The sequence below is a fragment of the Oncorhynchus clarkii genome, chromosome 2 (genome assembly GCF_045791955.1).
Source record: "Oncorhynchus clarkii lewisi isolate Uvic-CL-2024 chromosome 2, UVic_Ocla_1.0, whole genome shotgun sequence".
Taxonomy (NCBI): Eukaryota; Metazoa; Chordata; class Actinopteri; order Salmoniformes; family Salmonidae; genus Oncorhynchus; species Oncorhynchus clarkii.
Window position 1 is genome coordinate 16517377 of NC_092148.1, and position 72089 is coordinate 16589465.

Below are 72089 nucleotides of genomic sequence, written 5' to 3' on the forward strand. Positions count from 1 at the left end.
TATAATGAAGATGCAATACATCTAACTTCAACAGCATTGATCAACTCACCTTTTGAATGACAAATGCATTTCAGCCAAAGAACAGTGTCCACATTTTCGTCTATTATATCCCTGATAATTTATGAACGGAATTTCAAGTAATGGGATGCTGTAACTTTTCACCTTCTCAGCATATTCACTCAAGTGCTTTGAGTGCACACCAGGAGAATCGGGAGCATGCACGGACAAGGAGACTGACTGTCCAACCCAATGTGGAAACACGCGGATTACATCCTATATGGGTAAATTAAAGGCAGGTTCATTTAGCTCACAAGTTTTAGCCTGACGACCTGTATTTGCTTGTCCCGACCTATTCTTTCTATTTCCAGGTGGTACAACATTATCCGATGTGAACCTAAAGTCTTGCTCCGTGCCTGAACAGTGTCTCACTGCATCAGTGAATTTCGGAATGATGCGCACTATGATCGCCAGCACATGCTGCAATACAGACCTCTGCAACTCCCAAAGCATCCCTGGTAACTATCTCAATGAGAATGTATTGTCTGGTAGCGTCAGTAAATGCTACTATTAAAACATTCGATTTGATAGCATGTTGAAAGGTTGAGTTGAAATTAATTGTTTTCATTGACAGTTCTATGAGGAAAGTTTGAGTTTATGAATTAGACTTTAACTCAATTCTTAAATTGGCATGTCTACCTAAAAATGAAATACAACCAAATTATTTATTTAGCGAAATGATTTAACAGCTGCCAAGTCTTTTCAACATAGAGGAATAATTGAATTCGGCTGTTATAAGGAATATAATTAAGCTATTTTGGTTTGTGGTGAGCTGGGAGTGAAAAGTGGAATCATCTATCCTGTAGAAACTACTAAAACCACCCCTAATGGCAAGAAGTGCTTCACCTGTACCGGAACGGACTGCACGAGGGCTCTGAGCTGTGTGGGAGACGAGGACCGCTGTATCTCAACAATAGGTAGTGTGCCAGATTAATGGCGCGCCGTTATCCGCACATTCTTTACATTCCTCTTCCTTTAGTCTCTGACAGATCTCATAGACTAGACATAACATAGTAAACGTAAATCCGGGACACCCATAATTGGGATAATATGTTATGTTTGGTATAATTACATCAGATAGAATGTTACTTAAGGCAAACACGTTAGGAGGGTGGTTGGTCAGAGTGGATGGGTGGGCATATAATGCGAACATCTAGCAACCCAAAGGGTGCATGTTTGTATCTCATCACTGACAACTTTAGCATTTTAGCTAGTTAGCAACTACTTAGCATGTTAACTAACCATTCCCCTAATCCTTTTAGATAACCTTTGCCCTAACTCCTAACCCTAACCCCTAGTGCTAGATAAGATTAGCCAACTAGCCACATAGGTAATGATAGCAACAACAAATTTGAATTTGTAACATATCATATGTTTAGTAAATTCGTAACATATTGCACATTTTGAAAATTCGTAACATATTGTACGAATTGCAATTTGTAACATATTGTACGAATTGCAATTTGCAACATATTATACAAAATGGATGAGGGACATCCACAAATTAATTCATACTATATGAAAGGGAACATTTCATACTAACTTGAGTTCTCAGATTTACGTACAGAATAATAAGAAATGCTCTGAGACCATGTGGCAGAGTCTCCACATCTCAAATGTATGATAATACATATGATAACTCTGATGATTAGTGCTTGAAATTCTGTGTGGTTATATAGTCCTGGTCTCTGATAGCATGCAGTTACCCTGAGCAAGTAAAAACTTGATGTACAGTATTTTAATTGAATGTTTACTGCACTGAAAGTTTTCCAATCTCCGAATAAACCTCCAACCTGTGGCCTAACTGCAGCAACAGAATTACGTCATGGCCTGAACTTTTAATTACGCCATGTGGTGATCTTAGCTGTCAGTGAAACTCCTTAAAAGTTAAACTAACATGTAAGGTTAGGCATTCATTCCCTATGGTTAAGGTTAGGGCTAAGGTTGGGGATAGGGTTAAACTTAGGTTTATGCATTCATTCTGATTAGTTAAGTTAAGGTTTGGGAAAGCCTTAAAACAAAAACCTTTGAAGCATTGAGTCTTGAGAATATCAGTAACATTGTCTTATGTGTGCTGCTAGTGAACATGGGTGGCGAGAAGATGACAATGAAAGGATGTGCCTCGAAGAGCATCTGTGTGGGAGACATGTCAGGAGCGCTGGGGCCCACCATGGGCATTGACATGAAGTGCTGCGAGGGAAACCTGTGTAACAACGCCCAGAGCATCGGACTGAGCCTCCTGCTCCTGGTGACATCCATGGTCTCTGTGGCCCTGTTCCACTGAGAGACACCGTGCCTTCACCTCCTTACCTCCCCTTCTCCCCCCCCTTTCCTCTTCTGGGCATTGCCTCATTATATTTATTAGTTCCATCGTAACAGGAGCCTCCCTGTCATTGTCCACCCCCCATCTCCCCACTCCCCAGTCTCCCCACTCCCCAGTCTCCACAATACACCTGTTGTGTGTATTAATAATGGATTTGATTGAATAGCCCCTTTCGTTAGACACTCCCTTGGGGCTTCACATTGTGTAGGATTAACCCAACCCCTCCACCCCCACTAGCGTAATGCTGCAGCCACCTGTGGAATGCACTATAGCCATTTTATTTTAGGGACAGCTCTCATAAAAAAACACACCCACAACCCACACCCATCCCATAACCCCTACACATACCCACCCTCTTCTCTCTTCAAGGCCCTGTGAGTCAGTGAGGCATGGATGTTTGGTGAGGCATCTGCCAATCTAAGCAAGTGTTGTACATTGCTTCAAATCATTGGCATTGTTAGCTTTCACATTATTTTAACATTCTGTACAACATAAAAAGGCTATTGAATCCCATTTTTAACATGGCAGAAATATACTTACAATTAAATATGTCACTGGATCTGTAAAGTGTTAATGTATTTCCAATGCCTAATTGATGAACAAGATTAATTTTGTAAATTAAAGTATATGAATTACTGAATAGATGAGCTGACTATTCTCACAACCTCCTTCCCCCTCCAATAAGGCAATGAATAAATACATTTTTAAAAATCCACAATATTCATTTCAAGATTTAGTTGAGGTTTAGGGTTTAGTGAATGGTTTGTCCCAAATACAATGCTTTAAGTTTTTGAAATATTTAGTAGTTATCAGGTTTCAGGTAAGACCCAAGTGCAGACTGTGTTGAAGTAGCAATGTTCATTGGAACAACCGGGGAACGCCAGCAAAAGGTCAAGGCAGGCAAGGGGGTCGATAATCCATAGTAGTGGATCCAAGGTACAGGACGGCAGGCAGGGTCAGGCAGAGTGGTTAGGCAGGCGGGCTCAGAGTCAGGACAGGTAATGGGCAAAAACCAGGAGGGCAAGAAAAGAGCGACTGGGGTGAACCAAAATGCTGGTTTGGTTGACAAACAAGACAAACTGGCACGGACAGACAGAAAACACAGGTATAAATACCCAGGGGATAAGTGGGGAAGATGGGCAACACCTGGAGGGGGGTGGAGACAAGCACAAGGACAGGTGAAACAGATCAGGGCGTGACAGTACTATCTTATTACTTGCCACCCATTCCAAAACCGACTGCAGCTCTTTGTTATTTATATAATGAATATGAGTTCGGGGGGGCTAAAATTATTCAATATTAATGCATTAAACTTCTCACTAAAAGCATCAGTCATACAAAGGTTATACTTAAACCAGAACTGGTTCTCCAGTAGATTAGTAAGAATGTATCACCCCCTTGTTAAAACGTTGCCCTTTTCCCTTTATCCAGATTACCTTTCACTTTCACTTACTTGAAAATGGAACCTTTTTCAAAATATTACCCTTTCTATAACAAGCCATACAAAGCTGGTTGCAATTCCAGTTTCATCCTCCAGAAAAGGCACAACAAATAGTATAACAAATAATATGGTTAAATTCAAATGTACTAATTGATAAAAAAATTTTTTTTTACAAAGAAATGGTCTTTGTTAATGATATTATGAATAGGAAAGGTGGAGTTATGTCACATGTGCAGTTAACAAACATTACCAAAAGTATGTGGACACCTACGAGTTGAATATCTCATTCCAAAATCATGGCATTAATATGGAGTTGGTCCCCACTTTCGCTGCTATAACAACCTCTACTCTTCTGGGAAGGCTTTCCGCTAGATGTTGGAACATTATTGCGGGGACTTGCTTACATTCAGCCACAAGAGCATTAGTAAGGTCAGCACCCATGTTGGGCGATTAGGCTTGGCTCATAGTCAGCATTCCAATTCCTCCCAAAGCTGTTCAATGTGTTGAGGTCAGGGCTCTGTGCTGGCCAGTCAAGGTCTTCCACACTAATCTCAACAAACCATTTCTCTATTGACCTTGCTTTTTGCATGGGGGCATTGTCATGCTGAAACAGGCAAGGGCCTTCCCAAAACTTTTGCCACAAAGTTAGAAGCACAGAATCGTCTAGAATGTCATTGTACACTGTAGCATTAAGATTTCCCTTCACTGGAACTAAGGGGCAGGTAGCGTATACCTGGCATCTGTCAAACCCAGATTCGTCCGTCGGACTGCCAGATGGTGAAGCGTGATTCATCACTCCAAAGAACGCATTTCCACTGCTCCAGACTCCAATGGCGGCAAGCTTTACACCATCCAATGCTCGGCATCGCGCATGGTGATCTTAGGCTTGTGTGTGGCTGCTTGGCCATGGAAACCCATTTCATGAAGCTCCCGATAAACAGTTATTGTCCTGACGTTGCTTCCAGAGGAGATTTGGAACTCCGTAGTGAGTGTTTTTACGTGCTACGCACTTCAGCACTCGGCGGTCCTGTTCTGTGAGCTTGTGTGGCCCACCAATTCACGGCTGAGCCGTTGTTGCTCCTAGCCGCTTCCGGAGAAGCTCTAGCAGGGCAGAAACTGACTTGGAAAGATGGCGTCCAATGACGGTTGCACGTTGAAAGTCACTCGGCTCTAAAGTAAGGCCATTCTACTGCAAATCTTTGTGTATGGAGATTGTATAGCTGTGTGCTCAATTTTATAAACCTGTTAGAAGTGGGTGTGGCTGAAATAGCCAAATCCACTAATTTGAAGGGGTGTCCACATACTTTTGCATATATAGTGTATATGGAAATGTTTGTTCTACCCAAAATTACAATAAGCTGATTGCAGAATTACTGCAAAAATGGAGGACGCAAGTGGAAGTAGAAGAAGGTAAGGAACTTGTTTGTCTGCCTTTATTAAAGAACAATACTGTCAAAAAAGATAATTGAAAAAAGTTTTATTTGAGGACCAAAATGTTGACTGCGGCACCATATAGGTTGCAAAATAGTTGGGAAGAGATTTTCGATGTGCTGATTCCATGGCACGTGGTTTATGAACTGATATGCAAAACAACGCTTGATTCAAGTTTTTCCATTCAAATTCTTATTCAAAATTCTTCCTGCATACAGAATGTTATATATATGGGGCATACGACAATCTCAGCTCTGCAGATTTTTCTGCGAATAAACAGAATCATTGGATCACTTATTTTGGTATTGCCCCTTTGTCGCTTATTTCTGGTCACAGGTTCAGGAATGGCTGAAAAATAATTTATCTCCAATTAACTCTAAAATTGCACTGTTGGAAGATTTGGAAAACCGTAGTCAATCAATAAACAATATAATAGTACTTTCAGTGAAAATCTTTATCTTTAATGTACTGTCTGTAGATACTATGCAATTAGACAGGTTCCCATTGTTTGGAAGGCAGCCACGGTTCGTCCTTTATTTAAAGGGGAGATCAGCTGATCCTAACTGTTATTGGCCTATTTCTATTTTGCCCTGTTTATCAAAGGCTTTGGAAAAACTTGTCAATAATTAACTGACTGGTTTTCTTGATGCCTATAGTATTCTCTGGTATGCAATCTGGTTTCCGCTCAGGTTATGGATGTGTCACTGCAACCTTAAAGGTCCTCAATGATGTCACCGTTGCCCTTGATTCTAAGCAATGTTATGCTTCTATTTTTATTGACTTGGCCAAAGCTTTTGATACGGTAGACCATTCCATTCTTGTGGGCCGGCTAAGGAGTATTGGTGTCTCTGAGGGGTCTTTGGCCTGGTTGGCTAACTACCTCTCTCAAAGAGTGCAGTGTATAAGGTCAGAACATCTGCTGTCTCAGCCACTGTCTGCCACCAAGGCTCGATTCTAGGCCCCACGCTCTTCTCAATTTACATCAACAACATAGCTCAGGCAGTAGGAAGCTCTGTCATCCATTTATATGCAGATGATACAGTCTTATACTCAACTGGCCCCTCCCCGGGTTTTGTGTTAAACACTCTACAACAAAGCTTTCTTTGTGTCTAACAAGCTTTCTCTGCCCTTAACCTAGTCATCTCATACAAGTACTTGAGAGTATGGCTACACAGTACATTGTCCTTCTCTCAGCACATATCAAAGCTGCAAGCTAAAGTTAAATCTAGACTTGGTTTCCTCTATCGTAATTGCTCCTCTTTCACCCCAGCTGCCAAACTAACCTCGTTTCAGATGACCATCCTACCGAAGCTAAATTATGGAGATGTCATTTATAGATTGGCAGGTAAGGGTGCTCTCGAGTGGCTAGATGTGCTTTACCATTCGGCCATCAGATTTTCCACCAATGCTCCTTATAGGACACATCACTGCACTCTATACTCTTCTGTAAACTGGTCATCTCTGTATACCCGTTGCAAGACCCACTGGTTGTTGCTTATTTATAAAACCCTCTTAGGCCTCACTTCCCCCTATCTGAGATATCTACTGCAGCCCTCATCCTCCACATACAACACCTGTTCTGCCAGTCACATTCTGTTAAATGTCCCCAAAGCACACTCATCCCTGAGTCGCTCGTCTTTTCAGTTCGCTGCAGCTAGCAACTGGAACGAGCTGCAACAAACACTCAAACTGGACAGTTTTATCTCAATCTCTTTATTCAAAGACTCAATCATGGACATTTCTACTGACAGTTGTGGCTGCTTTGTGTGATGTATTGTTGTCTCTACCTTCTTCCCTTTGTGCTGTTGTCTGTGCCTAACAATGTTTGTACCCTGTTTTGTGCTACCACGTTGTGCTGCTGCCATGTTGTGTTGCTGCTGCCAGGTTGTTTTGCTACCATGCTGTGTTGTCATGTGTTGCTGCCATGCTATGTTGTCGTCTTAGGCCTCTCTTTTTGTAGTGTTGTGTTGTCTGTCTTGTCGTGACGTGTGTTTTGTCCTATATTTTTATTTAATTTATTTTTATTTTGAATCCCATCCCCGCAGGAGGCCTGTTGCCTTTTGGTAGGTCGTCATTGTAAATAAATATTTGTTTTTAACTGACTAGTCTAGTTAAATGAAAGTTAAATATAAACAAAATAGGATATATGCAGCATTTCTTCTTGGAACTTTTACTGTGTTTGGAATTGGGAGTGACTAATGACCTTTATCAATATCAAAGGACAGATTAGTGAAATATATCTACCTAGTCACAGCCATAGAGATCCTATTAAATTACTAGAGGGACTATGTCAAAAACCCTCAAAGTTCCAGAACGGTATGAAAATGGCAGCATTGTGGTCAGGGAAAAATTCAAACCAGTCTAATTGGAATGAATGGCAGTAGAGGCATAGGGAAATAAAAGTAAGGCATGTGATATATCAGAAATTGTGTAATATAATCATTGTTAACCTGCTGTAAACATGATTAAATATAATTATGAATACCGTATTTACAGGTTTTAAACACATTTTCTGTATAAAATAGCCCCTAAAATATCTGTAAACAGATCATAGAGGTTTCAATGTTTGTTTTCTTATAAAGCTGTTAGTGTTATTATTTATTTATTTAAACCTAAAGAGCATTCCAGAAAACATGAGGTAATGTTTGTGCTATACATTACCTCATGTTTTCCAGAGAGGTATATCACAAACATTACATCATGTTCTCTGGAAAACATGAGGTAATGTTTGTGCTATACCGTATATATATATATATATATATATATATATCACACGGTATATCACAAACATTACCTCATGTTCTCTGGAATGCTCTTTAGGTTTTATCACCCAAAGACATCGTAAATCTCCTCTGTCAGTGTTATCTCATAGAGGCCCATCCTCAGTAGAACACACACACAATAGTTAACAGAACACTCTATTCTGTCGAATAAAACAATCATTATAATGCAATACAAGCATTATTACATAATCTTGCAATTTCCATGACAAACTTTGCTCTAAGTACAAAGGATATAAAAAAAACAATAGAGGTGTTGATGATGATGATGATGATCTCTCCATTCTGGTTTCCTGTAGGCTGAAGAGGATGACGACCCATATGAGTGTGATGGTGGAGATGATGCAGTCTATGGTAACATGTGAACACAACAGGGACCATGTGGGAGTCAGCTGTCCCAGAGGCCATGATACTCAGTCTGTCAAACGTCCCAGTAAAATATTAACATTTTAAACCAATGTAGCAGAACAGCTGACTGCTTATATTTGTTAGCTTTAATTAGCTTTATGGTTCTAAAGGCTAAAGAAAATGGTACCTTCTTATTTGGGTTGTGGCTTTGTGTTATGGCTTTTTACAAGTCTTTTTTTAAATGATCTATGGCTTGGGTGATTCACGCTCTTTGATATCACATACACTTATGTCAGTCTCATTAAGACTGCAGAACTGTGCACAAGCTGAACCGTTAATTACAGAACACAACCTAACACATTAACTGGCATGACATTCCGTCTCATGTGAGGCCAAAAAGCCTAAAAGTCTTCTAACAGGCTGCCACCTCTACAATATATTTAGTCAAAATACATTTTTATTGTACTTGACACAAACCAAAAACACTAACATGCATTTAAATTACTACAAAAATGTCAAAATTCATGTCCCTCCATGAACCCCCTATGACTTCTAGAACGATTTTAACCCAGTAACCCCAAAACTACTCAGTTTTCACCATCATTGTAAAGCCCTAGTTATTTTGTTGCTTTGACAAAGTTATTTCTGAAGATGATTATTTATTTTATGTGAAAAGTGATTCCTTTGTCTGTTACATGAACTGGACTCTCGTTTTAATATGGTGGAACTATTCCTTTTTAAATTATAGTGTAAAAGCAGGTGAGCTGGATATACTCTTTTGGCAATTTTTGGGGTGTTTTGTGGTGAAAAACTGAGCCGGTCTAGCATAATACGGCAACCCTGTTACCCATAGATAGAAATGTTTAACAATTTTTTAAAAATTGTAAATCTTGCATTTAATTGCCCTTCCCTGTTGCACACAACAAGCTTCCATTCGTCTTGTCACAAGGGGATTCATGGCCGATTTAACTAGTAATTACCAGTTGGATGACCATCCACTGTAGAGCTGTACAATACCACTCATTTGAAGCACAGGCTACTGTGGCTATTTGATCATATCAAAGGCCTAGCAAAGTGGCTTACGATCAAAAACAGTGGAGAAAATGCATCCTATAACATTTTAACATGGAAATAGCTGTTCTATCATTCAGCCTCCAGTAGCATCCAATGTGTGGTGTTCAATGTAGGGCTACATTTCATGAGACGTAAAAAAAAAAATGAAAGGGAAAAAAAGTGCTTGTTGTGGCGCTGAGTGAAAATACCCTTATGAAAAATGATTGCAGTCAGAGCACTGTGTAACTGCAGTTAGAGTGCAGTATAACTGCAGTATGCTGCAATTACTGTGTCCAAAATATTACAGTTGACTACAGGTTATGCACTTTTACTGCAGTTTCAAAACGGCAATCTTTTTTTTGTATGGGTAGGAAGAATGCACATTTTATGGCTTATAAAAGTGTTGAATACAAAGTGTTGATAGTGCTGAGTAAGAACTGAAACATGAACTCACTTATTAAAACAGCATGTCTTTGCTGTGTAGTCTCTCTCTAGTCATGTTGGAAACATTTTTTAAATCTCACAGTATCAACTTTGCTGTAGCTGTCTTTACTGCCTGCTACTTTCCTGCAGACATCGTCATCTGAGCCATCTCATTGGCCAGCGGTAGACCTTTCGTGCACTTAATTTGCTGTCTGGGCCCCCCAGGAATTCAGAGTTTGTGCCTTCAGACAAATGAAATGGTTCAAAATGGCAACAGCTCGCCTACCTGGCATGCAGGGCAGCTGATTTGGGTGCACCTACCGCTAATAACCTGAGACAAATAAAAATAAATAGGAAAACAAGGCTTTATCGTTGTTATTTTTACAGAAATGTTGGGTGGTCAACTAGGAATGCCTTGAATATCGACCAGTTGATCGTGATCGACTGGTTGGTGACCACTGCTCTAGAAAGTTGAGTGAAGTTCAATCTCATGCTTCTCTCTCTGTGGGCTAATATTTCTGTGCGGCAGTCCCGGGGGAGCTGAGCGGCAGTCTCGGGCTACTCGTGCACAGCTTAGAGGGAACATTGGAAATAAATACTTTCATCAGGTGGCTGGTCTCAGACGATCCTGCAGATGAAGAAGCCGGATGTGGAGGTCCTGGGTTGGCTTGGCTACACGTGGTCTGCGGCTTGAAGGCGACTTGTGGTAGAGAAATTAACATTAAATTATCTGACAACAGTTCTGGTGGACATTCCTGCAGTCAGCATGACAATGGCACGCTCCCCCAAAACTTGAAACATCTGTGGCATTGTGTTGTGTGACAAAAAAATGGCACATTTTAGAGTGGCCTTTTATTGTCCCCAGCACAAGATGCACCTGTGTAATGATTATTCTGTTTAATCAGCTTCTGGATATGCCATACCTGTCAAGTGGATGGACTTTCTTGGCAAAGGATAAATGCTCACTAACATGGATGTAAACAAATTTGTGTGCAACATTTGAGAGAAGTAACTATTTTGTGTGTATGGAACATTTCTGGGATCTTTTATTTCAGCTCATGAAATATGGGACTAACACTTTACATGTTGCATTCAAATTTTTAAATTTAACCTTTATTTAACCAGGCAAGTCAGTCAAGATCAAATTCTTATTTACAATGACGGCATACCCCGGCCAAACCCGGACGACGCTGGGCCAATTGTGCACCGCCCTATGGGACTCCCAATCATGGCCGGATGTGATACAGCCTGGATATAGTTTGTTCAGTGTGTATTATTATTATTATTATTATTTAATTTGTTTATTTATTCTGATTGATCAGGAGGTGCTGCAGCACCCCGGTGCTGCAGCACCCCGACTTCCTGTGGCTATGTCTGTGACCATAACCTTGAATCCTTGCTGAGTTGCTAAAGGCCATTAGCCTACATTCACTCTTGTGTCAACTCAATTGAAGAGAATGCATCTGAGAGTGGTCCTAACTATCCACAGGAAAGAGCAGAAAGACACCAGCAGTGAAATCCTCACAAACTACTACACCAACAATCACCTATATGGCAACATGGAGGTATGTACTGTAGGACTACTGCAGACATTTACAGTAGATACAGTTGAAGTCGGAAGCTTTACTTACGCTTAGGCATTAAAACTTGTTTTTCAACCACTCCATTAATTTCTTGTTAACAAACTATAGTTTTGGCAAGTCGATTAGGACATCTACTTTGTGCATGACACAAGTCATTTTTCCAACAATTGTTTACAGACAGATTATTTCACTTATAATTCACTGTATCACAATTCCAGTTTCAGTTCCAATTCCACAATTCCTGTTTCTTTAAACAGCTTGGAAAATTCCAGAAAATTATGTAATGGCTTTAGAAGCTTCTGATAGACTAATTGATGTAATTTGAGTCAATTGGAGGTGTACCTGTGGATGTATTTCAAGGCCTAGATTCAAACTCAGTGCCTCTTTGCTTGACTTCAAGGAAAATCAAAAGAAATCAGCCAAGACCTCAGAAAAAAATTGTACACCTCCACAAGTCTGGTTCATCATTGGGAGCAATTTCCAAATGCCTGAAGGTACTACGTTCATCTGTACAAACAATAGTACACAAGTTTAAACACCATGGGACCATGCAGCCGCAATACCGCTCAGGAAAGAGACACGTTCGGTCTCCTAGAGACGTACTTTGGTGCGAAAAGTGCAAATCAATCCCAGAGTAACAGCAATAGACCTTGTGAAGGTGCTGGAGGAAACGGGTACAAAAGTATCTATATCCACAGTAAAAACGAGTCCCATATCGACATAACCTGAAAGGTTGCTCAGCAAGGAAGAAGCCACTGCTCCAAAACCGCCATTAAAAAGCCAGACTACGGTTTGCAATTGCACATGGGGACAAAGATCATACTTTTTGGAGAAATATCCTCTGGTCTGGTGAAGCAAAAATAGAACTGTTTGGCCATAATGACCATCGTTATGTTTAGAGGAAAAAGGGGGAGGCTTGCAAGCCGAAGAACACCATCCCAACCGTGAAGCACAAGGGCGGCAGCATCATGTTGTGGGGGTGCTAGGCTGCAGGAGGGACTGGTGCACTTCACAAAATAGATGGCATCATGAGGTAGGACAATTATGTGGATATATTGAAGCAACATCTCAAGACATCCGTCAAGAAGTTAAAGCTTGGTCGCAAATGGGTCTTCCAAATGGACAATGACCCCAAGCATACTTCCAAAGTTGTGGCAAAATGGTTAAGGACAACAAAGTCAAGGTATTGGAGTGGCCATCACATTGCCCTGACCTCAATCCCATGGAAAATTTGTTGGCAGAACTGAAAAAGTGTTTGCAAGCTAGGAGGCCTACAAACTTCTGACCCACTGGGAATGTGGTGAAAGAAATAAAAGCTGAAATAAATCATTCTCTCTACTATTATTCTGACATTTCACATTCTTAAAATAAAGTGGTGATCCTAACTGACCTAAGACAGGGATTTTTTACTTGTGTTAAATGTCAGGAATTGTAAAAAAAAAAAAAAAAAAAGTGTTTGGCTCAGGTGTATGGAAACTTCCGACTTCAACTGTATATGGCAACATGGAGGTATGTACTGTAGGCTAACTGTTGACATTTACAGTAGGTATCTGAGATCTGAGAATAACTTTGCCCTAAATACAAAGGATATATAAAAAAACAATAGAGGTGTTGTTGTTGTCTCTTATCTGGTTTTCTGTAGAGGCATGTGGGAGTCAGCTGGCTCAGAAGCCATGGTACTCAGTCTGTTAAAGGTTCCAGTAAAATATTAACAATTTAACCCAATGTAGCAGAACAGCTGACTGTTTATATTTGTTAGCTTTAATTAGCTTTATGATTCTAAAGGCTAAAGAAAATGGTACATTCTTATTTGGGTTAAGCCTTTAGTGTTATGACTTTTACGAGACGTTGGTATTTATCTATGGTTTGGGTGATTCAGAATAAGCCTGATATGAATGGCTATACAGTTGTAATAGTTGAGAAGCGTATATACAGTATATTATTGTTTTTGTGTTGCTCCTTTCAACTGTAATCCACTTATGTGTAACTGACACTCAGGCCAGCACAGTGCTTCTGTGGTCCCCTTAAATGTACAGACAGATAGAGTATACTGTAATTTGTCAAAACAGGCCATATTGAGATATACTGTATGTACTTGAGATGGAGAATACAACGACTGTAAAGTAAAGTACCCTCCAGATCAGATGAAATATGAACAGTGTAAATGTGATCAAATAATACATAATAATGTTTCATTTCCTTTTAATACAGTCTGTAATGTTTGTTCCTGAATCTCCCAATCTACTTCTGAGTTATTTTTCATCCTTTTTCTACCACAGTTTATGTTCTTACTGGGACACTCTGCTTCACATTGATCTACTGTGCGTGGAAAAACACACATCTGTTGTCATAAATCAACTTCAGAAATCAACTATAAGTACTCAAAGAATATAAAGGTCAAGCAGAAGTAATTATTAGTCACCAATGAGCTGCTGTCTCCACTTGTCTTCCTCTTCTCAGGTTGTGGGGGCCTCTGTAAATCACCACATCTCCTCCTGTTGGTTTGCGGAAGGTATTACATATGTTTATGTGAAATATGAATGATGAGCAAGAGGAGTGTGAATCCAATGCACCAATGTTAGGTGTAGAAATCATCCAGCCATTATGTAGAAATTATGTTGAATATAATAATAAACTACATTCATCAATCTGACTCCAATATTATGGGAATAAATGCAAGAGGCCTTGTGCGTCTCTGGAGGAATCTAACCAATTTCAAGCAGAAACCTACTCCCAACCTCAATTAACATTTCTTGGCACCTGGCTAGTAAAAACAAAAGACAGGAACACCCAGACCCACACCCAGATTCTAATCAACTCATTTGAAATGATAGGAGCACACCCCTGTGCCTCTATGAGCTACGTATCTGCCATCCGACAGACAAAATAACAGTTTCTCTGTAACAATACATCAATAGCACTTAAGCAGTAAGACCAGAGGGGGTGTGGTATATGGCCAATATACCAAGACTAAGGGATATTTTTAGGCACGACGCAGCGCAGAGGGCCTGGATACAACCCTCAACGTGGTATATTGGCAAAATACCACAAACTCCCAAGGTGCCTTATTACAATTATAAACTAGTTACCAACGTAATTAGAGCAGTAAAAATAAACGTTTTGTCACACCCGTGATATACAATCTGATGTACCATGGCTTTCGGCCAATGAGCATTCAGGGCTCAAACCACCCAGTTTATAAAGTACAATAAAACATATCAACATGCATAGCTCTTTATGAACTCTTGAAACTATCCAAACATGACAATTCAATGAATTTTGTCGATTTCATGTTTTCATCTGTATTCACAGCTCCAACAGTGTCCGTGCTACCAGGACTTCTGTGGGAACCTCCCTTCCTTGAGATTGCCACAGATAAGGTTTGTTTGACCCCTGTGATAGTCCACAAATGGTCAGCTATCCAAACAATGTCTTAAATCGTGATTGAGTCATCATGCTGGGCCCCACGTCAGCCACTTGCCAGTTGCGTGTATATCACCTTCTCTAATTTTTTCACTACATTTTACAATATTTGCAAGTTTATAAGTTACGTATTTTGAAATACCTGTGCTTTTCCTCATTATTTTGTACCACCAATCTTAAATTGATTGAGAGCCAAATGCATTCATCAGCAATGATGAAGCGAAGTGGTATTGTTTCAACTAATCAGATATCCTCTGATTGATACATTCATCTTGTCTAAATAGATTTGAGTGAAACCTTTTGTTTGATGGCGACGAGGCCCATTCACACCTCTCTAAGGACTACAGGACCTCTGCCATAAACAGAGTAAGTCACCCACTTCTCCATCAGTTGCTGACCACGGAGGCAAAACCACTGGTAAGAAATTACATTGCTGCAGTTTTTATGGCTTAATTATGTTTTCATGACATCTCACCCTCAACACATTCGTACAATTGTTGGCAGGCAGCATTTGTAAGTGGGTTTAACAACTAGCACCAGTATATGTCCTTTTTCCTCACATGACACTGATTACAGTGTGTTTAACTTCTATATCTCATGTGCTCTGTGATCCACAGACTACCCCTCTACCTGTCTACAGTAACCTCCTCCTGTCCCATGGGAAACAGAGTGTCCAGCGGCCACATGTCCCACCCTCTTGGGAAGCTGTCCTGGGGCAGCCGCAAGGAGGACAAGGCCAAGCTGGAGGACTGCCTGGCCAAACAGGAAGAGGATTTGTTGGCGGTCCCCAAGCATGGCTGTGCCGGGAACAAGCTGGAGCATCTCGCTAGGAGCAGCTTCAGCCGTTACGTCCACCTGCCCATATGCCCTCAGACTAGCAGATTCTGTCTTAACAGGGGAGAGATGTGTAACCCAGCCTTTGTGGAAGACCAGAACTCCTGAGTTACCCAGGAAATAACCATTGACTTCTGTTTATCATGGACAGCTATACTGCACAACCAAGCAAAAATGCAGTAACTGCTCATTTGGTCAAAAATTAGTTCATGTAATTTTTGCAACATTAAATGCATGCTTCCTCCTGCCACTATTGTATTGTGTTTTGGAGAAAATGGGGGTCATATTAGCAGTAACTGCAGTAGGTTACTGTGAAACCAAGGTAAATAAAAACATTTTTTCTCAGTTCCACACAGTTATTGCCTTTTTGCTTGGTAGGGCAGTACACACTAAAGTGAAAACTGGAAGAATACATCTGACTCTTAGAATATTGGGAAAAACTTGTCCAAAATGAACTTAAGCTGTAGTCTCATTTCTGAGTCTGTTGGGACATTGAAACAATGGACAACAATGTCAAACATACTATACACTTGTTGTTACTCTATTTAAATATGTTAATTTTGCAATATTAAAATAACACTAAATTTTTTTTAAAATTCATTTCAATTGGAATTTCCCAAACCACTCCATTCTGCACATGGAAGTCAGGCTTTCTTCTTGACCATATGACTACAGTACAGAATATGAATACTTCAGATATGTTACACAGAGAGGTCATGAGAGCTACCAAGGGGTGGTATGAAAATAGTAGGCCTACACAAGGCCTTTGGTCTGATTCTCTACTGTTCTCTCCATTGAGTGTACTCTCTCACTCCCCAAGAATACATAGAATAATGAAGACACATCCTGTGTAGGCTAATACATGCAACGCATAGCCACTGAAAGATGAAAATAGGACACCCACAGGGTATTTTGTAACAGTATTTTTTATTGGAATTTCACAATTTTCACCCATATTAAGAGCCACAACAACATAGACAAAAAAAAACAGCACTCACTTACACATACCTGCGTATATATATATATATATATATATATATATATATATATATATGTTTATATACATGCATATACATATACAGTGGGGCAAAAAAGTATTTAGTCAGCCACCAATTGTGCAAGTTCTCCCACTTAAAAAGATGAGAGAGGCCTGTAATTTTCTTTATAGGTACACTTCAACTATGACAGACAAAATGAGAAAACAATTCCAGAAAATCACATTGTAGGATTTTTTATGAATTTATTTGTAAATTATGGTGGAAAATAAGTATTTGGTCACCTACAAACAAGCAAGATTTCTGGCTCTCACAGACCTGTAACTTCTTCTTTAAGAGGCTCCTCTGTCCTCCACTCGTTACCTGTATTAATGGCACCTGTTTGAACTTGTTATCAAGTATAAAAGACACCTGTCCACAACATCAAACAGTCACACTCCAAACTCCACTATGGCCAAGACCAAAGAGCTGTCAAAGGACACCAGAAACAAAATTGTAGACCTGCACCAGGCTGGAAAGACTGAATCTGCAATCGGTGAGCAGCTTGGTTTGAAGAAATCAACTGTGGGAGCAATTATTAGGAAATGGAAGACATACAAGACCACTGATAATCTCCCTCGATCTGGGGCTCCACGTAAGATCTCACCCCGTGGGGTCAAAATGATCACAAGAACGGTGAGCAAAAATCCCAGAACCACACGGGGGGACCTAGTGAATGACCTGTCGAGAGCTGGGACCAAAGTAACAAAGCCTACCATCAGTAACACACTATGCCGCCAGGGACTCAAATCCTGCAGTGCCAGAAGTGTCCCCCTGCTTAAGCCAATACATGTCCAGGCCCGTCTGAAGTTTGCTAGAGAGCATTTGGATGATCCAGAAGAAGATTGGGAGGATGCCATATGGTCAGATGAAACCAAAATATAACTTTTTGGTAAAAACTCAACTCGTCGTGTTTGGAGGACAAAGAATGCTGAGTTGCATCCAAAGAACGCCATACCTACTGTGAAGCATGGGGGTGGAAACATCATGCTTTAGGGCTGTAGGGCTTTAGGGACCAGGACGACTGATCCGTGTAAAGGAAAGAATGAATGGGGCCATGTATCGTGAGATTTTGAATGAAAACCTCCTTCCATCAGCAAGGGCATTGAAGATGAAACGTGGATGGGTCTTTCAGCATGACAATGATCCCAAACACACCGCCCGGGCAACGAAGGAGTGGCTTCGTAAGAAGCATTTCAAGGTCCTGGAGTGGCCTAGCCAGTCTCCAGATCTCAACCCCATAGAAAATATTTGGAGGGAGTTGAAAGTCCATGATGCCCAGCAACAGCCCCAAAACATCACTGCTCTAGAGGAGAGCTGCATTGAGGAATGGGCCAAAATACCAGCAACAGTGTGTGAAAACCTTGTGAAGACTTACAGAAACAGTTTGACCTCTGTCATTGCCAACAAAGGGTATATAACAAAGTATTGAGATAAACTTTTGTTATTGACCAAATACTTATTTTCCACCATATTTTGCAAATAAATTAATTCAAAATTCTACAATGTGATTCTCTGCATTTTTTTTTCTCATTTTGTCTGTCATAGTTGAAGTGTACCCATGATGAAAATTACAGGCCTCTCATCTTTTTAAGTGGGAGAACATGCACAATTGGTGGCTGACTAAATACTTTTTTGCCCCACTGTATATACATACACACACATACACACACAGACACCCATACATACGTACACCACTCGCTGCTTCTCTCACCCCATCCCCATCATTGCGTCTCTCAATACATACATTTTAAACAAACTTACAAATAGAAATTGACAAAAAAGCTCAGTTTAAACCAAGAAGTTAGGTTCCACACATGGAACGTACAGCGTAGTTTTGAAATACATAGATCCCCACAATTCTAAGATAATCCTTGCAGCATAATAGCTGACACCTCAGGTTCTAGGTCATTTAGATAAGGTTCCATACTTTGTAGAACTGCTCTGTTTTAGAATGCAATGTACATGTCAGATATTCCAGAGGCACCCATTCAAATAGTATCTTATGCCAATCTTTAAAAACATCCTAACGATTGATTCCATACATCGTTTGATATGTTTCTAAAGGACTGTAATGGAACTTTTCGAGTTTTTGTCTGGATGAAGTGCCTGTGCCTCATGAAGATGGATTACTGGGCTGAACACGCTAACAACAAGTGGCTATTTGGACATAAGTTATGGAACTTTATGGAACAAAACAGTCATTTATTGTCGAACTGGGATTCCTGGGAGTGCCTTCTGATGAAGATTATCAAAGGTAAGTGAATATTTATGGTGTTGTTTCTAACTTTGTTGATTCCAAAATGGTGGATATTCCTCTGGCTATTTTGGGTTCTGAGCGCCGTTCTCAGATTATGCTTTTTCCGTAAAGTTTTTTTGAAATTTGACACAGCGGTTGCATTAAGTAGAAGTCTATCTTTAATTCTGTGAATAATGTGTGAAAGTTACATATTTCTACAAATATTTTTGAATTTTGCGCGCTGCCTTTTCAGTGGAATGTTGTCGAGGGGTTCCGCTAGTGCTAGAAAGGTTAATATTATTGTTGGATCTAATTTTAATGGCTAACATTTCGATGGGATTTATAAATAGATATGCCAATAGTGGACAACCTTGTTTTACTCCTCTTGACAGTTTAAAACTTTCTGAGATGTTTCTGTAATTTACTATTTTACACCTAGGGTTGCTATACATAACTTTAATCCATTTTATTAGAGATTCTCCAAAATTGAAATATTTTAGGCATTTATATATAAACTTCATTCGTACTTTATCAATAGCCTTTTCAAATTCAGTGATGAAAACCAGGTTTATGATATTTCATAGTATTCTATTATTTCCAGTACCTGTCATATTATCTCCAATGTATCGTCCATGTACAAAACCTGTCTGATTGGATGTATAATATCTGACAATACCTTTTTAATTGTATGCGCTAAGCATTTAGCCTGAATTTTTGCATCACAACACTGAAGTGTAAGAGGCCTCCAATTTTTTAAATGGACTGGATCTATATACACTGCTCAAAAAAATAAAGGGAACACTAAAATTACACATCCTAGATCTGAATGAATGAAATATTCTTATTAAATCCTTTTTTCTTTACATACAGTGCCTTGCGAAAGTATTCGGCCCCCTTGAACTTTGCGACCTTTTGTCACATTTCAGGCTTCAAACATAAAGATATAAAACTGTATTTTTTTGTGAAGAATCAACAACAAGTGGGACACAATCATGAAGTGGAACGACATTTATTGGATATTTCAAACTTTTTTAACAAATCAAAAACTGAAAAATTGGGCGTGCAAAATTATTCAGCCCCTTTACTTTCAGTGCAGCAAACTCTCTCCAAAAGTTCAGTGAGGATCTCTGAATGATCCAATGTTGACCTAAATGACTAATGATGATAAATACAATCCACCTGTGTGTAATCAAGTCTCCGTATAAATGCACCTGCACTGTGATAGTCTCAGAGGTCCGTTAAAAGCGCAGAGAGCATCATGAAGAACAAGGAACACACCAGGCAGGTCCGAGATACTGTTGTGAAGAAGTTTAAAGCCGGATTTGGATACAAAAATATTTCCCAAGCTTTAAACATCCCAAGGAGCACTGTGCAAGCGATAATATTGAAATGGAAGGAGTATCAGACCACTGCAAATCTACCAAGACCTGGCCGTCCCTCTAAACTTTCAGCTCATACAAGGAGAAGACTGATCAGAGATGCAGCCAAGAGGCCCATGATCACTCTGGATGAACTGCAGAGATCTACAGCTGAGGTGGGAGACTCTGTCCATAGGACAACAATCAGTCGTATATTGCACAAATCTGGCCTTTATGGAAGAGTGGCAAGAAGAAAGCCATTTCTTAAAGATATCCATAAAAAGTGTCGTTTAAAGTTTGCCACAAGCCACCTGGGAGACACACCAAACATGTGGAAGAAGGTGCTCTGGTCAGATGAAACCAAAATTTAACTTTTTGGCAACAATGCAAAACGTTATGTTTGGCGTAAAAGCAACACAGCTGAACACACCATCCCCACTGTCAAACATGGTGGTGGCAGCATCATGGTTTGGGCCTGCTTTTCTTCAGCAGGGACAGGGAAGATGGTTAAAATTGATGGGAAGATGGATGGAGCCAAATACAGGACCATTCTGGAAGAAAACCTGATGGAGTCTGCAAAAGACCTGAGACTGGGACGGAGATTTGTCTTCCAACAAGACACTGATCCAAAACATAAAGCAAAATCTACAATGGAATGGTTCAAAAATAAACATATCCAGGTGTTAGAATGGCCAAGTCAAAGTCCAGACCTGAATCCAATCGAGAATCTGTGGAAAGAACTGAAAACTGCTGTTCACAAATGCTCTCCATCCAACCTCACTGAGCTCGAGCTGTTTTGCAAGGAGGAATGGGAAAAAATGTCAGTCTCTCGATGTGCAAAACTGATAGAGACATACCCCAAGCGACTTACAGCTGTAATCGCAGCAAAAGGTGGCGCTACAAAGTATTAATTTAAGGGGGCTGAATAATTTTGCACGCCCAATTTTTCAGTTTTTGATTTGTTAAAAAAGTTTGAAATATCCAATAAATGTCGTTCCACTTCATGATTGTGTCCCACTTGTTGTTGATTCTTCACAAAAAAATACAGTCTTATATCTTTATGTTTGAAGCCTGAAATGTGGTAAAAGGTCGCAAAGTTCAAGGGGGCCGAATACTTTCGCAAGGCACTGTAGTTGAATGTGCTGACAACAAAATCACACAAAAATGATCAATGGAAATCAAATTTATCAACCCATTGAGGTCTGGATTTGGAGTCACACTCAAAATTATAGTGGAAAACCACACTACGGGCTGATCCAACATTGATGTAATGTCCTTAAACAAGTCAAAATGAGGCTCAGTAGTGTGTGTGGCCTCCACGTGCCTGTATGACCTCCCTACAATGCCTGGGCATGCTCCTGATGAGGTGGCGGATGGTCTCCTGAGGGATCTCCTCCCAGACCTGGACTAAAGCATCCGCCAACTCCTGGACAGTCTGTTGGTGGATAGAGCGAGACATGATGTCCCAGATGTGCTCAATCGGATTCAGGTCTGGGGAACGGGCGGGCCAGTCCATAGCATCAATGCCTTCCTCTTGCAGGAACTGCTGACACACTCCAGCCACAAGTACCTAGGTGTCTGGCTAGACTCTAAACTCTCCTTCCAGACCCATATCAAACATCTCCAATCGAAAATCAAATCAAGAGTCGGCTTTCTATTCCGCAACAAAGCCTCCTTCACTCACGCCGCCAAACTTACCCTAGTAAAACTGACTATCCTACCGATCCTCGACTTCGGCGATGTCATCTACAAAATTGCTTCCAACACTCTACTCAGCAAACTGGATGCAGTTTATCACAGTGCCATCCGTTTTGTCACTAAAGCACCTTATACCACCCACCACTGCGACTTGTATGCTCTAGTCGGCTGGCCCTCGCTACATATTCGTCGCCAGACCCACTGGCTCCAGGTCATCTACAAGTCCATGCTAGGTAAAGCTCCGCCTTATCTCAGTTCACTGGTTACGATGGCAACACCCATCCGTAGCACGCGCTCCAGCAGGTGTATCTCACTGATCATCCCTAAAGCCAACACCTCATTTGGCCGCCTTTCGTTCCAGTTCTCTGCTGCCTGTGATTGGAACGAATTGCAAAAATCGCTGAAGTTGGAGACTTTTATCTCCCTCACCAACTTCAAACATCTGCTATCTGAGCAGCTAACCGATCGCTGCAGCTGTACATAGTCTATTGGTAAATAGCCCACCCATTTTCACCTACCTCACCCCCATACTGTTTTTATTTATTTATTTTTCTGCTCTTTTGCACACCAATATCTCTACCTTTACATAACCATCTGATCATTTATCACTCCAGTGTTAATCTGCATAATTGTAATTATTTGCCTACCTTCTCATGCCTTTTGCACACAATGTATATATAGACTCCCCTTTTTTCTACTGTGTTATTGACTTGTTAATTGTTTACTCCATGTGTAACTCTGTGTTGTCTGTTCACACTGCTATGCCTTATCTTGGCCAGGTCGCAGTTGCAAATGAGAACTTGTTCTCAACTAGCCTACCTGGTTAAATAAAGGTGAAATAAAAAAAATAAATAAAAAAAAATAAAACATGAGGTCTAGCATTGTCTTGCATTAGGAGGAACCCAGGGCCAACTGCACCAGCATATGGTCTCACAAGAGGTCTGAGGATCTCATCTCGGTACCTAATGGCAGTCAGTCTACCTCTGGCAAGCACATGGAGGGCTGTGCGGCCCCCCAAAGAAATGCCACCCCACACCATGACTGACCCACTGCCAAACCGGTCATGCTGGAGGATGTTGCAGGCAGCAGAACGTTCTCCACGGCGTCTCCAGACTCTGTCACGTCTGTCACATGTGCTCAGTGTGAACCTGCTTTCATCTGTGAAGAGCACAGTGCGCCAGTGGCGAATTTGCCAATCTTGGTGTTCTCTGGCAAATGCCAAACACCCTGCACGGTGTTGGGCTGTAAGCACAACCCCCACCTGTGGACGTCGGGCCCTCATACCACCCTCATGGAGTCTGTTTCTGACCGTTTGAGCAGACACATGCACATTTGTGGCCTGCTGGAGGTCATTTTGCAGGGCTCTGGCAGTGCTCCTCCTGCTCCTCCTTGCACAAAGGCGGAGGTAGCGGTCCTGCTGCTGGGTTGTTGCCCTCCTATGGCCTCCTCCACGTCTCCTGATGTACTGGCTTGTCTCCTGGTAGCGCCTCCATGCTCTGGACACTACGCTGACAAACACAGCAAACCTTCTTGCCACAGCTCGCATTGATGTCCCATCCTGGATGAGCTGCACTACCTGAGCCACTTGTGTGGGTTGTAGACTCCGTCTCATGCTACCACTAGAGTGAAAGCACCGGCAGCATTCAAAAGTGACCAAAACATCAGCCAGGAAGCATAGGAACTGAGAAGGGGTCTGTGGTCACCACCTGCAGAACCACTCCTTTATTGGGGGTGTCTTGCTAATTGCCTATAATTTCCACCTGTTGTCTATTCCATTTGCACAACAGCATGTGAAATTTATTGTCAATCAGTGTTGCTTCCTAAGTGGACAGTTTGATTTCACAGAAGTGTGATTGACTTGGAGTTACATTGTGTTGTTTAAGTGTTCCCTTTATTTTTTTGAGCAGTGCAGTAAAAAAAATATGGGGGATTGGAAATTATGCAGACAATTACATTGATGGAAGCAACAATCTATCCGCAATATTAAATATGAACCACCCCTTAGAATTATTAAAAAAAAAATAATAATAATAACAATAATTACAAACACTCAGTACCACAAAAAAACACATAATTAAATCAAACTATTTATCACATGCATTGTAATTCACAATTTCTTTCAAACAATGTACTTGTGATCAAGTCTTTCACAGTCTGTATCTTGATCTGTGCTGTGACCACGGAATTGGGAATAGAATACTAGAATGGACATGAAAGGTCTATTAAAAGGTCAGCCATTTTGGTCAGGGAGTTGGTCAACCATGGTCTGCCAGTGTGCTATGGTAAGATATTGTGTAAAACAATCAATCTCAAGAATATCTGCACAGTATGTTTATAAGCTAGCTAGCCAGCCATTTTAAGTGGAATGATTCCATTTTTTTTTTTTATTATTTTTTAAATTAACTGCCAAATGCCAAAATTCAATTCAAACAATGCAGTCAATCCACAGCCATACACTGGCTGAAATCAGTTGATGATAGGACTTACATACGATGTAAATGCAATAAGTACTGACATTGCATCATACTCATATTTTGGGTGGAGGGGGTTGCCTGTTGTGCATGTTTTTTGGCATTAATAGTTGTCACATATCAGTTTCAAACTAAGTTTTACAAAAATCAATAAAAAGTCATTGAGTTAATAAAGCCTCCATACAAACATGGTCTCTTTTTTGCTTTCTTTAGTAAGGCAGCTCCAAAATGCAGGTGTTTCAGACTAGTTATGCATGCTCAAGTTTTCATTTTTTTTCTTATTTCTTGTTTGTTTCACAGTAAAAATATTTTATATCTTCAAAGTGGTAGGCATGTTGTGTAAATCAAACGATACAAACCCCCCCAAAATCTATTTTCATTCCAGGGTGTAAGGCAACAAAATAGGAAAATGCCAACAGGGGTGAATACTTTCGCAAGCCACTGTATTTTCCTCTCTTAATTTTGCCTACTGCTCTGACTTGGTGGTGCACATGTAGCCTATAACCTGTTTTAGAGAAATGTCATCATCTAATATTGTAAGAGCTTTCATTGTCTGCTAATATGGCCCCTTTATTTATCCTATGGTTCTGACTTATTGTACAGAACACTGTAAGAATGGCCAATGTTCTGAATTCTGTCGCTGTACAAAAGTGCTGAACAAACACACACTCAGTACTACAAAAAACACACAGACAACAGCACAAAGGGCAAGAAGGTAGAGACAACAATACATCACGTGAAGCAGCCACAACTGTCAGTAAGTGTGTCCATGATTGAGTCTTTGAATGAAGAGTTTGAGTGTTTATTGCAGCTCGTTCCAGTCGCTAGCTGCAGCGAACTGAAAAGAGGAGCGACCAACGGGTGTTGTATGTGGAGGATGAGGGCTGCAGTAGGTATCTCAGATAAGCCTCACTCCTCCCTAAGAGGGTTTTATAAATAAGTATCAACCAGTGGGTCTTTCAACGGGTATACAGAGATCACCAGGTTACAGAGTAGTATAGAGTGCAGTGATGTGTCCTATAAGGAGCATTGGTGGCAAATCTGATGGCCGAATAGTAAAGAACATCTAGTCGCTTGAGAGCACCCTTACCTGCCAATCTATAAATTACGTCTCCGTAATCTAGCGTGGGTAGGATGGCCATCTGAATCGGGGTTAGTTTGGCAGCTGGGGGGAAAAGAGGCGCGATTACAATAGAGGAAACCAAGTCTAGATTTAACCTTAGCCTGCAGCTTTGATATGTGCTGAGAGAAGGACAGTGTACCGTCTAGCCATACTACCAAGTACTTGTGTGAGGTGACTACCTCAAGCTCTAAACCCTCAGAGGTAGTAATCTCACCGGTGGGGAGAGGGGCATTCTTCTTACCAAACCACATGACCTTTGTTTTGGAGGTGTTCAGAACAAGGTTAAGGGCAGACAAAGCTTGTTGGACACTAAGAAAGCTTTGTTGTAGAGTGTTCAACACAAAATCCGGGGAGGGGAAGGCTGAGTATAAGACTGCATAATCTGCATATAAATGGATGACAGAGCCTCCTGCTGCTTGAGCTATGTCGTTGATGTAAATTGAGAAGAGTGTAGGGCCTAGGATCGAGCCATGGGGTACTCCCTTGGTGACAGGCAGTGGCAGAGACAGCAGATGTTCTGACTTTATACACTGCACTCTTTGAAAGAGGTAGTTTGCAAATCAGGCCAAAGACCCCTCAGAAACACCAATGGAATGGTCTACCGTATCACAGGCTTTGGCCAGGTCAATAAAAATTGTAGCACAACATTGCTTAGAATCAAGGGCAATGGTGACATCATTTAGGACCTTTACGGTTGCAGTGATACATCCATAACCTGAGTGGAATCCAGATTGCATACCCAAGAGAATACTATAGACATTGTGACAAACCTTTTCAAGATTAGGAGAATTTGTCACAAATTAAGCGGTAAACTGTCACCAAAATCACCCCAGAATGAGAGTTATTTCGAACAGGACAGTAGCTGTGTGTTTGTTTCTCCGTCCTGGTCCACACAGGCCACAGGCGAGGTCAAGGATAGCAGGGTTCGGTCCACGAATCGGGTTCTCGATAGGTCCAGGTCCAAACGCCAACAGGTAAGTCCAAACAGTCCAGCTCATACACGGTAAATCCAAACGATATATATTGTCTCTTTCTCTATGGTTCACAGATCCTTCCAGCTCCTCCTCTCTCTCGTTCTGGTTTGTCTTGACCCCTTATCTGTGGGTTGGCCCAACCTTCTGAGCGTTCCCCTTGCTTCTGGGAATTGTACTTTTGGCAGTCGTTCTTTTTGTGATCTGTAGTTCTGATCCGGGTGGCCATTTTAGTGAGAGGGCAGAGCCCGTTTATTAGTTCTGCTCTCACATATCTGCCATTTATCACTCGACCCCCTTCTTTGCCACAACATCAAGAAAGCCAGTCAGTTGATTATTGACAAGTTTTACAACACTTTTGATAAACGGGGCAAAATAGAATTGGGCCTATAACAGTTAGGATCAGCTTGATCTCCCCCTTTAAATAAAGGAACCACCATGGCTGCCCAATGGGTGGCTGCAGGCTTGGCGATGACAGGGGCAGCAACCTTAAAGAAGAAAATGTCTAAACCATCTGACCAACAGTTTTTTGGGGAGTCAAGTTTAAGGAGCTCCTTTAGAACCTCTAACTCAGTAACCGCTGTAGTGGCAAATCGGTTCAAATATGACACAACCAAGAACTTTGTAAAAATCAATATAGACTTTTAATACAACAGTATCAGAGAACACACAGCTCTCACTCTTCATTTTATACCCACACATACATCATCAGTTCATCCCCCAATGCAACTACAGTTACATTCCAATCCGTGCATCCTGCTTGACAGTAACGCCCACATCTGCTTTCCGGATTATCATGATGCAGACCTTATATACCTCCCCCTTTCCTGTGGCCTGTGTTTAGACCCTGTAATTAACCCCATGTGTCCCTTTTGTATGTGTCCTTTAAGTTTTTAGTGTGTTCAGCTGCCCTGGTCGCCTTCTCTTCATACTAAGATCAAACAGACTTGTGTGTCTCCCCTGTGATGTGATTGATGTCTGTAATCCATCAGTTGGTCCTTTGGCTGACCCCCTCCTTTGTCTATCTCTCTGATCTTTGTATGTCCAGTTGCCCTAGGCATCTATGTGTCTGCATTTTAAGTGTTTCTCAGCTGTCCCATACTCCTTTATCTACTTCCTGCCCTATACAATAGACAATGCATTTTACCAGAACAAGAAATGAACCCATAAGTGTATCTTTCTCTTGTGTTACCAAAATCATGTATATAATTTCTCCCACATAACCAATTTCTCCCACACCGCCTGCAGGGAGAAACCTTGTAGCTAACTTTGGCCTTCCGGATAGCCTCAGTACACTTATTTCTAATTTGCCTGAACGAGAGCCAGTCAGCCTGAGTATGCATGTGCCGAGCGATTTGCCAAATGGAATTCTTGAGCTGTAGACAACTCTGCCAGATCACGGTCAAACCAGGGAAACTTTTTTAAATTCTTATTTTCTTTATGGGCAAGTATTTATTAACAATACCACTGAAAATATTTAAAAAAAATATGGAAAAAGCATCAAAGCTGATTCAATACCAATTTACAGAGGCCAGGTCATGAAGGAAGGCTTGCTCATTAAAACATTTTAGCAAGCGTCTATGACAAATCAGGACAGGTCGTTTCACTGAGCAGCCATTACGAACACAGGCTGTAAAACAGTGATCACTAAGGTCATTCCAGAAAGCACCAGACTGATACCTTTCAGGATAATTTGTAAGGATAACATCTAGGAGAGTAGCCTTTTCTGGGTTTTTGGAGTCATATCTTGTGGGATTGGTAATATTCTGAGAAAGATTTAGGGAGTCCCATTGCTTTAGGACTTGGTCAGGTGGTTTAAGCATGTCCCAGTTTAAGTCCCCTAGCAGGACAAATTCAGACTTAGTGTAAGGGGCCAGGAGAGCGCTTAGGGCATTTAGGGTACAGGCCGGTGCTGATGGTGGCCGATAACACCCAGCAATAGTCAACAAAGAGTTATTTCAAACTTTAATGCATAAAACCAGCAAATCAAATTGTTTGGGGACATACCAGGTGGAGACAACCAAGCACTGAAGGTGTTCCTTGGTTAAGATTGCCACTCCACCACCTTTTAAAAGATCTGTCTTGCCAAAAAAGGTTATAACCAGACAGGTTAACATCAGTGTTCAAAACACTCCTTCTTAACCACGTCTCAGTAATGACCAACACATCTGGATTGGAGCTGTGAACCAACACTTTCAATTCATACATTTTAGGTAATAAGCTTCAAGTGTTGTCCTGCAGAAAACCCAGGCTTTTACGAGAGCAGAAATCAGTGAAGCAGATATCAGAGCACAAATCAGAATTGGGGCTAGCAACTGGAGAGGGGCCAGGTGGTACATGCACATTTCCAGATATAACCAGCAGTATTACAATCAGGGCACGGCAGAGGACAGGGAGAGCTCTGCAGTGTTGATTTATAACATTTGAATGTGCATTCGATGGCAAAAATATCATATTGACAGCAATTTCATCAGGTAACATAACTACAAAGCCAAACTGCTTCGCTGCCAGACAAGGCTCCGCTGACAGCCAAGTGTAGCTGTGGTAAGGTGTTGGAACTGCTTTTGGGAATCTGCTGTTGGGACAGATTTTTGTAGGCCCAGTTTGTGGGCACTGTTTGTCATTGTTATAGTGCAATTAATGTATTGTTTAGTATTGTGCTGTGTAGTGGCTTTGCTGGCATTCATCTCCCAAATGTTTTCGTTTTTTTGCCCAACCAAGATGTACTTGCTAAAATCACCAAGTGATACATCACATGCCTTACTTTTATTTCCCTGCATAAGTAAAAGCAGGAAATGCATCACCTATGCCTCTACTGCTATTCATTCCAATTTGACTGGTTTGGATTTCTCCCTGTCAACAATGGCTGGCATTTTCATACATTCCGGAACTTTGAGGGTTTATAACATAGCCACTCTAGTAATTTAATAGGATCTCTATGGCTTCGACTAGGTAGACATATTTCACTAATCAACCCTTAATATTGATAAAGATCATTAGTCAAGCCCCATTCTAAATACAGTAACAGTTCCAAGCAAAAATGCTGCACACAGTATATCCTAAACTAACACAATTATTAAAATTGTCTTTACCTTAAAACAATGACTGGTCTTCCAGTAGACGTGTATGGTGAGAAAGTGTTGGTGCAACATAGATCGCCCCACCCTCGCTTGTAATGTATGGCTTTTCTAATCAAGTTGAGCAGTGACTCAGTCAAGAAGTAACACGTGGGGTAGCTGTAGGACTTCATACATACAGTAGATAGTGGTTATAGTGCCTGAATGCATCAACTAAACATTACCATTAAGATGATAAAGTATCAAATGTTACAGTGAATAATTAACAGATTACAAGCAAAGAATGTGCTGAACACAAATGCTGTAACACTTTATTTTATTACTGAATGTAGCCTGCTCCTTCGATGCTATCACCATCAAAACCCCTGTGGGTGTCCTATTTTCATCTCTCAGTGGCTATGTGTTGCATGTATTAGCCTGCACAGGATGTGTCTTCATTATTCTATGTATTCTTGCGGAGTGAGAGAGTACACTCTATGGAGAGAACAGTAGAGAATCAGACCAAAGGCCTTGTGTAGGCCTACTATTTTCACACCAATCCTTGCTCCCTCTCATGTTCTGTCTATGTAACATATCTGATATATTCATATTCTGGGTACTGTAGTCATATGATCAAGAGGAAAGTCTGACTTCCATGTGCAGTTTGGGAAATTCCAACTCAAATAAATGAGGGGAAACAAAATTGACAGTGTGTAAAATATAATTTGAATACTGCAAAATGTATTTATTTAAAGAGAGTAAAGACAAGTGTATAGTAAAGTCCTGACCTAAAGACATTGCTGTCAGGTGTGGGTAAAATCACTGGGGAAGAATATGATGTGGCTGTCCATGGTTCTGATTTCTGTGTGCGTGTGTGTGCGCATGTTTGTGCAAGTAGAAAAACATGTTGACTGACCCTCCTTGTAGAGAAACGCCAAACCATCCTCCTCTCTTTCATGTTGACGAAACAATCTATCACTCTGTCATACAGTACACACTTTATTTTGTTGTCCTAGGCTACCTGGCTAAAATGCTTGCTTGATGGCCTAACTTCCATTCATGGGACACGTTACCTAGTTAACATTAGCCTTCTACATCTAGCTACATATTGAACTTACATCCTCTCATAGCAATGAATGTGTTAATGGTTGGATCAGAGTCGCCATAGAGATCCTAGTGGGGCTGTGTCATAAACCCTCAAAGTTCCAGAATGTATTGTAAAATAAAAAATAAGCAACATTCCCCTTGTGTATCATTTATATGGTAGATGGTTTAGACTGTTTGTACTCAGAGAAAAATAACTTTATAGGGGATCACTTTGGGATAGATTCTCTAGATGGGCTTTTACTGCAACACCATTTATTGTGATCCAAATCTACAACAAAATCGTCATGATAATCTTTGATGTGAATCTAGAGCAGACCAGACAGAACTGGTAGTGCATTAATTAAGTTTGTTCACATTTTAGTCCTCTACTTCTCTTGCTCATCAATCCTCAATCCATTTCACGTAAACATATGATGTAATACCTTCTATGAACCAACAGGAGGAGATGTGTTGATTTACAGAGGCCACGACGACCTGTGAAGAGTTTCAACTAGATAACACAGCCCCAATGTCAACGGACTATATCCTTATAGTCTATGAAAACAAAAATGTGTTTTGTTTTTAATTTAAGGTTAGAGTTGGGTTTAAAAGCAGATTTGAATGAGATAATTTGTAGATATAGGTGGGGTTTATGACTTTGTGGCTGTGATAACCAGTGAAGACCCCTGAGAAGAGGAAGACAAGTGGAGACAGCAGCTCATTGGTGACTATCAATTACTTCTGCTTGACATGTACCTTCTTTGAGTACTTGAAGTTGATTTATGATAACAATAGATGTTTGTTTTTCCCACACATTAGATCAATGTGGATCAGCGTGTCACAGTAAGAACATAAAGGATGAAAAATAACTCGCTAGTAGATTGGGATATTCAGAAACAAACATTACAGACTATATTAAAATGCAATAAAACACAGATATTTTTCATTTGATCACTGTTGTTGTTGAACATTTACACATGTTCATATTCAATCTGATCTGGAGAAAATGTTCAAGGTACTTTACTTTACAATCGTTGTATTCTCCATCTCAAGTACATACAGTATTCTCAATATGGCCTGTTTTGACAAATGACACTATACTGTATCTCTCTGTACATTCAATGGGACCACATAAGCACTGTGCTGACCTGAGTGTCAGTTACACATAATTGGATTACAGTTGAAAGAAGCAACACAAAAACAATAATATACTGTATATACACTTCCCAATAATTATAACTGTATAGCCATTCAAATCAGGTTCATTTTGATTCACCCAAGCCATAGATACAAACAAAAGCCTTGTGAAAGCCACAACACAAGCCACAACACAAATAAGAATGTACTATATTCTTTAGCCATATTAACAATAAAGCTAAGAAATAAGCAGTCGGCTGCTGAGCTACATTGGGTTAAAATGTAAATATTTTACTGGAGCTTTTGACAGACTAAGTATCATGGCCTCTGAGCCAGCTGACTCCCACATGCTTCCTGTTGTGTTCAAATGTTACCATAGATTGCATCGTCTCCGCCAACACATTCGCATAGGTCGCCATCTTCTTCAGCCTACAGGAAACCAGATCAGAGATATCATCATCATCATCAACAACAACACCTCTATTGTTATCTTAATCCTTCGTATTTAGAGCAAAGTTCTTCTCAGATCTCTACAGTAGCTGTAAACATATGCAGTAGGCCTACAGTCAAGGTGTGAATTACGGGGGAGCCAGGGGAGGCTCAGCTCCCCTGAATGAGACATTAGCTCCCCTAAATGCAACAAAAGTCCAACTTTGAGGGGGTCTCTAATAAATGCTAATTTAACCATTCTCCTATTTGTTTGAAATGTAGTGAAAAGTATGTTTTACGGTGGTAAATATGGAAATAAAAGCTTCCAAATGTAACGAACCCCCCCACCTCTCTGTCATGGTTTAAACCATTTATTACTATGTGGCAGCACTGTCCACACACTAGTGCTGAATTTTGGCCTAAACTGAGCTCCTTTGCGCATAGATTTTCCTTTGTATTTCCTAATTTTCACAATTTGTTTGCCATGTGCCCTTGATAAAAATAGCCTTTATTCCAATGCATTAGGTTTATCCATTGATTTATCATTGTTTGCTTTTGTCAGTCAGCTGTTTAGAGTACTCATTGCTTTGTTTTTCAGGTGCGCGCTGTGGGGAGAACAAGTATTTGATACACAGACGATTTTGCAGGTTTCCCTACTAACAAAGCATGTAGAGGTCTGTAATTTTTTATCATAGGTACACTTCAACTGTGAGAGACGGAATCTAAAACAAAAATCCAGAAAATCACATTGTATGATTTTAAAGTAATTAATTTGTATTTTATTGCATGACATAAGTATTTGATCATCCAAGCAACCAGTAAGAATCCGGCTCCCACAGACCTGTTCGTTTTTCTTTAAGAAGCCCCCCCGTTCTCCACTCATTACCTGTATTAACTGCACCTGTTTGAACTCGTTACCTGTATAAAAGACACCTGTCCACACACTCAATCAAACAGACTCCAACCTCTCCACAATAGCCAAGACCAGAGAGCTGTGTAAGGACATCAGGGATAAAATTGTAGACCTGCAAAAGGCTGGGAGGGGCTACAGGACAATAGGCAAGCAACAACTGTTGGCGCAATTATTGGAAAATGGAAGAAGTTCAAGATGGCGGTAAATCACCCTCGGTCTGGGGCTCCATGCAAGATCTCACCTAGTGGGGCATCAATGATCATGAGGAAGGTGAGGGATCAGCCCAGAACTACACGGCAGGACCTGGTCAATGACCTGAAGAGAGCTGGGCCCACAGTCTCAGAAAACCATTAGTAACACACTACACCGTCATGGATTAAAATCCTGCAGCGCACGCAAGGTCCCCCTGCTCAAGCCAGCGCATGTCCAGGCCTGTCTGAAGTTTGCCAATGACCATCTGGATGATCCAGAGGAGGAATGGGAGAAAGTCATGTGGTCCGATGAGACGAAAATAGAGCTTTTTGGTCTAAACTCCACTCACCCTGTTTGGAGGAAGAAGAAGGATGAGTACAACCCCAAGAACACCATCCCAACCGTGAAGCATGGAGGTGGAAACATCATTCTTTGGGGATGCTTTTCTGCAAAGGGGACAGGACGACTGCACCGTATTGAGGGGAGGATGGATGGGGCCATGTATTGCAAGATCTTGGCCAACAACCTCCTTCCCTCAGTAAGAGCATTGAAGATGGGTCGTGGCTGGGTCTTCCAGCATGACAATGACCCGAAACGCACAGCCAGGGCAACTAAGGAGTGGCTCCGTAAGAAGCATCTCAATGTCCTGGAGTGGCCTAGCCAGTCTCCAGACCTGAACCCAATAGAAAATCTTTGGAGGGAGCTGAAAGTCCGTATTGCCCAGCGACAGCCCCGAAACCTGAAGGATCTGGAGAAGGTCTGTATGGAGGAGTGGGCCAAAATCCCTAATGCAGTGTGTGCAAACCTGGTCAAGAACTACAGGAAACGTATGATCTCTGTAATTGTAAACAAAGGTTTCTGTACCAAATATTAAGTTCTGCTTTTCTGATGTATCAAATACTTATGTCATGCAATAAAATGCAAATTAATTACTTAAAAATCATACAATGTTATTTTCTGGATTTTTGTTTTAGATTCCGTCTCTCACAGTTGAAGTGTACCTATGATAAAAAATTACAGACCTCTACATGCTTTGTAAGTAGGAAAACCTGCAAAATTGGCATTGTATCAAATACTTGTTCTCCCCACTGTATATATGTTTTTATATATTTTTAATTTTTTTAAACCGTAACATGCAAAACATAAACAGAAAAGCCAGAGGGATTCCAGAAAGAAATAATAATAATACAAATCCACATTATATCAATTTAAATACATTTTTTTAAAATAATGTTTTGTTTTGTATACGTTTTAATGACTCTAAATAGTTTTCCAAATCAGATTTTTAAATAAGAAAAGGGGCTTTATCTTCATAAATGTTGATTTGTGTATAGATGTGTGCTGGTACTGGTGTTCTGTGTGCCATCCGTGGCAAGAAGTAGTATACCATTTATTTAACTTTATATCAATATTGTTTTGTTTCTGTTAATGGGATTTATCTGTTAATTGAATGATTAGAATATTCCACCCTGAAACCATAAAATTGTATGGAATTGATTAGAATGTATAAAATTATAATCAATAAATGTGTAGTTCTAGTCAGAATTAGGGTCTTTGTGGTATTTTAAACACAGACTGTTTGAGCAAAATTCGGTGCCGACCTGACTAGAGATTTGGGAGAGAATGGGGAGTACGTATCAAGGTCAAGGTCTCCCTGATCACTGTCGGCTGGGTAGTGAGACAGTATGTGCATAGGATATCTTCTGTTTGTGTGGAAGTATGTGCGTAGGATACAGTGGGGCAAAAAAGTATTTAGTCAGCCACCAATTGTGCAAGTTCTCCCACTTAAAAAGATGAGAGAGCCCTGTAATTTTCATCATAGGTACACTTCAAATAAGACAGACAAAATGAGAAAAAGAAATCCAGAAAATCACATTGTAGGATTTTTTAATGAATTTATTTGCAAATTATGGTGGAAAATAAGTATTTGGTCAATAACAAAAGTTTATCTCAATACTTTGTTATGTACCCTTTGTCAGCAATGACAGAGGTCAAACGTTTTCTGTAAGTCTTCACAAGGTTTTCATACACTGTTGCTGGTATTTTGGCCCATTCCTCCATGCAAACCCCCATGCTTCACAGTAGGTATGGTGTTCTTTGGATGCAACTCAGCATTCTTTGTCCTCCAAACACGACGAGTTGAGTTTTTACCAAAAAGTTATATTTTGGTTTCATCTGACCATATGACATTCTCCCAATCTTCTTCTGGATCATCCAAATGCTCTCTAGCAAACTTCAGACGGGCCTGGACATGTACTGGCTTAAGCAGGGGGACACGTCTGGCACTGCAGGATTTAAGTCCCTGGCGGTGTAGTGTGTTACTGATGGTAGGCTTTGTTACTTTGGTCCCAGCTCTCTGCAGGTCATTCACTAGGTCCCCCCGTGTGGTTCTGGGATTTTTGCTCACCGTTCTTGTGATCATTTTGACCCCACGGGGTGAGATCTTGCGTGGAGCCCCAGATCGAGGGAGATTATCAGTGATCTTGTATGTCTTCCATTTCCTAATAATTGCTCCCACAGTTGATTTCTTCAAACCAAGCTGCTTACCGATTGCAGATTCAGTCTTCCCAGCCCGGTGCAGGTCTACAATTTTGTTTCTGGTGTCCTTTGACAGCTCTTTGGTCTTGGCCACAGTGGAGTTTGGAGTGTGACTGTTTGAGGTTGTAGACAGGTGTCTTTTATACCGATAACAAGTTCAAACAGGTGCCAGGTAACGAGTGGAGGACAGAGGAGCATCTTAAAGAAGAAGATACAGGTCTGTGAGAGCAAGAAATCTTGCTTGTTTGTAGGTGACCAAATACTTATTTTCCACCATAATTTGCAAATAAATTCATTAAAAATCCTACAATGTGATTTTCTGGATTTTTTTCCTCATTTTGTCTGTCATAGTTGAAGTGTACCTATGATGAACATTACAGGCCTCTCTCATCCTTTTAAGTGGGAGAACTTGCACAATTGGTGGCTGACTAAATACTTTTTTGCCCCACTGTATCTAGTGTTTGTGTGGAAGTATGTGCACAGCTATAAAATTAATGTCTTTGTATTCTTGACTTTAGAACATTCTCTGAATAAACTGTACTAACCTTTTGTATGAGCTGAGGATTTGACTAATTATTATTATACCCATGGTCTAACAAACCTCTGGGATTGGTCAGAGCTATTGGTTGTCAGTTATTATCATTGGGATAGAAAATTCTCGTGACAGTTTCCTGGATCAGCTGATGATGGTTGACAATATCACTAGACAACTAGCCTACAGTTAGACACCAATTCACATCAAATCCATCCAACAAGTAGGCTATACTTTAATGACAGCAGGCCTATAAGGTGACTCTTTCAGTTAGAAGAGGTTAACGTTCGGTTAGAAGCATTCGATTTTGCAATGGCATAGGACAAACATTATTTTGGATTTGTGTTCCCTTAAAGTATTTTCACGGCAAAACATAATGAAATGTTTTGAATGCATAGTTACACTTACAGTGCATTTTCCGAGATCTCCAAGATCCATGATTTGTACAGGGTTTAAGTTCAATGTTCTAATTCAAAACTCCAAGCATTAACTCATGAATTATAGACAACTCATGAACTAGGGTGTAAAACATGGTTTGATTCAGTTATATTGTATGAAGGCCACCTGTTCTGCTTGTGTTTGAATATGTGTGTAAAATAGTCTCGACTGAGAGGGTAGGCTACACAAGTAAATGCCGTTTACCCACCTTTTTCAGAGAAATTCATTTAAAGTATAGGGAGTGTTAACATTTTTTTTACCCCGACCGGCAATCAGAGTTTACCCACGTATGTTTTTTTACCACTACCTCACTGGCTACCGGTAGGCCTATTTGAAGTTCATGGTAATACACATTGTAACCTAGTCTAGTAAAATGATGTCACGCCCTGAACTTAGTTATCTTTGTTTTCTTTATTATTTTGGTTAGGTCAGGGTGTGACGAGGGTGGTATTGTGTGTTTTGTCTTGTCTAGGTTTTTTTGTATATCTATGGGATTTTGGTATTGTCTAGGTAAATGTAGGTCTATGGTGGCCTGAATTGGTTCCCAATCAGAGACAGCTGTTTATCGTTGTCTCTGATTGGGGATCCTATTTAGGTTGCCTATTTCCATTTTGGTTTTGTGGGTTATTGTCTATGTGTAGTTGCATGTCAGCATTAGTTGTTTATAGTGTCACGGTCGGTTTGTTTAAGTGTTCTTTGTTTTAATAAAATAATGTATTCCAATCACGTTGCGCCTTGGTCTCCTCGTTACGACGAACGTGACAATTGACTTTGTATGTTAGACAGTCGAAGCTCCTCAGAGGAGGAAGGGGAGGACGATCCTCCTCAGTGAATTTCATAAAATAAAATTGTGAAACAATAATAGCTACAACTATACTAAATATATCCACGTCACCAAATCATTTATTTTAACAAATTAAAATTTCTGTGAAGGTATACAGTAGCCTCAACAGCACTCGCCAGGGGAGAACAATGGTGTAGCCGGAGGACAGCTAGTTTCCGTCCGCCTCTGGGTACATTAAAAACCTAAGAGGCGCATGGTTCTCACCCCCTTCCATAGACTTACACAGTAATTATGACAACTTCTGGAGAATGTCCTCCAATCTATCAGAGCTCTTGTAGTATGAACTGACATGTTGTTGATAAGGAAATGTGTTTTAATAAATTGTTAGAATATTACACTCCTGAAAACATAAGTCTGAAGCCATGTTTTTTAATAAATTATTAGAATATTACACTCCTGAAACCATAAGTCTGAAACCATGTGATTGTATGAAATTGATTTGAATCATTGGATTATTATAATGCATGTATATAAGCGTTAGAATCATTTAGATTATTATAATACGTGTGTGGTTTTAGTCGGTGGAATAATATATACTGGAGTGTAGTTCTTAATCAGAATCAACGTTTTGGGGACAATGTGTCTAGTATTTTGATAACAGACTGTCTGTCTGAGCCAGATTCGGGGCCGACCTTGGCTTAGGACACTGAGAACTTCCCAGTCCCAGGTCTCTCCTTATCTTAGGGGAGGGCAGGAAGACGCTATTCTCACAGACTCCCCTAATCTCTATTGGCGGGCGAATTTGATGGTTTGTGTGGAAGTATGTGTGTCACTATAAATTGAAGATCTTTGTACTGTGCACGTCAGAGCGTTCCGTGAATAAACATTTAACTTTGGTAGACTGGGCCTCTGTCTGTTTTCATTTCTATCAGTATCTTACAAATCCTGCTATAACAGACTGAGAGTACTATAATTTAATTGGTTAATGAGCAGGAGAACAGAATTCTCATAACAGTTGTCCACCCAATCAAAGGATCAGAGAATGAATCTAGTACTGAAAGCATAAGTTACAGCTAGCTAGCTAGCACTGCAGTGCACAAAATGTGGTGAGTAGTTGACTCAAAGAGAGAAAAAGATAATAGTTGACCAGTTTTTAACAAATTCATTTCTTCAAAAATGAATTAGAGAGAGCGAGCTAACTATATTTCATTGTATTTTTTTTCACTTTCACTTACCTAGCTAGTGAATGCAGCTAGCTAGTTTAGCCTATTCAAACACCTGGCTCAAACAGAGAGGGATACTATGTTAGCCAGCTGGCTATGGCTATCCAACACTAGAACTCTTCCAAGTCAAGGTAAGCTTTTGGTTTTATTCATTTATTGCCACCGGGGCCCAACGGTGTAACTGCCAAACTGCTTGCTTTACACTGTACTGGATGATTGTAGCGGGTTTATTAACATGTTAGTTTGAGTAGCTAATGTTAGCTATGTTGACTATGATGTTAGCTAATATGGTGACAATGATGTTGGCTGTGTGTAGCGGTTATGATATCAAGGTTTGGCTTGGAAAGGTTTTTTCACCTGGTCACACACAGCTGTTGTATTGTGCATTGAAGTCCACAAGCGAATGTAAAGGGTGAGAGGAGGAGAGTGCTTAGATGCAAGAAGGAATTATATAATGAGCAAATTATCATGCTGTTTGTATTTGGCTGCCATGAAAGTGAATTGTGAATACACCTGTGATCAGGGGTGTATTCATTCTGTCCATAATGTTTAAAAACATTTCCTAAATGGAAGCAAATGGAATGAAACAGGAATAAACATACCTGAATTTGTCCAATAGAAACACTAGTTTGCAACTGTTGGACTAATGATTATAACCCAGATCAGCTAGATACAAGCAAGTATGCAAGGCGGTATTGCATGTGTCAATGTCTGTCAACTTGATTACTCACATTTTTCTCTCGACCTGTGCAGCTACGTTGTAAACTTTCGTTCATAGGCTAGGTTGTAGCAATCTCATGATGGGAATAGGGAACATTTGTATATCATGTAGTAGCCTAAACCTATCACTGTCACATTGAGCTGGGTGAATGGAATATGAATGACAGTCATCCAATACGCTGTAATAGAAATAAGACCATGCTCATAAAAAAATAAAACAATCGTCCTCCCTCATCTTAAACGGCACTGTCCGCAACAGAGTGACCATCCCGTTTTTCAATTAATGTAGGCCTTATCAATGGCAATCGCTGAATGTCATTGGCATAACGTTTTGGTGTTTTGAAAGAGATGTATATTTCCATTTATCAAACTGGCAATTAGAGACTACAGTTTGAATGCTAAAATTATTTTGGAGTAGACCAACATGCAGAGGTCACTTACTTTTTGAAGTGATTTGTTTGAAAATCAGATGAAAATATAATGACTGGTTGTGTTCATGCCACATGCCACACTTTTACTGTTTAAATTACATCTTTATTTTTAATTTAAATAAATTATGTACGGGCAAGCGACTGCACTCATTAGAGACCCCCTGAATGTCATGGTGTAATTCACTACAGTTCATACAGTACCTCCATGTTGCCATATAGCTGATCGTTGGTGTAGTAGTTTGTGAGGATTTCACTGCTGGTGTCTTTCTGCTCTTTCCTGTGGATAGAGTTAGGACAACTCTCAGATGCATTCTCTAAATTTGATAAGACACGACAAGATTTAATTTAGGCTAATGGGCTTTAGCAACTCAGCAAGGATTGTAGGTTAAGATGACAGATAGAACAGCCTGTAGAAAAATACCTTGATGTTGAGGGATCTGAGGAAGCACACTTGGCTGCATCCATGTCCTGTATACTGGCTACTGGCAGGTCACTATGACTCCTCCCACTGATGAGAAAAATGCCAAGTTATCAAAACAGAACAAAACAGCTATCAAAAAAAATCTACTTAACTCCTTCCAAAAATAAATAAAATAGTAACTTACCCCTTCTTGTCAATAGGCAAGCTGACATGGGAACTAGTATTACCACCACCACTAATGCAGCAATACCAATTGAAACGTACAGCATCGAACATCTTATCTGTCCAAAAACAAATAAATATGATGTATTAAATGTACCTATACTATTCCTTATGATATAAATAATTATTTGTTTAATTAATTCATTAATGATACACTTCACCAACTGTTTCCCTTACCATTTGTGGACACAGTGAAGGACAAGGTGGCATTGCCCTGTGTGTTGCTGGCATGGCAGTGGACGGTCTCTGAGAAGCCTAGTGCCCTCTGTAGGGTAACCATGGTAACTGACCCATGCATCTCCACCCTGGTACTGGGCAGGTGTCCTGCTGGAAGAGACCACTCCACAGTGCTGGGGGGCTCTGAATCCACAATGCACAGACATGTTACCATAGAGATGTCTGAAGTGCAGGCAGAGCCCACTTTGATCTCAGGGGAGTCTGGGATGAGAATGATGAACAGTTTGGTTTTAACTGAACATGTAGTGCTACATCCGGAAGAGTATTGTCTTAATATTATATACACAGACATGACATGCCCCTTAGTGACAACATGTGGATGAATCAACTAACTCTGGATCTACTTACACTCTACGTTGAGCTTCATTGGGCTGGATTGGCCTTGTCCCTCTGTATTGATGGCAGTGCAGTAGAGGGCTTCAGTGAGTCTGGTCACATTCTCCAGTGTGAGTGTGGGTCCAGTGGTGGGCAGAGGTCCTCTGCTGTTGTGCCAACGGTAGATGTGGGCAGCAGGGTTACTGTCACTGGAGCATCTCAGCTCTACAGAGTCTCCTTCCTTCACACTGGACACTCCCTTAACCTTCACATCCACTGGGGCATCTATGAATAACATCATTAGTAAGAATGATATTACTATGTAATGAACATCTTAGGACAGATTCAGTGGATCAACCATGTGATTTCAATATATTTAATTTCCAAAGGGAAGTACGGACAAAGTTTTTGTTCCCTTTTCAAATAAGTTTAATTTCTCATATTCACAGAAATATTGTGAAAGTGAAAATCTTCCAAACAATGCTGTTAATACACAGATGTGGGCAACTTACATTTGACAGTTAGTGTCTTGGAGCTGCTCACTGTCTTCCCTCCCCTGTATGCTGCTGTGCAGACTAGAGGCTGGTTGTTATCAGCGTTGCTGGATCTAAAGGTCAGGGTTGATGTCTCTTCCCACTGGCCCTTGGTCTGCTGCTGTGATTGGATGCTGGGTGTTCCAGAGTGGCTCCAGGTGATGAGAGGGGGATCAGATGGGCAGGAGTGAGACACAGAGCAGGAGGCAGATACCTCCTCCCCCACCTTCACCACCTCCATCACTGACAGAGAGAGGGGGTCTGGAGAGTCTGAAATCAACAAAGAGATGACAACAGTTATAGCACTTATTCTTGGGTCTGTCCTTTTTTGTACGATTACAATTATAATCAACAAGAAGCTATAGCTAATATGTTAACTTTAGGGTAAATAGGATACTGTAATTGTCTATTTTCCCTGGAGAACTTACCGCTCACTGTAATGGAGACTCTGTCATCTTTGTATGAAGCCTTGTTATAGTCTTTGATTTCAATCCTGAAAGTAAAGGGTCCTTTGTCACTGCTATGGAGGGGGTCGATTCTGAGAGAGCAGTTCTTCTGTCTGAGGTTTCCTACCAGCTTTGTACGACCCCTGTAGTCTGTGATGACGTTGGAGCTGTCTGGGTGGTAGATAACCTCAGAAGTGTCTTTGAACCAGATGCCAGTGAATTCAGTGGGCTTTATCTTTGGTTCTGGGTAGTTGAATGAGCAGGGAATCACGATGCATGAGCCCTGCAGGCCGGAGACTGAGCCGGGCACCTCAGCAGTCCATGACGAGGTATCAACTCCCCACACTCAAATAGCAGATGGAAAAATGTTAGTAAGAGGTGTTGGACACATGTCAAGGAATTTGAGTGTAAGAATGGAATGCAGCTAGCTAGTTTAGCCTACTCAAACAACCATCTCAAACAGAATGGGATGCCATGTTAGCTAGCTGGCTATGGCCAGTCAATGTAAGCTTTTGGTTTTATTAATTTATTGCCACCAAGGCCCGCCTGTGTAACTGATAAACTGCTTGCTGCTAACTGTACACTCTACTCCAAACTGTACTCTGATGTGTTGTGTAATGAAGTCCACAAGCGAAGGGAAAATGTGAGAGAAGGAGCGCACGTAGATGGATGTGAGACGGAATTATACATACAACCAGCTTTTTGTATGTTGCTGCTATGAACGTGAACTGTGTTTGCGTGTGATCAGGTGTGTATTCATTGCGCCAGTTCTGTTGACGGGGATAAACATACCTGAATTGGTCGAATTGAAACTCGTTTTCAACTGTTGGACTAATGATTATAGTCCAGATCAGCTATTTCCAAGCAAGAGTGTGGTAGGTGGTACTGACTATGTCACTGTCTGTCACCTTGATTACTCAAAATTCTGTCAACCTGTGCACCTACGTTGTAAATGTTCCTTCATCAGATAGGTTGTAGCAACCTCATGATGGGTACAGGGAAAATTTGAGAGAGAGGGAGGGCTCGTCTCACTGGTGATGTAGAGGTGTAGTGATATTACATTGAGCTGGGTGAATGGAATATGAATGACAGTCATCCAATATGCTGTAATAGAAATAAGGCCATGTTCATAAATGGCACCGACCGCCACTGCTGTAATCACATTGTTTGTATTTTCTTGTCAGCAAATGAGTAAATAAATAAATACAATATTTATTACTGTATACAGAATGTATATTTGTAGCCTACCTCCAAGCCAAATGCAATGAATAAGAAAAAGCAACGGTAATTTTTCAATCCCCATCACCTCCTCTCAGTGCTGGACCTGAAGGTAAAAGGAACATTTTATTATCACTAGTAAGTTAACATTGGATATGATACTTGTAATGTATAAAATCCAAATCAATTACTTGCATAGTTTGCCAATTCTTGCTCATTCTTGTCAGATATCCACCCTCCTCCAGAGAATAAGGGAACTAATGTGTAAATTTCACATCTAATTCCCATCTCACATGTAAAATGATGTCTTTATTTTTGCCATCAGGAGTTCCCATATTTCGTCTCAGACTGATGGTGAGGCGAATTAATTCCTTGAGGGTTAACTGACCTCTGCTCAGTACCCTGCCCTGAACCTTAGACACTGTCACGAGCCGGCTACCACCCAGTACTGCTGCCCTATGTACATATAGTCATTGAACAATGGTCACTTTAATTAATAGTGTTTACATGTTGTTTTACCCACTTTATATGTAAACTCAGCAACAAAAGATACATCCCTTGTTCAGCACCCTGTCTTTCAAAGATAAATCGTAAAAATCCACATAACGTCACAAATCGTCATTATAAAGGGTTTAAACTGCTTGTTCAATGAACCATAAACAATTAACCCTTTCACACATACCTTAGAACGGGCAGTTTCGAATGACGTAACAATCAGCATTTGAGCTGGCCACACTTTTTTCAGAAACTTTTTACACAAACACAGTCCTTACAAAGTTATGTCCAGAATGTGAGCAGTTTATTTTTGGATGTAATGTTAAGATATTCACAGAAGTATCTATAGCATAACACAATCATCTTAACCGGAAAAATGTAGGCTACATTTGTCCTAGCGCTAAATGAGGAAAGATTGACTCAACACAAGCAGTCATATTTTCTAACTCTCGGCTGACAGAAACTACAATATGAATTAGCTAATAGCAATTGCTATGTCTAATGAATCACATCACAGGTGAGCTCACCGTTGAGTTAAATCCTTTCTAGAAATCAAAAGTAATTAGACAATTAGTTTCAGCCCGCAGCCAAGCTTTTTTCCCGAAAGATAATAAAAGACAAGATGAGTTTGGTCTGTTTATAGCATGCATGTTGAAGGGGTGTGTCGTCTACCACCGTTCACATCCCACCATTCACTTCATGAAGTTCTCAAAATGAGTAAACGCTGAGTCACCTCATTTTGTTATAGCATCTTTGGTCCGACAGACGATCACGTGAAATCCAGAATGCATTGTATACATTCTGGAATGGAGAGAACGTTCTAACATCACGTGCATAAAAAAACTCACACTGGGGCAACCGTATTTGCAGCTCAAAATGCACCTGTAGACAGGTCGTTAAGACACCAACAGCTTACAGACAGTAGGCAATTAAGGTCACAGTTATGAAAACTTAGGACACTAAAGAGGCCTTTCGACTGACTCGTGAAAAACACCAAAAGAAAGATGCCCAGGGTCATTGCTCATCTGAGTGAACATACCTTAGGCATGCTGCAAGGAGGCATGAGGACTGCAGATGAGGCAAGGGCAATAAATTGCCATGTCCGTACTGAGACACCTAAGACAGCGCTACAGGGAGACAGGACGGACAGCTGATCATCCTCGCAGTGGCAGACCACGTGTAACAACGCCTGCACAGGATTGGTACATCCGAACATCACACCTGCGGGACAGGTACAGGATGGCAACAACAACTGCCCGAGTTACACCAGGAACACACAATCCCTCCATCAGTGCTCAGACTGTCCGCTATAGGCTGAGGGCTTGTAGGTCTGTTGTAAGGCAGGTCCTCACCAGACATCATCGGCAACAACGTCGCCTATGGGCACAAACCCACCGTCGCTGGACCAGACAGGACTGGCAAAAAGTGCTCTTCACTGACGAGTCGTGGTTTTGTTTCACCAGGAGTGATGGTCGGATTTGCATTTATCGTCGAAGGAATGAGCGTTACACCGAGGCCTGTACTCTGGAGCGGGATCGATTTGGAGGTGGAGGGTCTATCATGGTCTGGTGCGGTGTGTCACAGCATCATCGGACTGAGCTTGTTGTCATTGCAGGCAATCTCAACGCTGTGCATTACAGGGAAGACATCCTCCTCCCTCATGTGGTACCCATCCTGCAGGCTCATCCTGACATGACCCTCCAGCATGACAATGCCACCAGCCATGCTGCTCGTTCTGTGCGTGATTTCCTGCAAGACAGGAATGTCAGTGTTCTGCCATGGCCAGCGAAGAGCCCGGATCTCAATCCCATTGAGCACATCTGGGACCTGTTGGATCGAAGGGTGAGGGCTAGGGCCATTCCTGGCAGAAATGTCCGGGAACTTGCAGGTGCCTTGGTGGAAGAGTTGGGTAACATCTCACAGCAAGAACTTGCAAATCTGGTGCAGTCCATGAGGAGGAGATGCACTGTAGAACTTAATGCAGCTGGTGGCCACACCAGATACTGACTGTTACTTTTGATTTTGACCCCCCCCCCTTGTTCAGGGACACATTATTCCATTTCTGTTAAAATCAAATAAAATCAAATGTTATTTGTCACATACACATGGTTAGCAGATGTTAATGCGAGTGTAGCGAAATGCTTGTGCTTCTAGTTCCGACAATGCAGTAATATCCAACGAATAATCTAACCTAACAATTCCACAGCAATTACCTTATACACACAAGTGTAAAGGAATGAATAAGAATATTTACATATATAAATATATGAATGAGTGATGGCCGAACGGCATAGGCAAGATGCAGTGGATGGTATGGTATAGCGTAAAGTATATACATATGAGATGAGTAATGTAGGGTATGTAAACATTATATGAAGTGGCATTGTTTACAGTGGCTAGTGATACATTTATTACATCAATTTCTCCATTATTAAAGTGGCTGGAGTTGAGTCAGTATGTTGGCAGCAGCCACTCAATGTTATTGATGGATGTTTAACAGTCTGATGGCCTTGAGATAGAAGCTGTTTTTCAGTCTCTCAGTCCCTGCATTGATGCACCTGTACTGATCTCGCCTTCTGGATGATAGCGGGGTGAACAGGCAATGGCTCGGGTGGTTGTTGTCATTGATGATCTTTTTGGCATTCCTGTGACATTGGGTGGTGTAGGTGTCCTGGAGGGCACGTTGTTTGCCTCCGGTGATGCGTTGTGCAGACCTCACTACCCTCTGGAGAGCCTTACGGTTGTGGGTGGAGCAGTTGCCGTACCAGGCGGTGATACAGCCCGACGGGATGCTCTCGATTGTGCATCTGTAAAAGTTTGTAAGTGTTTTTGGTGACAAGCCAAATTTCTTCAGCCTCCTGAGGTTGAAAAGGCGCTGCTGCGCCTTCTTCACGATGCTGTCTGTGTGGGTGGACCATTTCAGTTTGTCCATGATGTGTACGTCGAGGAACTTAAAACTTTCTACCCTCTCCACTACTGTTCCATCAATGTGGATAGTGGGGTGCTCCCTCTGCTGTTTCCTGAAGTCCACAATCATCTCCTTCGTTTTGTTGACGTTGAATGTGAGGTTATTTTCCTGACACCACACTCCGAGGGCCCTCACCTCCTCCCTGTAGGCCGTCTAGTCATTGTTGGTAATCAAGCCTACCACTCTAGTGTCGTCTGCAAACTTGATGATTGAGTTGGAGGCGTGCATGGCCATGCAGTCGTGGGTGAACAGGGAGTGCAGGGTAGGGCTGAGAACGCACCCTTGTGGGGACCCATTGTTGAGGATCAGCGGGGTGGAGATGTTGTTACCTACCCTCACCACCTGGGGGCGGCCCGTCAGGAAGTCCAGGACCCAGTTGCACAGGGCGGGGTCGAGACCCAGGGTCTCTAGCTTGATGACGAGTTTGGAGGGTACTATGGTGTTAAATGCTGAGCTGTAGTCGATGAACAGCATTCTCACATAGGTATTCCTCTTGTCCAGATGGGTTAGGGCAGTGTGCAGTGTGATTGCGATTGCGTCTTCTGTGGACCTATTGGGGCAGCCAGCTGGTCTGTGCATGATCTGAGGACGCGGCTGGGGATGCCGTCTGGGCCTGCAGCCTTGCGGGGGTTGACACGTTTAAATGTTTTGCTCACGTCGGCTGCAGTGAAGGAGAACCCACAGGTTTTGGTTGAGGGCCGTGTCAGTGGCACTGTGTTGTCCTCAAAACGAGCAAAGAAGTTGTTTTGTCTGTCTGGGAGCAAGACATCCTGGTCCACGACGGGGCTGGTTTCCTTTTTTAGTCCGTGTTAGTCACGTGTGTGGAACTTGTTCAGTTAATGTCTCAATTGTTGAATCTTGTTATGTTCATACAAATATTTACACATGTTGAGTTTGCTGTTGGAAAAAACAGTTGACATGTATTTTTTTGCTGAGTTTATAAGACACACACTGAGTGTACAAAACATTAGGAACACCTGCTCTTTTTGTTATGACATAGACTGACCATTTTAGGTGAAATCTATGATCCCTTATTGATATCGCTTGTTAGATCCACTTCAATCAGTGTATTTAAAGGGTTTGAGATAGGTTAAAGATGGATTGTTAAGCCTTGAGACATTGATTGGGTTGTTAATTTGATTAGTTATGACATTTCTCAATATTTTTTATTTTTACTTGTTTGACATTTTACTGCATTGTGAGGAGCTAGTAACATAAGCATTTCACTGCACACGCTATAACATCTGCTAAACTGTGTACGTGACCAATAATCTTTGATTGATTTAACCCACTAAAGTGTAATGTCTTTTACAATATGTATTTTGACTTTGCTTTCCACATTGCCAAACTCAAAGATTTTCAGAAGCTATGGGTGAAATCTCTTGAATTTAGTATTAAATCTTATAAAATTGTATCCTGTACCATTCCACCATTTTCACTTTAGTCGGGGATATTACTCACACTCAGTTAGTATGACTAACAGCACATGATTAAATCAAACTGTTTGTAATATGCATTTCAATTCACAATTTCATTCAAACAATGTACTTGTGATAGTCTTTCACAGTCTGTATCATGATCTGTGCTGTGACCATAGAATTGGGGATAGAATCCTGGAATGGACATGAAAGGTCTTATAAAAGGTCAGCCATTTTGGTCAGGGAGTTGGTCAACCATGGTCAGCCAGTGTGCTATGATAACTATTCTGTTACATCTGCTCCTGCCACGCCCTCTAATGCTCATCCTGTGTCTCATTGACCTGCTGACACTCCCCCAGTACTCTCTCCCTCCCTCTCCCTCTCTCTGTGTGTGATTGTGTGGGCAGAGACAGGTGTGCTGGAGTCAGAGCAGATTCCCACCAGCTGCAACCTGTTCCACAATCAAGACTTCTACAAATACTCACCCCTGCCACTTCCAGGCTGCCAGATCGTAACCTCTGCTCAGTCAGTCTACGGTTCTAGCCGTTTGTTACTATTTAGATCCTGTTATCCTGTTGTGCCTGTTTTCCTTGCCTGACGCTGTTTTCCTCTCCGCTACAGTTCTGCCCACTCTGACTCTGGTCCCTGTCTGGACTCTGTCCTGGATTCCCCACTCTACTACTCCCTTGGATTCCCCTCCGGACCTGCTTACCCTGTCCCAATCCCTCTCGTTCCAGCCTCCTCGTCTGAGTCTGATCTTGGGTTCCCCTGTTCCACTCTGCGTAACATATTCCACTTAAACTAGCCAGCCAATTGAAGAGGAAGGGTTCCAACATTTAAAAAAAATTAACTCCCAATATGCCAATATTCCATTGAAACAATGCAGTCAATCTACAGCTATATAGTCAGTTGATGATAGGACTTAAACAAGTGGTAAATGCAACAAGTACTAACATATCATATAACACACAGCTTTCTAAGAAAACAAACATTGAGACCTTGATGGTCTATTTACATTTTAGAGGCTATTTATACAGAAAATGTGTATAAAAACGATATATACTGTACTCATAAGTATATGACAATATTGAAGATGACCAATTATGTTACACAATTTCTGATATATTACATGCCTTGCTTTTACTTTCCTGAAAAAGTAAAAGCAGGAAATGACTGGTTTGGATTTCTCCCTGACCACGACTGCCATTTTCATACATTCAGGAACTGAGGGTTTATGACATAACCCCTCTAGTAATTTTATAGGATCTCTATGGCTGTGACTGTTAAAGGAATTTGATTCCTATAAGTTCATCAACCAATTCAATTAAAACACTGCCCATTTCTAAGAATTTGTAAGATACTTATTTGCATAAAATGGACAGAGACCCTTCTCAAAATCAATCAATAGCGTTTATTCTCGAGAGTACTGATCATAATACAATGTGCATTGGTTTATATCACATTTCGTCATAGCGTTTTGAATGCTGCTTCTCCTTCTCTCCGATACAATGCCAATATAGTTCACAAGCCTTCCCACATTGCCTGCCACCTGTTAAACAATCTACTACAAGCCCAAGGTCTCTCCCCTTCCTGGGGAGAGACAGGATGTCCTGTAAGGAACACAGCATTCCAGCCAGTATGACGATAGCTCCATTAGTTTCTAACAAGGAACAGACAGTCCTTCTAATTCTGGACGAAAACTACACACATTACATTCAGCATTATGATTATAATAAGATTCATACATCCATACAGTAACATAGTAGTATTCTGTTTAGTCATAGTTCTGATTTAAATGTATACATAATTTAGTCATTATTCATAAAAAATCCCTTAACAGTGACTAGGTAGAAATATTTCACTAATATATCCCTTAATATTAGTAAAGATCATTAGTCACACCCAATTCTAAATACAGTAACAGTTCCAAGCACAAAAACTGCCTACAGTATATCCTAAACTAACACAATTATTAAAATTGTTTTTACCTTGTAACAATATCTGGTCTTCAATTAAATATGTGTATAGTGAGAAAGTGTTTCAACATAGAGCCATAGACCCACCCTCGCTTGTCATGTGGGGCTTTTCGAATCAAGTTGAGCAGTAACTCAATCAGGAAGTAACAAGAGATCTAAATGTAGAACCTCATACATAGATTACGGGTATAGCCCCTGAATGCAATGACTAAAACATACCCATTAAGATGCCTAAGTGTCAAATGCAACAGTGAATAATTAACAGATTAAAGGAAAGAATGTGCTGAACACAAATGCTGTAACACTTATACAAACACACAATTGTATTCCTGACTGTAGCCGGCTCCTTCGATGCTATCACCATCAAAACCCTGTGGGTGTCCAGAGTCTTGTTCCTCGTACAGACCAATTTCCTTTCTGAATGTGGATAGAAAATTGCTTTCTAAAATTCTAGCCACAAGATTAGAGGACTCACTGCCACTAATTGTGAAAGGAGACCAAACTGGCTTCATTAATAATAGAAGGAACCTTATCACTAATCCACTGTAAAAGGATGTTTTTCCTCGCTGCGAAGGTAAGTATGTTGTGAAGCCTCCTTTTACCCACAGAAGTAACATGCCTACTAGGGAGACCCAACAGTAAAGAAACTGGGTCCAATTCTAGATCAACCCCTAGGATCTTTTCAATTTCTTGCAGAACACCAGACCAGTATCTTTGTATTTTGGTACATGACCATAAACAATGTGTTAGGGTGCCTGTATCAGTTTTGCATTTAAGACACTGAGGGGAAGAGGAAGTGGGGCTAAAAGCATGTCTGCGATTTGGGGATATATGCAATCTGTGTATTATTCTTAATTGGATTGCTCTAGTACGATTACATATAGATATTGTCTTTGCATATCTCCAAATGTCCTCCCACAGCTCTTCGTCAATAGTAACAGACAATTCTTTCTCCCACACTTGTTTCACCCTCTGTGTGTTGACAGCAGAAAAGGACCTTAAAGCATCATAAAACAGACTTACAGACATTTTCCTTTGTGGGAAAAAAAGCATTATTTCAATGACAGACACATCAGGGTTACCAATTAAGGTGGTGCTCTTCAGAATATAATGTCTTACTTGTAGGAAGCGGAAAAAGTCCTGCTTTGGGAGTCGATATTTCTCGACCATCTGCTCAAATGACAAAATCTTACTAGCAAATAAGTCATTTAGTCTGCATATGCCCTTATTAAGCCAAAAGGTAAAGCCAGCATCCAGCAATCCTGGACTAAAATCTGGGTTGTTAAGAATTGGGGTAAGAGCAGAGGTTAGTTTGGACCTTCCCAGGAAGCGTTGAACTGACCTCCATACTTTGAGTGTGTTAAGTGTAATGAGATTATTGCAGTGATCAGTGACAGACTTGAAACTTCTGAAAAATAAAAGTCCTGTAAGGGGTATTTTGAAAGAGAAGTCTAAACAAATATTTTTTATTTTACTAGGCAAGTCAGTTAAGAACAAATTCTTATTTTCAATGACGGCTAGTACTAGTCCAAAGCTCTAACCACTAGGCTACCCTGCCGCCCCATCATTTGTGATCCAGTCAGAAATATAACTGATAGAACCTGATATTGGGCAGGTCCAAGCCGCCCATAGAACTTGGCAGCTGCAATATTGCCATCTTAAGTCTTGGCTTGCGTATACTCCATATAAAGGAACTTAGCCATCCATTTACATCATTTATTACCTTATTGGAGAGTAATACTGGGATCATTTGGATTGGGTAAAGTAGTCTAGGTAAAATGTTCATTTTCAAGAGGGATATTCTACCCAACCAAGAAATCGGGAGAGAGTTCCAGCGCTCCAGATCCTGTCTTATTGTATCAAACAAGGGAACAAAATTGGCTTTGTACATTTTCTGGAATTTAGGAGTTACAAATATACCAAGATACATGAAATCTGAGGGAGACCATTTAAAAGGGAAGGGGAAGAACTATTAGGTACAGAGTGAAGGTTACCAAGTGGCATAGCCTCTGATTTAGTTAAGTTAATCTTGCAGCCTGAAGTATATTTGTGCAGGCATGGATGTGCCTAAGGGCCAAAAGTATATATATATATATATATATATATATATATATATATATATATATATATATATATATATATATATATATAAAGTATAGATATATACACACAGACATAGGCTATGGTCGTTTTCATACAAACAAACAGACCCTCACTCACAATGACTAGCTAACGTCTACTTTACCCATTTCATTTTATATAAAATGGTATTGTGTAGAATGCAAACCCATACATCTCAACACAGCCAACATGCTTCCTCCAATCAGTCTACATTAGAGGGAGCATCTGTTACGGCCCTGGCCTTAGTTATCTTTGTTTTCTTTATTATTTTGGTTAGGTCAGGGTGTGACATGGGGGATTTATGTGTTTTGTCTGGTCAAATCAAATCAAATGTATTTACAGTGCCTTGCGAAAGTATTCGGCCCCCTTGAACTTTGCGACCTTTTGCCACATTTCAGGCTTCAAACATAAAGATATAAAACTGTATTTTTTTGTGAAGAATCAACAACAAGTGGGACACAATCATGAAGTGGAACGACATTTATTGGATATTTCAAACTTTTTTAACAAATCAAAAACTGAAAAATTGGGCGTGCAAAATTATTCAGCCCCTTTACTTTCAGTGCAGCAAACTCTCTCCAGAAGTTCAGTGAGGATCTCTGAATGATCCAATGTTGACCTAAATGACTAATGATGATAAATACAATCCACCTGTGTGTAATCAAGTCTCCGTATAAATGCATCTGCACTGGGATAGTCTCAGAGGTCCGTTAAAAGCGCAGAGAGCATCATGAAGAACAAGGAACACATCAGGCAGGTCCGAGATACTGTTGTGAAGAAGTTTAAAGCCGGATTTGGATACAAAAAGATTTCCCAAGCTTTAAACATCCCAAGGAGCACTGTGCAAGCGATAATATTGAAATGGAAGGAGTATCAGACCACTGCAAATCTACCAAGACCTGGCCGTCCCTCTAAACTTTCAGCTCATACAAGGAGAAGACTGATCAGAGATGCAGCCAAGAGGCCCATGATCACTCTGGATGAACTGCAGAGATCTACAGCTGAGGTGGGAGACTCTGTCCATAGGACAACAATCAGTTGTATATTGCACAAATCTGGCCTTTATGGAAGAGTTGCAAGAAGAAAGCCATTTCTTAAAGATATCCATAAAAAGTGTTGTTTGAAGTTTGCCACAAGCCACCTGGGAGACACACCAAACATGTGTAAGAAGGTGCTCTGGTCAGATGAAACCAAAATTGAACTTTTTGGCAACAATGCAAAACGTTATGTTTGGCGTAAAAGCAACACAGCTCATCACCCTGAACACACTGTCAAACATGGTGGTGGCAGCATCATGGTTTGGGCCTGCTTTTCTTCAGCAGGGACAGGGAAGATGGTTAAAATTGATGGGAAGATGGATGGAGCCAAATACAGGACCATTCTGGAAGGAAACCTGATGGAGTCTGCAAAAGACCTGAGACTGGGACGGAGATTTGTCTTCCAACAAGACAATGATCCAAAACATAAAGCAAAATCTACAATGGAATTGTTCAAAAATAAACATATCCAGGTGTTAGAATGGCCAAGTCAAAGTCCAGACCTGAATCCAATCGAGAATCTGTGGAAAGAACTGAAAACTGCTTTTCACAAATGCTCTCCATCCAACCTCACTGAGCTCGAGCTGTTTTGCATGGAGGAATGGGAAAACATTTCAGTCTCTCGATGTGCAAAACTGATAGAGACATACCCCAAGCGACTTACAGCTGTAATCGCAGCAAAAGGTGGCGCTACAAAGTATTAACTTAAGGGGTCTGAATAATTTTGCACGCCCAATTTTTCAGTTTTTGATTTGTTAAAAAAGTTTGAAATATCCAATAAATGCCGTTCCACTTCATGATTGTGTCCCACTTGTTGTTGATTCTTCACAAAAAAATACAGTTTTATATCTTTATGTTTGAAGCCTGAAATGTGGCAAAATGTCGCAAAGTTCAAGGGGGCCGACTACTTTTGCAAGGCACTGTATACTCACAGACATCATTCAAACAGTTTTAGAAACTTCAGAGTGTTTTCTATCCAATGCTAATAATAATATGCATATATTAGCATCTGGGACAGAGTAGGAGGCAGTTCACTTTGGGCATGCTATTCATCCAAATGTGAAAATGCTGCCCCTTATCCCAAAAAGGTTAAGGGATTAGAAATCCATGGCTTAAAAACAGAGGTGTCATTGTAATCTGATGATTCATGTTTTCTTTTAAAACCACAATTATAATCCCTCCACAGCCTCAGAGGATCTAGATACTTTTTCTAACCTCTGGATTAAAACCAAATTATGATATTATGAATTGGATCACAAAAAAAATGCAACTGTTACATTACCGTGTAGTTTACCAATAAAATGGTATGACAGGGATGTGGACATACTAGGTATGCATATCCTGAAGTAAATAAATGATCTCACTCCAATAAATTTGAATAGCAAGTTAGCATATATAGATAAGATCTTTTCTACCATGGAAAGGAAAAATCACCCTGATTAACCCTTTAGTCATATCACAGTTTACCTATTTGCTTATGGTTTTGCCTACATCTAGTGACCTGCTTTGTAAATTATATGAACAAAAAATATTTTATTTTATTTGGAATGGCAAGCCGGACAAAATTAAAAGAGCCTATTTATATAACAACTACGAATTCGGAGGGCAGAAATGATTAAACATTAAAGCATTAGACCTCTCACTAAAGGAATCAGTATTATAAAAGTTATAGTTAAATCCAAAATGGTTCTTTAGTAAATTACTAAGAATGTCTCACCGCATGTTCTAGAATAGCCTTTTTCCCTTTATTCAGATTACAACGGCTGACTTTCGGTTATTTTAAAATGAAATAATCTCCAAAATATAGGTATTTTTTTAAACAAGCCTTAGAAAGTTGGTGGCAATTTCAGTTTAACTTCTTATGGCTGGGGGCAGTATTGAGGAGCTTGGATGAATAAGGTGCCCAGAGGTGCCCAGAGTAAACTGCCTGCTCCTCAGTCCCAGTTGCTAATATATGCATATTACTAGTATATTTGGATAGAAAACACTCTGAAGTTTCTAAAACTGTTTGAATGATGTCTGTGAGTATAACAGAACTCATATGGCAGGCAAAAACCTGAGAATAAATCCAACCAGGAAGTGGGAAATCTGAGGTTGGTCGATTTTCAACTCAGCCCCTATTGAAGATACAGTGGGTTATTGGTCATCTTGCACTTCCTAAGGCTTCCACTAGATGTCATCCATCTTTAGAAACTTGTTTGAGGCTTCTGCTGTGAAGTGGGGCCGAATGAGAGGGGAATGAGTCAGAGGTCTGCCAGCAGTCAAGAGCTGGTCACGTGCATTCACATGAGAGGTAGCTCCCGTTCCATTTGCTTTTCTTAAGACAAAGGAATTCTCCGGTTGGAATATTATTGAAGTTTTATGTTAAAAACATCCTAAAGATTGATTCTATACATCGTTTGACATGTTTCTATGGACTGTAACAGAACGTTTTGACATTTTGTCTGCAACTTCTGAACACGCTTCGTGAGTTTTGATTGGTTTACCAAACACGCTAACAAAAGTAGCTATTTGGACATAAATGATGGACATTATTGAACAAATCAAACATTTATTGTAGAACTGGGATTCCTGGGAGTGCATTTTGATGAAGATCATCAAAGGTAAGTTAATATTTATAATGTAATTTCTGACTTCTGTTGACTGCACAATATGGCGGATATCTTTTTGGCTTGTTGGTTCTCTGAGCGCCGTACTCAGATTATTGCATTAAAGAGAAGTTTATCTATATTTCCATGTATAACACTTGTATTTTTATCAAGATTTATAATGAGCATTTCTGTAAATTGATGCTCTCTGCAAAATCACTGGATGTTTTTGGAACTACTGAACATAACACGCTAATGTATACTGAGATTTTTAAATAAATATGAACTTTATCGAACAAAACATACATGTATTGTGTAACATGAAGTCCTATGAGTGTCATCTGATGAAGATCATCAAAGGTTAGTGATAAATTCTCTATCAATTTCTGATTTTTGTGTCTCCAGTCTTTGGCTGGAAAAATGGCTGTGTGTTTCTGTGAATAGGTAATGACCTAACATAATTGTTTGTGGTGCTTTCACTGTAAAGCCTATTTGGAATCAAACACTGTGGTGGGATTAACAACACGATTACCTTTAAGATGGTCTAAGATACTTGTATGTTTGAGGAATTTTAATTATGAGATTTCTGTTGTTTTGAATTTGGCGCCCTGCACTTTCACTGGCTGTTGTCATATCGATCCCGTTAACGGGATCTCAGCCCTAAGAAGTTTCCACCTGAAAAGATAGAACAAATTATACAACAAATATTGTGGTTAAACTCAGGTCTTGGCTTGGTCTTCATCGACCTGGCCAAGGCTTTCGACTCAGTCAATCATCGTATTCTTATCGGCAGAATCAACAGTCTTGGTTTCTCAAATGACTGCCTCGCCTGGTTCACCAACTACTTCTCAGATAGAGTTCAGTGTGTCAAATCTGCCTGTTGTCCGGACCTCTGGCAGTCTCTATGGGGGTACCACAGGGTTAAATTCTCGGGCCGACTCTTTTCTCTGTATATATCAATGATGTCGCTCTTGCTGCGGGTTATTCCTTGATCCACCTCTACGCAGACGACACCATTCTGTATACTTCTGGCCCTTTTTTGGACACTGTGTTAATAAACCTCCAAACGAGCTTCAATGCCATACAACACTCCTTCCGTGGCCTCCAACTGCTCTTAAACGCTACTAAAACTAAATGCATGCTCTTCAACCAATCGCTGCGTGCCCCCTACCGCCCGACTAGCATCACTACTCTGGACAGTTCTGACTTAGAATATGTGAGATATACAGTGGGGCAAAAAAGTATTTTGTCAGCCACCAATTGTGCAAGTTCTCCCACTTAAAAATATGAGAGAGGCCTGTCATTTTCATCATAGGTACACTTCAACTATGACAGACAAAATGTGAAAAAAAATGCAGAAAATCACATTGTAGGATTTTTAATGAATTTATTTGCAAATGATGGTGGAAAATAAGTATTTGGTCAATAACAAAAGTTTATCTCAATACTTTGTTATATACCCTTTGTTGGCAATGACAGAGGTCAAATGTTTTCTGTAAGTCTTCACAAGGTTTTCATACACTGTTGCTGGTATTTTGGCCCATTCCTCCATGCAGATATCCTCTAGAGCAGTGATGTTTTGGGGCTGTTGCTGGGCAACACGGACTTTCAACTCCCTCCAAAGATTTTCTATGGGGTTGAGATCTGGAGACTGGCTAGGCCACTCCAGGACCTTGAAATGCTTCTTACGAAGCCACTCCTTCGTTGCCCGGGCTTTGTGTTTGGGATCATTGTCATGCAGAAAGACACAGCCACGTTTAATCTTCAATGCCCTTGCTGATGGAAGGAGGTTTTAACTCAAAATCTCACGATACATGGCCCCATTAATTCTTTCCTTTACACGGATCAGTCGTCCTGGTCCCTTTGCAGAAAAACAGCCCCAAAGCATGATGTTTCCACCCCCATGCTTCACAGTAGGTATGGTGTTCTTTGGATGCAACTCAGCATTCTGTGTCCTCCAAACACGACGAGTTGAGTTTTTACCAAAAAGTTATATTTTGGTTTCATCGGACCATATGACATTCTCCCAATCTTCTTCTGGATCATCCAAATGCTCTCTAGCAAACTTCAGACGGGCCTGGACATGTACTGGCTTAAGCAGGGGGACACGTCTGGCACTGCAGGATTTGAGTCCCTGGAGGCGTAGTGTGTTACTGATGGTAGGCTTTGTTACTTTGGTCCCAGCTCTCTGCAGGTCATTCACTAGGTCCCCCCGTGTGGTTCTGGGATTTTTCTCACCGTTTTTGTGATCATTTTGACCCCACGGGGTGAGATCTTGCGTGGAGCCCCAGATCGAGGGAGATTATCAGTGGTCTTGTATGTCTTCCATTTCCTAATAATTGCTCCCTCAGTTGATTTCTTCAAACCAAGCTGCTTACCTATTGCAGATTCAGTCTTCCCAGCCTGGTGCAGGTCTGCAATTTTGTTTCTGGTGTCCTTTGACAGCTCTTTGGTCTTGGCCATAGTGAAGATTGGAGTGTGACTGTTTGAGGTTGTGGACAGGTGTCTTTTATACTGATAACAAGTTCAAACAGGTGCCATTAATACAGGTAACGAGTGGAAGACAGAGGAGCCTCTTAAAGAAGAAGTTACAGGTCTGTGAGAGTCAGAAATCTTGCATGTTTGTAGGTGACCAAATACTTATTTTCCACCATAATTTGCGAATAAATTCATAAAAAATCCTACAATGTGATTTTCTGGATTTGTTTTCTCATTTTGTCTGTCATAATTGAACTGTACCTATGATGAAAATTACAGGCCTCTCTCATCTTTTTAAGTTGGAGAACTTGCACAATTGGTGGCTGACTAATTACTTTTTTGCCCCACTGTATATGTTAATATATACACTGCTCAAAAAAATTAAGGGAACACTAAAATCACACATCCTAGATCTGAATGAATGAAATATTATTTTTAAGTAATTTTTCCTTTACATAGTTGAATGTGCTGACACCAAAATCACACAAAAAGTATCAATGGAAATCAAATTTATCAACCCATGGAGGTCTGGATTTGGAGTCACACTCAAAATTAAAGTGGAAGACCACACTTCAGGCTGATCCAACTTTGATGTAATGTCCAAGTCAAAATGAGGCTCAGTAGTGTGTGTGGCCTCCACGTGCCTGTATGACCTCCCTACAACGCCTGGGCATGCTCCTGATCAGGTGGCGGATGGTCTCCTGAGGGATCTCCTCCCAGACCTGGACTAAAGCATGATGTCCCAGATGTGCTCAATTGGATTCAGGTCTGGGAAACGGGCGGGCCAGTCCATAGCATCAATGCCTTCCTCTTGCACCCCCACCTGTGGACGTCGGGCCCTCATACCACCCTCATGGAGTCTGTTTCTGACCGTTTGAGCAGACACATGCACATTTGTGGCCTGCTGGAGGTCATTTTGCAGGGCTCTGGCAGTGCTCCTCCTGCTCCTCCTTGCACAAAGGCTGAGGTAGCGGTCCTGCTGCTGGGTTGTTTCCCTCCTAAGGCCTCCTCCACGTCTCCTGATGTACTGGCCTGTCTCCTGGTAGCGCCTCCATGCTCTGGACACTACGCTGACAGACACAGCAAACCTTCTTGCCACAGCTCTCATTGATGTGCCATCCTGGATGAGCTGCACTACTTGAGCCACTTGTGTGGGTTGTAGACTCCGTCTCATGCTACCACTAGAGTGAAAGCACCGCCAGCATTCAAAAGTGACCAAAACATCAACCAGGAAGCATATGAACTGAGAAGTGGTCTGTGGTCACCACCTGTAGAACTACTCCTTTATTGGGGGTGTCTTGCTAATTGCCTATAATTTCCACCTGTTGTCTATTCAATTTGCACAACAGCATGTGACATTTATTGTCAATCAGTGTTGCTTCCTAAGTGGACAGTTTGATTTCACGGAAGTGTGATTGACTTGGAGTTACATTGTGTTGTTTAAGTGTTCCCTTTATTTTTTTGAGCAGTGTATATACACAACTTGGATCCTGTTTCAGTAATAATGAAATCAGACCTTCTTATTGCGTGTCTGATAATCTATCATTCATATAGGAGTGGTTTAAACATGCTAATAATGGTCCTCTGAGTATATCAAGAAAAGTTTGGTATACTTCCACTGGTATGCCATCTAGCTCTGGAGTTTTCCCAGACTTAAAGGCTTTAATTGCATCAAGCAGTTCCTCCTCTGTAATTTGGCCTTCACATGGGTCTTTCTGTACTGATGTTAATTTTAAATCAGTTACAGAAAAACAATCCATACAATTAGTTTCGGTAAGTGGAGATGGAGTAAACTGTACTTTACTTCCTCTTTCCAAATATAATTCTGTGAATCATGTGTCACTTCATCATTTGTAACAAGTTTCAATAAAAAAATATTGGTAGCATTTCTATGTTGAAGATTGAAAAATAATTTGGTGCATTTTTCCCCATATTTCATCCAGTTCGCTTTATTTTTTATAATACATTACACTGGATCTTTCTTGATAAATTCCCCCATTTATTTATTTTTTCCCTCTAACTTATTCTGTGCCTCTATGGTAGTTTTTTTATTGCTATCTAACTGTACTGTTAGTCCTTCAATTTCCTTTAGTTAATATGGACTCTTGATCTAAACTGCTTTTGTTTTATAGATGAGTACTGAATTGCATGGCCTCTAATGGCACATTTAAAAGTGTCCCATACAAGAAGGGGATCTGCTGTACCTATGTTATGTCAGGAAAAAGTCAGTTATAAATTCTTCTGTCATAGTTATACACAAGTTATCATCCAGTGAGCTTTGATTAAATTTCCAATATCCTCGCCCACGTGTAAATTCTGTAAGAGTAATATACATGCCAATTATGTGACGATGCGACCGCATTCTGTCCCCTATCAACACTTTTTTTTAAACTTTTGGTGCCAGAGAGAATGACATAAGAAAGTAATCAAGATGACAGCCTTGATTAGGCCTCTGCCATGTATATCTCACTAGGTCAGGGTATTTAAGTCTCCATATATCCACTAATTCCAATATATCCCTGACATTCATGATTTCCTTAAGTGCACAAGTGTGATAGTTTGTAGTGTGATTTCCTTTACAGTCCATAGAGGTATTTAAAACCGTATTAAATCCCCCACCATAATAATAGAGTCTAGTGTTGCTTGTAGAGTTGATAAATTCTTATATATATTTTCAAAGAAGCTTGGATCATCATTATTTGGACCGTATACGTTAATAAGCCATATCTGCTTATGGTCCAATAACATATTTAAAATAATCCATCTACCTTGATGATCTGTTTGGACAATTTGCACATTTGGATCAAAATTACTGTTAATTAATATCACCTCCCCTTTTGAATTTCTGCCAGGCAGGCCCAGAATCTTGAGGGGGCGGTGCTGCTTTAGTAGGTCTCTGACAGCATGAATCTTTCTGATTTGGCTGTGCATAGGCTACTTACAGTAGGCCCATAAAACAGATAGGGACTTCTCCTTAGTATCTGGGTCGTTCAGGTGGGTGTCTAGGGTTGTGGACCCTTCCATCAATATAAGACCATAAATAAATTAGATATATAATTCATTTAAAAAATGTAGTTCCACCATGATAGGACAATAATTCATTATAAAATGTATATCTCTCATCTGCACAACATTGAAAGCTTTGTCACAACCCCTACTCACAGACATACATTGGTTCTGGGATATGCAACCATTTCCTTTCTCACTCAATGCCACTTTCCCAAAAACAAAAAAACACACTACACCATCCACACATACTGTGCCTTCTGTTTACTGTGTTTTTATCTCCACCACATTGAATTAGTGCTTTTGTGTTCCAATTAGTTATATTTGAAGATAGAAAATATGTATATCAATATACCGTTTATCGACCACGAGAGCTACGCGTTTCCTTTTCAATCTATTTTTCTTGAAAATTGGATACAGAACTTTGCGCCATTCTGCAATTTCCTTGGGGAACTGGTCATTCATGCATATTTACTTGTCGGAAAGTATTTTACCCAGGCTTTTAACCATTATTTTATCTTTAATGAAAGCAATTTTGTCAACGTTTGGGCGTTCATACCTCTGTCCTCTGTCTGAAGCTTGATTTGGATTTTGTCGATAGCTTCGAAGGGGATCTGAAGCGCTGGAAGGAGGAATTCTCTAACTACACATCCAGGAACTTCTCCTTCTTTCTCTTGGATACCTGTAAGTACCAGATTCTCTCATGGATCTAGTCTGTATGTCAAGTAAGACTTCTCTCAGAACAATGTTCTCCTTTTTAAGTTCATTAAGTTCGGTTTCTATCTATTGACTGGCCCTTTTGGCTTGCTTGTGTCTTTCTCCAATGTCGCAGCTTTTTCGTCACTCATCTCGAGGTTTGCCTTCAACTCTTTTATATCCTTACTGACTAGTGTTAAGTATGCCCAGTTTGTCATTTATTGATTTTAACAGCTCGGTTTAGAACTTTACCATTCCCGGTGGTGAAAAGATGAAATCGTCTGTGTATGTATGTAGCGGTCTTTATATGTACCACAGAAGAACCAAGAAATGAAGAGCGACACCACGGCTGTCTTTTTGGCTTTTACGTCCATCTGCAATAGTATTGTGAAAAGACAGGACAGGAACACATCAGTCTACAATGCACCATCTGACAAGTTTTTCTTTCTCTCTCACACGGAACCCAAACCGACTGCGCGCGTGCGCCATCGTGCATAAATGTATTTTGTTCCCCTACACCAAACGCGATCACGACATGCAGGTTAAAATATCAAAACAAACTCTGAACCAATTATATTCATTTGGGGACATAGCTAATTTGTCCTGGGATATAAACATTGAGTTGTTATTTTATCTGAAATGCACAAGGTCCTCTACTCCACCAATTAATCCACACATGAAACGGTCAACCTAATCGTTTCTAGTCATCTCTCCTCCTTCCAGGCTTTTTCTTCTCTTGACTTTATATTGCGATTGGCAACTTTCATAAATTAGGTGCATTACTGCCACTGGCCTTGTTCGTCTTTCAGTCACCTACGTGGGTATAACCAATGAGGAGATGGCATGTGGGTACCTGCTTCTATAAACCAATGAGGAGATGGGAGAGGCAGGACTTGCAGCGCAATCTGCGTCAGAAATAGAACTGACTTCTATTTTAGACCTTGCAACGCAGACGCTCGTTGGCGTGCGCAATAATTTAATAATATAGATTTTCTAAATGTATTTTGTCAGTGTTTTCAGCCTGTCAGTGTCAGCCTGTCAGTGTTTTCTCGGACTCACACAATCACATTCATACATAAAGCCATAATGTATAGTATAAAATAATAACCAGTACTTAATACAAAGAATGTATGATCTTAATTCTTAGACAATAAAACCATACCTGCAATAGTATTGTGAAAAAACAGGACAGGAACACATCCGTCTCCAATGCACCATCTGACAAGTTGTTCTATACAGGAGCAGGAAGAAAGGTAAAACACATATCCTGTTTCACATCCCCAATATATTACTAGGTGCTTTCAGTGTTGACAGTATTAAAATACAACAACTCAGGTATAAAAACACTGTAATACAAACAAGCTACAACGTGAAATCGCCTTTATACCATTCAGACCTTAGAGGGCTAAAACTACATCTCCCATAATGCAACGCTAGCATCAGTCGGCAATTCAGCTAACCGTTTATTTTTTTTACATTTAAAAAAAATCTTTATTTAACTAGGCAAGTCAGTTAAGAACAAATTCTTATCTTCAATGACGGCCTAGGAACAGTGGGTAAACTGCCTGTCCTTTCGGGTAATAGTCCAACACTCTATTATATCAATATCTACAGCATTAACCTTGGGGTGTTTTATTTATTTCACGTTATGGACTTCCACAAAGGAGTAATCTGCAACACATACCTTTCTCTCTCATTGTTTTCTCAGACTGAGGAGAACGGGGGCCACGGGTAGTACCATGGTGTTAGTAGGTGACATAAACACCCAGATTAAATAAAATACATTTAATGAAATAAAACCCAAAGATGTTAACATCATTCAGCTACTGTAGCTGCCTACTTAAAATCAACAGGCAGCACTAGTAGCACAACAATTAAAAATTGACACCAAAAGTTATGTTCCTGGCGATCATCGCGATCTGACTCACCCCTTTTGTCTGAACTTGGAATATTCCTGTTTGCGGGCTTGGGCCACTGACCCATAACTTGGTTGTTCTGTTCTGCGTTGTGTACTATTCTAATAATTAGAAGTTTGATGGAATAACCTTTTTAACTCTCCTATATGTAGAAGAGTCACGTTTTCGTTTTGAAATAGGTTCCCCTGTTTTACTCTCCGTCATGTTTGGGTGTTGCTTGATTTCGTAATATTTGTCATACTGTAACGATTTCTCTAGTTTTATGATATGTTTTGTGTTGTTATCCAGATTGAAGGTTATCACCCACCAGATTGTGTAGTGCTAATATTTAGTCTAAATCACCCATATTGAATATTACGTTTTTATTTTAACGCCCATGGGCCTGTTAAAATATATATATATTTTTTAGCTCAAAATTTCTCTGTTATCTTTTTAACACCCTTTTGTGACTAGGGGGCAGTATTTTCATTTTTGGAGAAAAAACGTTCCCGTAGTAAACGGGATATTTTGTCAGGACAAGATGCTAGAATATGCATATAATTGACAGCTTAGGATAGAATACACTCTAAAGTTTCCAAAACTGTAAAAATATTGTCTGTGAGTATAACAGAACTGATGTTGCAGGCGAAAGCCTGAGAAACATCCAATCCGGAAGTGCCTCATGTTTTGAAAGTGCTGCGTTCCAATGCGTCCCTATTGAGCAGTGAATGGGCTATCAACTATATTACTCTTTCTCCGTATTCCCGAAGGTGTCTACAGCATTGTGAAGTAGTTTTACGCATTTATGTTGAAGAATACCCGTAGGCTGCTACATTGCGCAAGTGGTCACCTGATGCTCCCAGAGAGATTCTCGCGTAAAATACAGAGGTAGCCATTACTCCAATCGGTCCTACTGAAAAACTAATTGTCCCGATGGATATATTATCGAATAGATATTTGAAAAACACCTTGAGGATTGAATATAAACAACGTTTGCCATGTTTCTGTCGATATTATGGAGCTAATTTGGAATATTTTTCGCCGTTTTCGTGACTGCAATTTCCGGGCGATTTCTCAGCCAAACGTGAAGAACAAACGGAGCTATTTCGCCTACAAAAATAATCTTTTTGGAAAAAGGAACATTTGCTATCTAACTGGGAGTCTCGTGAGTGAAAACATCCAAAGCTCATCAAAGGTAAACGATTTAATTTGATTGCTTTTCTGATTTCCGTGACCAAGTTACCTGCTGCTAGCTGGACAAAATTCTATGCTAGGCTATCGATAAACTTACACAAATGCTTGTCTAGCTTTGGCTGTAAAGCATATTTTGAAAATCTGAGATGACAGGGTGATTAACAAAAGGTTACGCTGTGTCTCAATATATTTCACTTGTGATTTTCTTGAATATAAATATTTTCTAGTAATATTTATGTCTGTTGCGTTATGCTAATTAGTGTCAGATGATGACAACGGGATGGGATGTCACTAGAGGTTAAGGCTAGGGGACAGTATCCTGAATTCCGGATGACTAACGTGCCCAAAGTAAACTGCCTGTTACTCAGGCCCAGAAGCTAGGATATGCATGTAATTGGTAGCATTGGATGAAAAACACTCGGAAGTTTCTAAAACTGTTAAAATAATGTCTGTGAGTATAACAAAACTGATATGGCAGGCAAAAACCCGAGGAGAATCCATCCAGAAACTTTTTTTTGAGGCCACAGGCAATTTCAATGCAAGCCTATTGGATATTCAAAATAATTCCTCCCAGATTGCAGTTCCTATGGCTTCCACTAGATGTCTACTGTCTTTAGAAAGGGTTTCAGGCTTGTTTTTTGAAAAACGAACAAGTAGTTGTAGTTTTTCCAAGGTGTCTCTCATTAGAAAAGTAGTCTTGTTGTGCACGTGAATGAGGTGCATGCTCTTCGTTATTTATATTCACTATTGAACATACTATACTTCGTCTTAAATTTGATCATTTATTTAGATATTAGAGTACCTGAGGATTAATTAGAAACATCGTTTGACTTGTTTGGACAAACTTCACTGGTAACTTTTTGGATAGGTTTGTATGCATTTTCAAAGATTGGATTACTGAATCAAGCGCTCCAACTAAACTGACATTTTTGGGATTTAAGGAAGGACTTTATCGAACAAAACATCCATTTGTTGTGTAGCTGGGACCCTTGGGATTGCTAACAGAGGAAGATCTTCAAAGGTTTGTTCTTTATTTTATTGCTATTTCTGATTTTTGTGACACCTCTGGTGGTTTGAAAAATGTTTTTAATACTGGTGTGCGGGGTGCTGTCCTCAGACAATCGCATGCTATGCTTTTGCCGTAAAGCTTATAGTAAATCAGACAAAGCGGTTCAATTACCAAGGTTCTAAGCTAAAGAATGATGTATGACACTTGTATTTTCATGAATGTTTAATATTACTATTTTGGTATTTTGAATTTCGCGCTCTGCAATTTCTCAGGATGTTGTCGTGCTGGGACGCTAGCGGGACACCTGGCCCAAAGAGGTTTTAACATCATAAAGGATATTATTTGTACGTTAATAAATCATGTTTATTTGTTTATGGCCAGATAAGACGTTGTTGCTGTACGTTTCAATTGGTATTAGTGCATTTGTGGTGGTAATAATACTAATTCCCATGTCAGCCTGTTGACCAAGAAGAGGTAGGGTTGCTCTTGTATTTATTTGTGGAGTTACATACAGTTGAAGTCAGAAGTTTACATGCACCTTAGCTAAATACATTTAATACATTTTCACAATTCTTGACATTTAATCCTTGTAAATATTCCCTGTCTTAGGTCAGTTAGGATCACCACTTTATTTTAAGAATGTAAAATGTCTGAATAATAGTAGAGAGAAGGATTTATTTCAGCTTTTATATCTTTCATCACATTCCCAGTGGGTCAGAAGTTTACATACACTCAATTAGTATTTGGTAGCATTGCCTTTAAATGTCAAACGTTTCAGGTAGCCTTCCACAAGCTTCCCACAATAAGTTGGGTGAATTTTGGCCCATTCCTCCTGACAGAGCTGGTGTAACTGAGTCAGGTTTGTAGGCCTCCTAGTTCGCACATGCGTTTTAAGTTCTGCCCACACATTTTCTATAGGATTGAGGTCAGGACGTTGTGATGGCCACCCCAATACCTTGACTTTGTTGTCCTTAAGCCATTTTGCCACAACTTTGGAAGTATGCTTAGGGTCATTGTCCATTTGGAAGACCCATTTGCGACCAAGCTTTAAAACTTGTTGACGCTACCCATCCCGGTAGAGGGATAATTGTCATCAGCAACCGCTGAATAGCATAGCGCCACAGTCAAATAATATTACTAAAAAATATTCATATTCATGAAATCACAAGTGTAATATGGCAAAACACAGCTTAGCCTTTTGTTAATCCACCTGTCGTCTCAGATTTTAAAATTATGCTTTACAGCGAAAGCAATCGAAGCGTTTGTGTAAGTTTATCGATAGCATAACATAACATTATGTACACTAAGCATTAAGTAGCTAGGTCACGACAATCAGAAAAGCAATCAAAAGAATCGTTTACCTTTGATGATCTTCGGATGTTTTCACTCACGAGACTCCCAGTTACACAACAAATGCTCCTTTTGTTCCATAAAGATTATTTTTATACCCAAAATACCGACGTTTGTTTGTCACATTATGTTCAGAAATCCACAGGAAAGAGCAGTCACAACAACGCAGACGTATATTCCAAATAATATCCATAATGTCCACAGAAACATGTCAAACTTTTTTTATAATCAATCCTCATGTTGTTTTTAAAAGATATATTCGATAATATATCAACTGAGTGTGTACCTTTTTCAATAGGACCGGGAGGAACAATGGCCGCTTTACTCTATAGTGCAAAACTCACTCTGAGAGCCCCCACCTATCCACTTACGCAACTCACGCTCATTCTTCAAAATAAAAGCCTGAAACTATATCTAAAGACTGTTGACACCTTAGGGAAGCCATAGAAAAAGGAATATGATTGATATCCCTTTAAATGGAGGATAGGCATGCATAGGAACAGAGAGGTTTCAAAATAATAGGCACTTCCTGATTGGATTTTCCTGCAATATCAGTTCTGTTATACTCACAGACAATATTTTGACAGTTTTGGAAACTTTAGAGTGTTTTCTATCCTAATCTGACAATGATATGCATATTCTAGTTTCTGGGGCTGAGAAATAGGCAGTTTCAAATGGGTACATTTTTTAGCCAAAAACGAAAATACTGCCCCCTACACGCAAAAGGCTAACTGATGTGTTGTGATGTTGCTTCAATATATGCACACCATTTTCAGGTCCTCATGATGCCATCTATTTTGTGAAGTGCACCAGTCCCTCCTGCAGCATTGCACCCCCACAACATGATTCTGCCACCCCGTGTTTCACGGTTGGGATGGTGTTCTTCGGCTTGCAAGCCTCCCCCTTTTTCCTCAAAACATAACGATGGTCATTATGGCCAATCAGTTCTATTTTTGTTTCATCAGACCAGAGGACATTTCTCCAAAAAGTACGATCTTTGTCCCCATGTGCAGTTGCAAACCGTAGTCTGGCTTTTTCATGCTGGTTTTGGCTTCTTCCTTGCTGAGCGGCCTTTCAGGTTCTGTTGATTATAGGACTTCTTTTACTGTGGACATAGATACTTTTGTACCTGTTTCCTCCAGCATCTGGGATTGATTTGCACTTTTCGCACCAAAGTACGTTCATCTCTAGGAGACAGAACGCCTCATTCCTGAACGGTATGATGGCTGCCTGGTCCCATGTTGTTTATACCTGCGTACTATTGTTTGTACAGATGAACGTGGTACCTTCAGGCATTTAGAAATTGCTCACAAGGATGAACCAGACGTGTGGAGGTCTACAATTTTTCTTGGCGTTCTTGGCTGATGTCTTTTGATTGTCCCATGATGTCAAGCAAAGAGGCATTGAGTTTGAAGGTAAGCCTTGAAATACATCCACAGGTAAACCTCCAATTGACTCAAATGATGTCAGTTAGCCTATCAGAAGTTTCTAAAGCCATGACATTTATTTCAATTAACAAAAATACATATGTGACGGGGAAGTCCGTCACTGGCCGCGGGCAGCATTTGGTACACTAACACACACATTCATCGTGCCTCCCTGCTCCGTTATTAGCTACGTTAACAATGTGGGTCGACACACAAGTTAATGTCCCTATCTTAGTACATACATTTCACACTTACCTCCCTTCAGTAACAGGTATAAGGAATATACAGACAAGTGTTCATGTTTAATTTAAGCAACGTTTACTATACTTATCAATGTTATGGATGAACGCGTTGTTTGTTTGGTTAGTTTCCTCTCTCTCCTCTCTGCTGGGATAAGGACCCGAGCTAAGGCAATCGGGCTGACTTTGTAGTGCCTGTCCCGAATGGCTCATTAATGGGCATATTGAAAGTCAGTAGTAATGTGATTTTGTAAATGTTATATTGGTATATTGGTATATGCAACTTTTCAGGGAAGCTAGAAATCAATATACACAGGCAGTTAGAAAAGCCAAGGCTAGCTTTTTCAAGCAGAAATTTGCTTCCTGCAACACAAACTCAAAAAAGTTCTGGGACACTGTAAATGCTATGGAGAATAAGAACACCTCCTCCCAGCTGCCCACTGCACTGAGGATAGGAAACACTGTCACCACCGATAAATCCACTATCATTGAGAATTTCAATAAGCATTTCTCTACGGCTGGCCATGCCTTCCACCTGGCTACCCCTACCCCGGTCAACAGCACTGCACCCCCCACAGCAACTCGCCCAAGCCTTCCCCATTTCTCCTTCTCCCAAATCCAGTCAGCTGATGTTCTGAAAGAGCTGCAAAATCTGGACCCCTACAAATCAGCCGGGCAAGACAATCTGGACCCTTTCTTTCTAAAATTATCTGCCGAAATTGTTGCAACCCCTATTACTAGCCTGTTCAACCTCTCTTTCCCAAAGATTGGAAAGCAGCTGCGGTCATCCCCCTCTTCAAAATAATTTAGCCCAAACAACTACCTCTCCCCCTACTGTATTTATTTATTTATTTAGCTCCTTATTCCACTGCAAATCTACCATTCTAGTGTTTTACTTGCTATATTGTATTTACTTCGCCACCATGACCTTTTTTTGCCTTTTACCTCCCTTATCTCACCTCATTTGCTCACATTGTATATAGACTTATTTTTCTACTGCATTATTGACTGTATGTTTGTTTTACTCCATGTGTAACTCTGTGTTGTTGTATGTGCCAAACTGCTTTGCTTTATCTTGGCCAGGTCGCAATTGTAAATGAGAACTTGTTCTCAACTTGCCTGCCTGGGTAAATAAAGGTGAAATTAAACATAAATAAAATAAATAAATATTGTGTCATGAAAAGCTTGATTGAGCTGTGGATGGGGCAGCATTGTTTTGAGCTGTCCCATAATGGATACTTTGGATGGCAGTACTGTTTTTCTTCCGGATTCACTCTGTAAATAAACACTCTCGCACAAGTACTTTTGCGGCTCCGCCATCTTTTTATTTGATAGAGGTTAGGTTTTTCAGTTTAGCCTACTCTACGTGACCTAATTTAAACAGTCAAAATATATTACTTTTCAATGTGGCATTAACATAACCAGTCATGATATTTTCAAACAAATCACTTCAAAAAGTAAGCTACCTCTGCATGTTGGTCTACTCCAAAATAATTATAGCATCCAAACTGTATGTAGTCTACAATCGCCCCATTTGATTAATAGAAATGTTAGCAGTTGATGTTACTCTTCAATAACACAGACCCCAAAGCAAACAGGGGGAGAAAAATAGGTTAATTCAAAGAGGACAAATTATGGATGATATGCTGAGAGGTAGATTTTAATAGGATCTCTATGGCAATTCTGATCCAACCATTAATACGTACATACATTGTTATGAGAGGATGGAAGTTCAATATGTAGCTAGATGTGGAAGGCTAATGTTAACTAGGTAACGTGTCCCATGAATGGAAGATAAGCTAGTGAGCAAGCATTTTAGCCAGGTAGCCTAGGACAAAACGAAAAGCATCTACTGTATGACAGAGTGGTAGATCGTTTCATAAACATGAAAGAGAGGAGGATGGTTTGGCGTTGCTCTACAAGGAGGGTCAGTCAACATGTTTTTCTATTTGCATGAACACGCTGACACGCACAAATGCACAAACACAGAAATCAGAACCATTGACAGCCACATCATATTCTTCCCCAGTGATTTTACCCACACCTGACTGCAATGTCTTTAGGTCAGGACTTACTATACACTTGTCTTTACTCTCTTTAAATATGTTAATTTTGCAGTATAACATTTTGTTTTGCCTCATTTGTTTGAGTTGGAATTTCCCAAACCACTCCACTCTGCACATGGACGTCAGGCTTTCCTCTTGACCATATGACTACAGTACAGAATATGAATATACAGTGCCTTGCGAAAGTATTCGGCCCCCTTGAACTTTGCGACCTTTTGCCACATTTCAGGCTTCAAACATAAAGATATAAAACTGTATTTTTTTGTGAAGAATCAACAACAAGTGGGACACAATCATGAAGTGGAACGACATTTAGTGGATATTTCAAACTTTTTTAACAAATCAAAAACTGAAAAATTGGGCGTGCAAAATTATTCACCCCCTTTACTTTCAGTGCAGCAAACTCTCTCCAGAAGTTCAGTGAGGATCTCTGAATGATCCAATGTTGACCTAAATGACTAATGATGATAAATACAATCCACCTGTGTGTAATCAAGCCTCCGTATAAATGCACCTGCACTGTGATAGTCTCAGAGGTCCGTTAAAAGCGCAGAGAGCATCATGAAGAACAAGGAACACACCAGGCAGGTCCGAGATACTGTCGTGAAGAAGTTTAAAGCCGGATTTGGATACAAAAAGATTTCCCAAGCTTTAAACATCCCAAG

General features: G+C 40.4%; 2 protein-coding genes across 2 annotated transcripts in view; one reads left to right on the forward strand and one right to left on the reverse strand.

The window, feature by feature from the left end:
- The window catches only part of LOC139423111 (urokinase plasminogen activator surface receptor-like), a 3362-nt gene extending 301 nt beyond the window's left edge, over positions 1–3061 (forward strand). Inside the window, exons 2-5 of the mRNA XM_071174776.1 lie at positions 171–281; positions 369–515; positions 864–974; positions 2139–3061. Of these exons, the coding sequence (XP_071030877.1) occupies positions 171–281; positions 369–515; positions 864–974; positions 2139–2341 (572 nt within the window). The 3' untranslated portion in view covers positions 2342–3061. The remainder of the gene's footprint in view (positions 1–170; positions 282–368; positions 516–863; positions 975–2138) is intronic.
- A 26887-nt stretch (positions 3062–29948) lies between these two features.
- LOC139423004 (B-cell receptor CD22-like) lies at positions 29949–50431 on the reverse strand. Its single transcript, XM_071174552.1, has 10 exons — positions 50331–50431; positions 43492–43567; positions 42226–42588; positions 41777–42067; positions 41298–41549; positions 40890–41150; positions 40675–40771; positions 40491–40577; positions 40271–40346; positions 29949–32298 (listed from the first exon to the last, which is right to left on the reverse strand). The coding sequence occupies exons 2-10, from the start codon at positions 43544–43546 to the stop codon at positions 32233–32235; spliced, it is 1548 nt and encodes a 515-aa protein (XP_071030653.1). The 5' UTR covers positions 43547–43567; positions 50331–50431; the 3' UTR covers positions 29949–32232.
- Positions 50432–72089: the final 21658 nt, after the last annotated feature.

What these genes read in the sequence shown, in the direction of transcription:
- LOC139423004 (XM_071174552.1), bottom strand. Translation starts at nt 43,546, where the DNA reads ATGGGGATTGAAAAATTACCGTTGCTTTTTCTTATTCATTGCATTTGG. An exon ending in TCATTGCATTTGGCTTGGAG is followed by an intron (nt 42,589 to 43,491) that starts GTAGGCTACAAA and finishes CTGCTATTTGAG; the next exon opens with TGTGGGGAGTTGATACCTCG. An exon ending in AGTCTCCATTACAGTGAGCG is followed by an intron (nt 42,068 to 42,225) that starts GTAAGTTCTCCA and finishes TGTTGATTTCAG; the next exon opens with ACTCTCCAGACCCCCTCTCT.